The sequence below is a fragment of the Phacochoerus africanus genome, chromosome 2, assembly GCF_016906955.1.
Source record: "Phacochoerus africanus isolate WHEZ1 chromosome 2, ROS_Pafr_v1, whole genome shotgun sequence".
In the NCBI taxonomy this organism is placed as follows: domain Eukaryota; kingdom Metazoa; phylum Chordata; class Mammalia; order Artiodactyla; family Suidae; genus Phacochoerus; species Phacochoerus africanus.
In genome coordinates this window covers 30,035,879-30,107,967 of record NC_062545.1, presented here as the reverse complement: position 1 = coordinate 30,107,967, position 72,089 = coordinate 30,035,879, and positions in this window count along the sequence as shown.

The following is a 72,089-nucleotide window of genomic DNA, read 5'->3' as shown; positions in this document are numbered from 1 at the left end:
AGGGCATGGGGAGTGAAGGGCTGACTGGATTGGGGCAGGTTAGTTGGGGAAAGAGCACCACCAAGATACACTGCTGAGCTCAGAGACGAGTTCACAGCCTCAACCTAAACTGAGGACCACAATCACAAGCCATGCCTTCACCTTGTCTAATGGCCAAATCGTCAGCACCTGCCTGGAACAATGAGGATGCCTTTGAGGTGAGGGGTGGCCTATTTATGAGAAGCTGGAAGATGTGAAGACCATGTAATGAATCAGGGAAATACCTGAGCAGCACTGTGAACCTGGAAATGATGCTGTTCTTCCCTTTCTAAGTTTGGGTCTGCAGTGCTGGGGCAGCTGGAGAGCACTGCCAAAGCAGCCTGGAGAAGTCCTCTGCTTCTGGGGGACCCGTGCCCGCCTGCCTGCCTGCCTGCATGCAGAGAGATCAGTGCTACTTCCCAAACCAACAGTTGGGGTTTTGAGCTATGACTAAACGGAAGGAAGCCTTGAAGATATAATCTGGATATAAACATATATTTTTTTTAAATTTATTTATTTTTGTCTTTTTAGGGCCATACCCATGGTATATGGAGGTTCCCAGGTTAGGGGTCAAATCGGGGCTATAGCTGCTGGCCTACACCACAGCCACAGCAATACGGGATTCTTAACCCCACTGAACGAGCCCAGGGATTGAACCTGCGTCTTCATGGATATGAGTCAGATTTGTTTCCACTGAGCCACGACAAGAACTCCAAATATAAATATATGTTAATTTCTAGAACATTCTTGTAGCTTCTAGGGGCAATAAGCACAATATATTAAACTAGGCCTGTCCTGTCCTTGTATTTATATGGCACTTTCCCAAGTTCTTCTTCCCAGGACTCCAGAGAAGAGGGAGGAGAGATGGTCAGAAGTGGGCCCTGCCCTCTGTCTGTGCTCCTTCCAACCTCTCAGCTTGGCAGGTTGAATGAGTTTACGCAGCCCCAAGGAAGCAGTGTTTGAGCAGAGATGAGGGGATGTAAAAAACTGTGTAAATATGAGAGGATGTGGAGACCTAAACCTCAAGAGGACATTTGAGTCATGGGCTCCGGGATATCTCCTCTTAACTTTATTTAAAATAGTTACTTTTTCACTTTGGCACATGTTAGGGGGTGGAATTTTTTACACTCCTAGATTCAAAATGAAATATATATATAAAAAAATGAAATACCAGTGAAATATGCTTGGCAGTAGAGAAAAATTGTATAAAACCCTAAATTCTCTTGGTCACATCCAACCTGGCAGCCCTGAATACCACTTCTCATGGTGTTCATTTTTAATGAAAAAGAAAAAACATTGTGCCATTTTTCTACATTGAATATATCTTTCTTTTGTAATCAAAACAAAACAAAACACAACCTGTTTAGAAAACAAGCACACTAGAATTGCTATCAAACGCTCCTTTCTATGTGTCTTTACCAAATCTCTTTTTTCCATAACTGAGGTTAGAGCTGGACTCAAGTGATCTTAGCAAATATTATGTCCCCAAATAGCCCGAGTCTGATTTGTTCCGTACAATCACCTGTGAGTTCTCCGTGACTCTCGTTTCCAAAGAGTCTTAATCCTGGAACTTCTAAAGAGCCAAGATTTATGTGGCCATAAGTGAAACAGTTCTTCTGGAATGAACAAGATCTAAAAAGTTTAGAAATCCTCAGGCTATTCTCTAAACAAAGATGTGGGAAACTATTAATGTTTATATTAAAGATTCCCTAGTGTTGGTTTTCTTCTTCTTCTTCTTCTTTTTTTTTTTTTTTTTTGGTCATTGTAAGATATGAATGGTTATATTCCCTCTAGGCAGTACCCCTAGCTTGAGAAGTGGCTGGGGGAGAGGATGGAGAGGTGACTTACCTGCTTTAGCCATAAAAGGAGGCTAAACGTAGACACACACACACACACACACCACGTCTTCTCAATCCTGGTTATAAAATAGCAGTTGTGAAGAACTAAAAAAGAAAAAAGGGTAAATATGTTTATCCTTTATAATGTTTGTCTAAGCTGACATTCATTAAGCACACTAAGGACTGTTCCCAGGGCCCATAATACTTTTAAAGGCCCGTGAAAATGTTTTAATTTCTGTTAAAATCAGAAGAAAAAAAATTGAATCTTTAAACGGAAGGAAACCTAACGTGTAACATAAACATTCGTCTAAATACTAATAAAATCATAAACTGTAATTATCAGTTCTTTTTATTTTTTTGGAGGAAGCAGCCTACAAAGGCACAAAAGGGCCAGGACTCTCTAAACTCCTCATGCCGCCCTGGTGTCTGTGCTCCAGTAGCTGTCGAGGGCCTTGTGAAGACAGTCTCTGAGCGAAGCCTGTCAGTTCCAAAAACAGAATGCTAATGCAGACAAGATCTTGGGTTTCATTCCTAAACAATTCAAGTAACTCTCTTCAGAATTGCTATCTGAAGCTCAGTGGTTAACGAATCCGATGAGGAACCATGAGGTTGCAGGTTCGATCCCTGGCCTCGCTCAGTGGGTTAAGGATCCGGTGTTGCCGTGAGTTGTGGTGTAGGTTGCAGACACAGCTTGGATCTGGCGTTGCTGTGGCTCTGGCATAGGCCAGCAAATATAGCTCCAATTCGACCCCTAGCTTGGGAATCTCCATATGCCATGGTTGTGGCCCTAGAAAAGACCAAATAAATAAATAAATAAATAAAAACCAAAAAAACTTCTTCAGTGAAAAAAATATTTATAGCACACAAGCCATCTTCTAACGACATTTCTTGAACAAAGTAGTAAGATTAGATAAGAAAAAAATCACATGGTTCAATGTAAGATGATTGGGAGAAATGACTAGGAATTCCATATACTTAAAAAATAAATTAAAAAACAACTCATTGTAGCATTTGCTATATTAACAAATGACCATGAAACTTTGTGGTTTGAGAAGACCGACATTTGCTAGTATAGGATTCTGCGGGTCAGGAAGAAGGCTGGCAGCTGGGCAGTTTCCTGCTGGTCTCACCTGGGCTCACTGCAGTCAGTTGGCACCTTGGCTGGGCCAGTGGGCTTCACTCACAGGCTGTCGTAAGTCAGCAGGCTGCTGGGCAGGACACATGGGTCCTCCCCCATGTGGGCTCTCCTGCTGGCTAGACTGGTTTTCCTCATGCTATGGCAGAAGCAAACTCTGCTTGTCCCATTTCCCTTGTCCATTGGCCAAAGCAAGTCACGTGTTCAAGGCCAGATTCAAGAGGTGGAGAAATAGCCTTTATTTTTTGATGGAAATAGCTGCAAAGTTACTTTGCAAGGGGCATGCATGCTAGGATGGGAAGAATCTGTGGCCGTCTTTGCAATCTGTCACACTTCTTCCTTCAAACCTTCATACCAACACTTTTGCCATTTCACCTCCTAGTTGAATGTTTATGTTCGGATGGTTTCACAGTTTAAGTTAAAGCTTAGTTTGGTTTCTAAAAGAAGAGGAAATGGAAATGCAGTTGAAACAAGTCCAGTATTTTTTTAAACCACATTTTATGTTATGTTTTTAGTGTTTACAGCATAGTGTGATGGGACAAGCCTGGTTATATACCAGATCAGTTTGAGTTTATATCACAGCTTTGCCACATACTGTGTGACCGTGGGAAAGTTGCATAATCACTCTGGGCGTTGCTTTCCTCCTATGTGAAATAAGGACAATAAACCTCCCAATCAGGGTGATTGGAGAACAAGAGGGCATGGTTCGCCAGGCTTTGGCAGGTACCTCGTAGTTCTGTGTTGGGATAATGATGATTACATCTGGTAAATGGCTGATTAAAATAAAATCTATTCAATAAATAACTATGGGGTAAATTCTGGGTACAGATACTCCAGATTTTATCTTCATTTTTCATGAACTATTGTGAATTTTCTGTATTTAGTGATTAGATGTTCTGGGGACATTACTTTTCTTCTTAGTGGGCAGCCAGTTCTGAAGTGGAAATGGGGGTGTATTCCAAAGGCCGATATAGCTGTATTTGGAGGATTTATGGTTAAATCAAATAAATTATGCTGTTACATCATACTTGCTAGCAAAATTTGAAATTTTGTTTATCCTATTCACATCTCTGAATTTAGTCTGATTTTTTTTAAAATTTGATTTTTGGAGTTACTGGTGATGTGTGAATTGATTATGCCTCTCTTTCAAGTGGAATGCATGTACATTTTCAATTAAACTCCTTGTTTTTAATTTACTCTCTTCCACTTTCATAACAGTAATGACTTACTACCTCAAGTTATTTTCCTAATTTTTTCAATCTGTGTATTTGTATTCTGAATGAAGGCCTTCCTCTTGCTTCAAACTTCTTGAAAAACAAAGTTTCTACCTGTATATCATCAACTTGTATCTTATCAAGACACATTTGCTTGTTTATTTATTTTTATTGACATGCAGTAGACTTACAATATTATATTAGTTTCAGGTATACAACATAATAATATTTTATAGGCTATACTCCATGTAAAATTATTATAAAATATTGGTTATATTCCCTATGCTGTATTTTATATCCTTGTAACTTAGTTTATTCCCAGCAGTCTGTACCTCTTAATCTCTCTCACCTGTTTTGCCCCTCCTTCCACTCCTTTTCCCTCTGGCAACCACCAGTCTCTTCTCTATGACTTTGGGTCAGTTTCTGTTTTGTTATATTTTTTCATTTGTTTTTTTTTTTTTTTAGTTTCCATATATAAGTGATAACAGAGAGTATTTGTCTTGGCCTGACTTATTTCACTAAGTTTGTTTATATTTAAACAATATATAGCCTTAGGACATCATCAAGCTTTCAATATTCCACATAGATGAAGGCCCTGAATTTTGTTATCACCTAGGGTATGAGTTTATCAATAGCAGAGTTAAACAGAGGTTACATACTAAATGTGAAAGTAGTGTTAAAATATGTATAAATTAAAAAGATTTTTATTAGGAAAGTATAGTGGCTTTCCATGGATATTTACATTTTAACGTGACAGAAATTTCTCGTTTGGATGGAATTTATGAAGTGAATAATGTCTATACTACTTGAGAGTGAGCTATTAAGTCACTAGCTTTGTGATGTAGATCAAATAACTTCCTTATTTATATTAATTTTCAGACCCTTTCTTGGGCTTTCTTTGTGAGTTATTCCAGTTAAAGGAGAGAAAGGTAGTCACTTACTAGTCTTGTTCACTCAGCCTTATCTAAAAAAATTCTATCTTTGGTTATAATTTATAAATATGGGAAGTTGATGACATTTCTGGGTTAAGTTTTATGAATTTAATGTCATTCACCCCTCTTTTTTGTCATCAGATACTATAATGCCAAAAGACAGGGAATGATATGTGTTTGTGTAGTTGCAAATATGTATGTAATTTATAAAAACCTAATTAACGTACATATCATATTAAGACCAAACACGTACATATATATTTTTTATACACAATGTATGTGTGTGTGTGCATGCGTGTGCGTGTGCGAATGATTTTAATCACAAGAACCACAAGGAATCCTAAGGGAATTTTTATCCCAGTTTGAAGGTAGAGAAAGCTTACTTTTCACTAGATCTTACGTCACAAGAGGTAGTCAACAGTGTAGAAAAGGTACACAACAAATATTTGTGCGGAGTTCCCTTGTGATACAATGGGTTAAGAATCTGGTATTGTCACTGCTAAGGCTCAGGTTGCTACTGTGGCACATGTTCCATCCCTGGCTGGAGAAATTCCACGTGCCTCAGGCACAGCCAAAAATATATATATTTATGAAACAAATTCACGTATTAATAATACATATTTGGGGAAAATAAATAGCTAACACATAAGAATGTACATCTTCATTATCTTACTTGTTCTAAAAGCTTTCCTTCTGCATGGACATCCTGCTTGCTGAAGAGTTTCCTTGATAAAAACCCAATAATTTACTACCCGTGAGCTGCATGTAGAAAGGTTCTCATCTCGTCCTACCTTTTGCACCCGATCTGGTTCTACCTAATATATAAGTAACCCAGAGAGTAGAAATGTTTAGATAAAATAAATGGTTTAGAAACACTAGCTGCACATGTGCTTAACCTGAGAGTGCCTTAATGAAACTGACTTACACTCCAGTGTGCCTTCTGGCTCGCTAGTTTATGAGCAGCAGAAACTATACTCCTGAAAGTCTAGTTGGATGAGGTTAGGTGTGAATCAAGGAAAGATTTTCTTGGCAAGCAACACCATGGGAAAAAAAAAAAGCAGACTTGGTGGGTGGCTTTTTTTTTTCATATTCATTAAAATATTTCCATAGAATGTTTGGTCATGTATTGATAATGCTAAGTAAGTATATATAGATTTACTTTATCTATCTGAGTTGATTTAAGATGGTCATACACTGTAACAATTTCCTCAGTCTAGATACATGTAGGTATAAGTTTGTATGTGGGCATTACTCAAAGTCAACAGAACAACTAAAACATGATTTTGAAATATGCTCATAAAGAACTTAAAATATTTAGAATTATCCAGTAAAATAATTTTTATATGAGATAAATACCATGGCTTCCCTCAGATTCATGGGAGTTATGCTTCACCCTTTTGGCTTTAGTGAATTTTAAATAGATCTTTTAATAGATCTACTAGATATTGAAACAGTAAGCAATTCAATTACAATTATTATTTGCATGCAAGTTTTCACAAAATCAACAGTGTTTAGCCTAACATTTTTTCTTCTGTAATAACAATCTTAATCAGTTCTCTTTCAGTGTAAAAGTATAATTTTTATCTCCATTTCTTTTCCTTTTAATTGGATGCTTATTTCATAAAATATGTACTCTCCAGGGGAGGCATTTAGCAGACCATGATGTATTCCTGTAGAAAATACAATTATTTCATTGTTTATGACAGAGAGAACTATGTAGAAAAATGAAGAGAAAATGATGTAGAATCAAAAATTCAAATACGAATGATGTATGGACTTCAGAAAATATGCTAAGCGTGGCATTGTAAAGAGACATTTTCTCAGGAGAAAAGAATGAGATGAATTTTGTGTTTTGCTTGTCAAATTTCCGTAAGTTTTACATTTTTTTTCAGTTCACTAAAACTTCAAACTCTAAGTGATAAGAAGTTACTTTGATAGCATGTATTTTTTCATCTTTTGATAGATACATATTTTTATTCCAGGAAAGGAATCTATCTAGGTTCAGACAGATAGGTAGATAGATATGGATATAAAAGATTGAGGCTTGTCAATAAATAAATGTGAGCCCTATTTTAGGGAAAAAAATCATCGTCAGTCATCTCAGTAACTTGGTATTTTGGGGTTTGGGGCTTTTTTTTTTTTTTTTTTGTACCTGCAGTATATGGAAGTTCCTAGGCTAGGGGTCTCAACAGAGCTACAGCTGAGGCTAACGCCACACCTACAGCAACACCAGATCTGAGCTGAATTCTCAACCTATGCCACAACTTGTGGCAACACCAGATCCTTAACCCACTGAGCAAGGCCAGGGATCAAACCCACATGCTCACGGAGACTACGTCAGGTCCTTAACCTGCTAAACCACAGTGGGAGCTCCTAATTTGGTATTTTGGAAAGATGCTTTGCCTTTGATAGGTAGCTTCTAAAATAGGGACATGAAGCCAGTGATAACTGATACCACTGATGGGTGTTTACTATGTATATGCAGAATGCAATTGACAAATAGTATCTCATTTTCACAGTAGCTGCATTTTACACACTAAGAAATGGAAGCTCAGTGATTAGTACTTTGTGTCGAATCACCAAGTTTCTGAAAATAGGCAACACAAGAACCACAGAAGGTTTTATTACAATCTTCATCTTCTGAAAGACCGTCAGTTATAGCCACCTTTGCACTTCCTCGGCAGATACCTACATTATTAAATCAGCATTCTGAATAGAAGACAATGGAAGACGCATTGTTCTAGACCAACTTTGCTATCATTTAGCTCTGTGAACTGGGATGATTCACTCCTCTCAGCTTTGGTTTTCTTCTCAGAGAACATCAGGGTCGGACAGGAGTGCTAAGGTTTATTCCAAATCCAAAACTTTCCTTACAGTTTTAAATATCCCTTTAGTTAGAGTTGTGGGTTTGTTGTTGTTGTTGTTTTGTTTTGTTTTTTCCTGTTTGAAGAAATAGGACTCTCACTGTCACATTAAGGGAGATTTTGCTTAAAAAAAAGTCTGTACAGAGTGGCAACTGTACTTAAGCTCTTGGAAGTAAGGAATTTGCTTTAGCTGGTCTCTGTCCTTCACTTCCTCTTTCTGCTTAAATACTATATCCATCAAATATGAAAGAGTATATGATTATCAGTTTCATTATTTAATACTAAGGAAAAAAATTTGCTGCTCTAGAGTATTGATTTATGGGGGAAGGGTCGGTTTATGTTCATTTCAAAAATTTACCTTTTATTGCTGAACAGCAGAAATTGAAGAAACATTGTAAATCAACTATATTTGAATAAAAAAAAACGAGGGGAAAAAAGCATGCTCCGAAGAAATAGCTTCAATTAAATTTGACTTTGCCTTATATAAAAAATGTGATCTGAAAAATTTTATTTTAGAAGGTACATATAAATCACCGAATGTGGGCTTTCATAAATTTTGCAACATGGTTTTGAAGCCCTAGTGTGGTGGCTGTACCAGTTTCAATAGTGCAGCTATTTTTTATGGCAAGACTTACAGTTTGAATTTCTTATTGTGCTTTTCATCCTGTATTCTGCAAAGCCTTAGTGATTTCTCAGGTGTTCCTTGGGGGTCATTATAGTGTGGAGAAGATGAGTCACAGCTGCTTTACACACTGGGCATCTGGAATTTTCTTTGAAGAAAGCTTTGTTGCTAATTTTTTAAAAAATTGAGAAAGAAAAAAATAATAAAAGATTTTAGCCCCCTTCAAAATGTTAACATCAAAAAAATTTACCTTTTCAGAAAATTTATTCTAAGAAGCTAACAAGCTATTGTGAACATGCTTTGAATCAGTTATTTTTTTCTTATACTTTCTATTATTATAAGATTAAAATATCAAATGTAAGTTGTTCTATTACATGCATTTTTCTTCTCTATTTGCCAGTCTGTGCTCCTAAGTATGTGAGTATATTGTCTCCCAATGGTACAGTGGCTAAAGCCTTAAAGCATTTTCAAACGTTCTGTCTGAACAAGATACTGAGTCAGTGTTGAGATAACAGGTTAGTTTTTGAAGCAAAAGTATAATGTGAAAAGGTTGCGCTATCCCCAAACTCAGAAATTCCTTCCTTCCAGTCCTAAGTTTGGAGCCCTTGCCTTTAACCTAGCTGTGTTTTTTGTCTGATCAGGAGGGGCTATTTATTAGGAGTCATACATAATAAACATGAAAAGTTCGCCATAAAATATGACAACCACTTTAAATAATGTTGACTTAATTAAACTTTAAACTTTATTTATATATCTTATGGCTTTAGTGTGAGCTCTTCTCGGATGTTTACCCCAGTGTAAAATCCATCATGTGAGGACCTTGAAAGGAATTCATCCCTGTACCCCTGGCACAGAACTCAGCTCCAACAATTGAGATCTAAATATTTAGTGATGGATGATACATGTTTATGGAACAGAGGGCAGCATGACATTTAAACGTGAACTGCAGTTTCCATCTTGTGCATATGGTTGAAAAGACACTAGAAGCTAAAGTTATGCCAACCAACGGAAGTTGGTAAGGTTTTTTTTAATGCTTGTCTCCCCCCCCCCTTTTTTTGTCCATTCCATCTGTTTCTGGAGTCTCTTAACAAAACTATTCTTATAATCAACTTTCCAGAAAAGAAGTTCTGCTGACTCTTGTGCATTTAGTATTGCATTGCATGGTTAAACTAATAGCCTTGCTGGGTGTCAGCCAAAGGTTACAGGCCTCTCAAAATATTCCTGGAAAAAAAAATAGTTTATCACTAAACTGAAGTTTCTCATTAGTAACCCTGTGGTGTCTAATCTGTGAAATTACATGATTAACTCCTTTACAGAGCTGGCTTCAGTTGGGGTTTGCAATCCCACAGGAAGTTATTAAAAGTATCACCAAGATAATTCCTTAGCTTTGTACTTGGCCCCTGGGGTAAAGGAAATAGATCATTAGATGAGATGAGTACTTTATAATAAAGTCATAGATCACTCACAATTATTAAATGGCTGTCAAGGAAGATTATTATTTTAAAAGTTGAAGACAATGTGATTTGAAAAACAAATAAAAACCACGAAAGAATTTCTTACTTCCTTTGTTTTGGGAAAAAATGGGAAACAGTTTTCTCCCCTGTGCTTTACAAAGTTAGTGTTTTGATGTCTCTTTTCAAATACAGATAACTTACCTTGTGCTTTTATTTAAATGTCCCTTGGATGGAAGAGGTGGTTATTATAAGTAAGAAAAGGATGCAAAAAAAAAAGGTGACAATAGAATGGAGAAATGCCTCAAGTATATGTGTAAATAATGGGAGAAGATTTTTTCTATAGCAGAAGAGATGTAACTATGGTTTGTAGCCATCGTTTGCAGTTCACTGGTGGTTCATAAAGGTTAATCTCATTACTCATTCAATTCACAAAATAATCCTTATCAGCCAGGACACTTTGCCTTTGGTAAGAGTAGAATAAAAAAAAATATTCCCATCTTACAAGGAAAAATAATACCAAATAAGCTCCCATTATTAGTCCAAATCCACTACACATTACAGCTGCTCTTGGTAAGATATTTAGATACTTGGCTTTTTAAACTCTGCCCTAGGTTCTGAATCTTTTTCTGGTCCATACAGAAATGTTTCATATGCCCTTTCCCTATTTTGCTTTCCAAAATATTTACTGTAACTCTTTATTTAAAAAATCCAACAAAGTACATGGTTTCTTTTGAAACCAATCCCTGACCAGAATTTTATAATGAAAAGCCCCACAGCTATTCAACCAAACCATCCAGATCCCATGTTTAACTAATCACACCGGCACTTGGCACTCACAAGTACTGATGCTTAAAGATGCCAAGTGGACTCAGTAAAAATGCCCGCATCATGTGGAAAGACACTCGTATACATAATGTCAAAACTTTTACAAATTTCCAAATACCAAACTCAATAGAGGGAGCAAAGCGGGACATTGATAAAAGATTAATTCTCTTTTTAAAATTTTTTTCTGTTTAGTTTCTTTCTTTCTTTGCCTTCTCTATAGTTTTCTGATCCTAAAAAAATATTGTTCCCAAATTTTATTATAAGGAAATGTATGACAGTTGAAAAAGAAATCCAGGTTTTCTGCTTATCCACTTGGATATAGTTTCTTTCAATTGTTATATCATAAACTTCTGATATGCACAATATTATTATAAAACAAAAAGTTACTCTGATTCAGGCTCTTACCCTCAAAGTCAAGTCAATAGATGCATAAAGTGCAGTGTGGTATTTAACAGAAGGAAAAATTGAAGATTTATGTAGAGGGAAATATTTGCATTATAAATGCCCTCTGACACTTTCATAATTCTTTCATACAGTACCCTAGCAAGGACTCTAGCATTGTGTGTGTGTGTGTGTGTGTGTGTGTGTGTGTGTGTGTAAAAACACCTAGTTGCCACTCCAAAATTTAGAATGAGTGATAAGAAATGGAGCTCTGATGGTTCTTGTAGTAATTCTTGATCGTCTTTGGAGTGCTGGCAGGTGCGGGCAGCCTTCTGTCCATTACTGTCAACTGTACCCTTGGAGAGACAGCCCCATGATTCAGAGGGAGCTTATGGAGTGTTATGTGAGGACTGCTAAAGGGTATTTACCCAATACCTCTGCCTCAAAAGTAAGCCCTTGTGCTGGGAATCCCCATGAAGCTGCTCATTTCATTAATAAAACAAAAGTGGGAAAATGCATATTTGTGTTTAAGGATTGGAAAACATGTATGATCATAACCATCCGTGAGCACATTAGGGCTAATTACCAAGCACATTAGTCCCCCAGAAGCACCTAATGCTACCTTTTATATATAATATATATGTTGTGCATTTACTATATGCTAGCCTTGTGCTTTCTACATCAGTGCCTTTACTGCACATGACACATGAGTGAGGAAAGCAGCATCATCTTGTCTATTTTGCAGATAAGGAAACTGGAGCACAGGCAGTGAAGTCGTTTTCCCAAGGCTGCACAGCTGAGAGATGATCAGGCCAAGATTAAAATCCAAATGGTCTTCCCCTAGGGCTAGAACCACTGTGCATACCACCTCCATGTGAGAGGATGAGGGCCAGAACAGACAGGCTTAAGAAGCAAGAAAGAGCACCCTAGGAAAGACTGTGGATGGAAAACTGCCTGCATGGGAAAAGATCTGGGAGAAAGCCTAAAAGCAGGCAAGGCATCTGTTGTTACCTTGAGGCCAGGAGGAAACGAATAGAGGAAGGGAGACCCTCAAAGGCCCACCCTGCCTGCTCTGCCATCTTTCCCGTGGCCGCCTTGACTCTGCTTTCTCTAGGAAACCCATCATAGCTATAGGTTCACAGCTGTGGGTTAAGAAGCTGGTTTGGCTTCTTGACAGGTAAAAGCAAAATGCAGAAAAATATCACAAAGCTATCCTATCACAGAATGCTAGAGGTAGGTGAACATTAAGACATGGCCCACCCAGCCCCCATCTTTTTTTTTTTTCCTTTCCTTTTTCAGGGCTGTACCTGCAGCATATGGAAATTCCCAGACGAGGGGGTGAATCAGAGCTGCAGCTACTGGCCTACACCACAGCCACAGCCACACTGGATCGAAGCTGCATCTGTGATCCACGCCACAGCTCATGGCAATGCTGGATCCTTAACCCACTGAGTAAGGCCAGGGATCAAACCCACATCCTCATGGATACTAGTCTGATTCTTAATCTGCTGCCCCAGATTAGAACTCTCCCCGCCCCCATCTAGATAAAGAAACTAAAGACCCAGAGAGGTTAAGCAGTCTGCCCAAGATTCCACAGAGTATTAGTCTCAAAGCTAAAAGTAGAGGCCAAGACTACTCCCACAGAATGACTCCTTCCTACCCCCCTACTTCATCCTTTAAGATGTTTATCTGGTACTATCTCTGGACATTAAGTTTGGCTGTTTAAGAAATCCAGCAGGATCTTAAGCCTGTGCTTGAGTTGTATGACTCATTATAGGAATGGCATCAGCCTAATCCCCACTGCTGTGTGAATAAAGTGGTTATATTCAAACACCTGGATTTACTCAATGCACTTTATGCACTAAGGACTGGGAAAGGAGCAAGGTAGTAGCAGACCATACTTCAAGACCTCTTAACATCTTTTTTAAGGCAACCTGCTAAGTATTTCCCCAAACCACACACATATACATCCAAATTTTCAGAACTTATTGGTAAGAGCTGTGGTGCTTTTTTTGGACCTACTATAGATATCAAAACTTTTTGAATGGTCTAACAAAACCCATTACTTGCTATTAATTAACTGATTTTATTGAAATATAGTTGATTTACAGTGTTTCAGGTGTATAGCCAAGTGATTCAGTTATACAAACACACACACATATGTATACACATATAATTTTTCAGATTCTTTCCATTATAGATTGTTATAAGTATAGTTATAAGTATAGTTCCCTGTGTATACAGTAGGCTGTTGTTGTTTGTCTATTTTGTATATAGTAGTGTATATCTGTTAATCCCAAATTCCTAATTTATCCCTCCCCCTCTTCCTCTTTGGTAACCATCAAAGTTTGTTTTAAAGGCTCTTTTTTATGGGCTTTGGAGTCAGAACTACCTAAGTTCTAATCCTCTTCCCCCATTTCCTAGGTGAGTAAACTCAAACTAGCTAACTGACTTCTACAGAGAACCATTGTGAAATGGGATAAGCATGAGCTTTATACCTACAGGGCCTCATTTGAATTCTTTTGCTGCCACTCGTTAGCTACACATTTTTGGACAAGTTTCTTTTTCTTTTTCTTTCTTTCTTTTTTTTTTTTTTTTTTGTCTTTTTGCCTATTCTAGGGCTGCTCCTGCGGCACATGGAGGTTCCCAGGCTGGGGGTCTAATCGGAGCTGTAGCCGCCGGCCTACACCAGAACCACAGCAACACAGGATCCGAGCTGCGTCTGTGACCTATACCACAGCTCACGGCAACACCAGATCCTTAACCCACTGAGCAAGGCCAGGGATTGAACCCACAACCTCATGGTTCCTAGCCGGATTCATTAACCACTGAGCCATGACAGGAACTCCTGGACAAGTTTCTTAACTCTTCTGAGCACATTTTTTTCCATCAGTAAAATACATGCTGTAACTCCTGCTTCTTATGACATATAATTCTTAGGTTTGTGGTGAGAACTAAATGAGAGAATGTTTGTAAAATGCTTGACATGGTGTGGGCACAAAGCAGATGCTCAATACAAGTTCCTTTTTCTTTTTCATTTTGATCTCAGTCCCCTTAGCTGTAATCTGTGAATAATATAATTTTATCTTGGGAGGTTCTATGTCATTTCACAATGGATGTGAAACTGTAAAGAACCATAGACTCACATGGCAGGTGTTGAAGATAAATTAGCTGAAGTTGCCCCATTGCCAAATTATAGAGTCCGGAGCTTGAGTGCCTGCAGTTCTCTGCAGTCTGCAGTCAGGATGCAGCTCTCAGCCCAGAGGGAAGGGGGAGTACAGAGGAGGAGAGGAGGTGGTGGCACATAGAGACACCAAGTGGCTCATCTGTGAGGAGAAGGGGGCCCCAGAGATAAGGCAAGAACTCAAAACAGAGATCATCTCCAGCAGTGACTATTAAGTCTAATGTCACAGAGAAGGGCTGGACTATCCCATGCTGAGAAGTTGGATGCTGTTGGGAACTTTATAAACATATAAAACATAGCTCTAAGGACTTTAGGATTTAACTTCGGCAACTCACATGTTTGGACTGCTAAAAACTAGCCCCATACGTACCCCAGTTCAAGTGCCCATCACAATCACATTCTCCTCTAAGTAGATCAGCACACAGAGTATCCTGTGCTGAGTATCCATGAGGATGAGGGTTTAATCCCTGGCTTAGCTCAGTGGGTTAAGGATCCAGCATTGCTGTGAGCTGTGGTGTAGGTCACAGATGTGGCTCGGATCTCGTGTTGCTGTGGCTGTGTGTAGACTGGCAGCTGCAGCTCTGATTCGACCCCTAGCCTGGGAACCTCCATACGCAGGAGGTGAGGTGCGGCCATACAAAGAAAATTAATTAATTAATTAATTAATTAAAGAATAGAATCTTAAGTAAATGATTCTACTATGTGTACAGCATTTTTTAATCTCAAGAAAATGTGACTCTAATTTCAACACGTGAGTTGAACTGTGAGTTGAACTGTGAGTTGAAAATGTGACTCTAATTTCAACACGTGAGTTGAACTGAACACCTTCCTATTCACGTGAGGAAATCATGTGTGTAGTTCTTAAATTACATTTAACTTTTATACGTTGGTTACATAAACAATATCATCACTGAAAAGTGTAAGAATTCTAAGGTATCTAAATATTAAAGTGTCATAAATTTCTCAAAATCCCAAGATGACATTTTCTCTTGAAAAAAAAAAAATTAGGTTGATCTGAGAAAGGGGTTGGTGTGAGGAAGTACATGAAAAATTTAATACAGAAGTTATTAAAGAACAAATTCCTCTATTTCTGATTAAAAAGCCTTGCAACTTTTTAAAAAATCTGAAGCTAATTCCATGTGCATAAATCCCTGCCTGTTAAATTTATAATGATTAGGAAAACATACAGTGATAAGATTTCTCATGACTTACTCTGAGCTGTTCTTCTAAAATATTAAGTTTTAAAGGCTATCTCAGCTCATATCTCTGATACCTGTTTGTACATGCACACAAACACACACGAGTTAAATTGAATTTCAGGTAAATAACAAAACATTAGTACAAGCCAATATGTCCTGTGAAATATACTCAATTGCATGGGACATAAATATACTAAAAATTATTCTTTGTTCTCTGAAATTTAAATTCAGCTGAATAGTCTGTATTTTATTTACCAAATCTGTCATCCCCCAACACATCTAGATCCACACACATGGGTGCACACACACACAATCAGTAAAAGAATCTTTTAACACAACAGGCCCACTGTAAAACACGGTTTTGGAAAACCACCCACCACAAACTTTTAATTGAGTCTTTGGCACTGGGTGTGCCCCTCAGCCCTCCATTGATAAGATACAGTATGATGGCCAAACTCTTTCTGATACAATTAACATGTGACTCCAAACTAACTCTCCAATTTCTCCTTCCCTTTTTTTTCTTATCGTCACTTGCCTTGCCCATCTGTAGACTCCTCCCGAGCACTTGATCCTCTTTTGCTCTGCAATTCTCTACTGTCTACCTGTGCATTTATTAGCCTGTTGGATTCCCATTCTGAGCTCCCAGGGTCCCCAAAGTATTCTTTCCTCCCCACTGCCTTAGCCAAGGCTACTAGCGACATTTACTTAAGCTTATCATCCAGCATTCCTACTGTGCCCACTCACCACTGTCATCTTAATTTCCTCTGACTCATGCCAGCCCCCCGTTAATTTTTGTTCTCTTTTTTTGAAACCTCTACCATCAATTTAGATTTGCTTCAACCTCCTTGTCAATGGCACTTTAAAAACTCTTGCCTTGGAGTCCCCTGATTTTGATTTTAGTGCTTTTCAGCATCACCCTACTAAATCATTACATCCACCCTAAGCAGAGAGGACACTCAACTTCTCATAGCATCTTAACATCACTCCCTTTGACTGTAGCATCTTTACTCCCCTCAGCCACTCTTGCTAATCTGCACTTTCTCTTTCTTCCTTCAAGCTTCCTTGCGTGCCAGTCCATGATCACTGCTGAGTCATACAGTGTTACAGCATGACCCTGTCCTTCGCACCTGTCAATCTCACAACAAAGATAAGCCCTGTTGATCTCTCCATGTTAGTTTATATCCAAACTTATTCTTGAAAGGAGATGAAGTAGTTCATAAGGAAAGAAAACATCCCCTTTCTCCAAATCAGAGTTTTTCTGGGTCTTCAAGCACCTTATTTTCCCTCCTTTCAGCTTGGCTGGGGAGAAGAATTTTACCTCTTTCTCAGCCAAGTCTATCTCTACCTGTAAACTTCATACGTAACTCTCGTCCTCTGCAACCTTGATAAGTAATTTATTCCATTCAACTCCTCCATTTTACTGCCTTCTTCCCATCTGCATACAAGCATGAAGAATGCTCCCTACCTCACTCCCTCAATTCCTGGAATTTTGTTAAACCTCATAATAAAAACTCTACTTCAAATGGAAATAGAAGATAACTACTTAAATATAATAAAAAGCCTATTACCAAAATTCCAGTGTAGGAAACAATTAAATACTGAGGTAATGTCTACTAAAAAGTCAAAGCTATGTAAAACATATCTGCTAATACTACCGTAATTTAACATCATTTGAGAGGCTCTAACATATGCAATGAGAAAATAAATAGAAATAATCAATATTAAAGAAAGAAGGCAAAGTTACTTATACATAACTATGACAGCGTTACATGCTCAGAGTACATAGAAGACTATATAAAAAATTTAGTAAAGTAGCTAGATAAAAGAAAAAGATCACAAAACAGGCTTTCTCTGTATTAGCAGCCAGTTAAAGATCCAAATTGATAAACAAATATCACTTAATAATAGCAATTCAAAGGAACTAGGAATATATTGTATAAGAAAGATAAGGAACCCGAATAAAGAAAATTAGATAATAGTGATCCCTGAGCATTTGGTGCTATAGACTCAAAGTTTTGTCTCCCCCAAATTCATGTCTTAAAGCCTAACTCCAATGCGATGGGATTAGGAAGTAAGGTGTTTAGGACATGATTGGATTATGAGGGAGACCCCATGAATGGGACTAATGCCCTTCTAAAAGAGACCCCGGAGAACTTTCTAGCCCCTTGACCCACGAATAACTATGAGAGATTACAGAGAAAAGATAGTGGTCCATGAACCAGACACCGAATCTGCTGGTGTCTTGACCTTGGACTTCCCAAACTCTAGAAATGTAAGAAATAAGTCTCTGTTGTTTATAAGCTACCCAGTCTCTGGTATTTTGTTATAGCAGCTCAAAAGCCCTGAGACTCTTAGGGAAATAAATCTCACCTTTGAATGAAACAATGTAACACTTAAAATGCAATTCTTCCCAAATTAATATGTAAATTTAATGGAAATTCAGAAATCGTTAGTACTATCATGATGTGATTGATCTTGGAATTGAATAAAATTAATTTAAAATTCTTTTGAAAAATAAATCACCGAGAAGAGCCACAAATACCTTTTTTTTTTCTCTCCTTAATTTTATGTATGCTGCACCCACAGAATTCAATTCTGGACCAAGGATTGAATCCAGACCTACACTATAGCTGTGGCACTGCTGTATCCTTTAACCCACTGCACAGGATTGAACCTGTGCCTCTGCAGTGAGCTGAGTCTCTGCAGTCAGATTCTTAACCCTTCGGTGCCACAGTGGGAATTCCCTCACAAATATCTTTTGAAAGGGGGGATAAATAAGAGTGAACATATAGTTATGTATTATAATGCAAACATAATTTCAAACAATATGAAAATAGATCACAGTACACATAAAAATATTTGTCAAATTTAAGTAGGAAGGATTGTGAGATGAGATGAAAGAAAACATAGTGATGGAGTTCCCCTTGTGGCTCAGTGGTTAATGAATCTGACTAGCATCCATGAGGTTGCAGGTTCGATCCCTGGCCTTGCTCAGTGGGTTAAGGATCTGGCGTTGCCATGAGCTGTGGTGTAGGTTGCAGACACGGCTCAGATCCCGCATTGCTGTGGCTCTGGTGTAGGCCAGTGGCTACAGCTCCTATTAGACCCCTAGCCTGGGAATCTCCACATGCCGTGGGAGCGGCCCTAGAAAAGACAAAAAAAAAAAAAACATAGTGATGATGATGATGATGATAGAGTGTGTCAATCAGGGTTCTTCCAAAAGGAAAAAAAGCAGAGAGAGGAACTTGGCAGCAGTTAGTTTATTAGGAATCTGGTCCTCATAGGAGCGAGAAGGAGAGAAATGGGTCATTAATGGAGGAATATCAGAGCTGAAAGTGTACCATGAGGTTGCTGCTTTGGGCAATGACCTCAGTTCCTCTGGGACTGACTGGGAAATGTGCAGAACACCTCCCAGATTGTTCCCCTTGAAGAATGGAAGGGTGATTGGGCTTTTACCCACCAGTTCCTATCTCCCTCTGTTGAAGATTGCCTCTGGGCATTAAAACCACCACTCCACTGCCCCCTCCCTCACGTGTGGATTGCATTGGAGTGCAGGAGGTCCTAAGCAGAGAACATACACCCCAGAGGTAGGTCAACATCAGTGGAGGTGAGCCTGAGGCCTCCTGGAACTGAGTGCAGCTGTGGCTAAAATCAGGGGTCAGCCATGGGGATGCTGATACAGGAAACCAGATGTGCTGGGAAACCAGATGTGCTGGGAAACTCTGGGCACATCAGCTCAATTGTCCTGAATGTTCAGCCTAGAGACATTGTGGGTAAGGACTTTTGGAAGGTAGACTTCTTTAGTGATGATGCTGTTTTTTCATTGTCACCTCTTACGGTATAGTTTGATTTTATGCAGTAAGTCTCACTGGGTCACTGAAAGAACACTGACAGTCAGTAAAAAGTCCGTAATGCATACAACTGATCTCTATAGTGGATATTCTCTCAACTCCCAAAGCTAATTTTGCAAGGCAATTCCAGTACTCCAAATTTTTACTTATTGTGAATAGGGAAAATTGGGGGTAAAGTATCTTCCAGCTTCATGAAAAAGCATTGATCTTCAACTTTGAATTCTTGACTTTTGACTAAAATATAAGCATTTCTTAATCATCTTAGTGCAAATGAATCATTGTTATAGCCTCAGTTAATGGGTGATCCTATTCTTTGTTCAGCAGCCAAACGTGTGTCTGATTAGAAAAATATCAGTATGATTTAAATGCAACCCTCAGAAAGGAAAAATCCACTTCCCATGAGTTTTCTCAAGGATCGGTAATAGCAATCTCTCTGGAGAGAAAAAGGCATATTTTAAGAAAATAAAGTTGGCAAAAGAAGGAAGGTCTAGTGAACACCAGAAAATACTAATATATAAATATTCTCTAGAAAATAGTTGTCATTCCAGTGGTGGTAAATATATTAGTCATAATCTATCTTCAATCATGACAGATTTTCTAGATGGATTCAATTTCCCAGGCTCTGCTGCTAATGTGTTCACCTGAAATGCTCTCCTTGTTTTTCTCTCTATATTTTCAAAACTCTCTTTGGCTTTATTTTTCACTGACTGCTGCTGATTAATAGTAAAATTTTCCTTTCTATAACACAGATTGATTTATATTCATCACCTGGCTCCTGCTCCAAATGCAGTAAGTTTTACATGCATATGTTTCTATAATTGTATTTGCCATTTATGTTGTCATTCAGATACAACTTCTTTTTTTGTCTTTTTAGGGCTGCACCCCAGGCGGAGTGCGGAAACCCATGTGGAGTTTCCCAGGCCGGGGGTTGAATCGGAGCTGTAGCTGGTGGCCTACGACAGAGCCACAGCAACACCAGATCTGAGCCACGTCTGTGACCTACACCACAGCTCATGACAACGCCCAATCCTTAACCCACTGAGCGAGGCCAGAGATCAAACTTTTAACCTCATGGTTCCTAGTCGGGTTTGTTAACCACTGAGCCACGACGGGGAACTCCCTGATGTAACTTCCTTTAATGGTCATGCTTCATGATTTCTGTTTGATATTCTACAAAATCAATGTTATGCCTCTGTTTTATGTTGATCTTGCTTGCACTGCTTTATATACTACTTGACTTCTAATAGAAGTTATCTTAAACAAATATCACTCAAAGTTAAATACCTTTCCTTTAATTTTAACTTTTCAGACAGTATTGTACTTCAGTTTCGCAAAAGTTGAAACCTGTTCCTTGAAGCTTCCAAAGTATTTAATTAATAATACGAATAAAACTAGACTGCTTTTCAAAGATTCAAGACTCATTTGCATAACAAAGTGCCACATCGGATTGACAATAAACTCCTTTCTCACACAAGATAACTGAAGTTACCTGAACAGTAGGCTACCTGGTGTACTATATTAGAATAATAAAGGAACACTCACAATAATTGTAATTCGTACAACACAGACTGGAAATCAAATTTTCAAAAGATAATAAGCTTTTATTTATTAAGATAGAAAAGTAAACCAGAACTGCCTTCTCAACATAGAAAAACACCGTACCCCATAGATACCCCACAAAACTTATTTTTTTCACTATAGGTACACGCCAACCAGAATGTTTTCCAGTATTTCCGGTATCTCAACAAGATAATATACTGAGGTTTGATATAGAATGTATCAGAGTGTCCAAGCAAAAGTTTTCCTTAAATAGTGTGAGGTTGGGATCTAGATCTGTCTTAGGGTGTCTTCAACCTGGTGTCTAAGGGAGGTATAGTGAATGTTATGGTTTGCCAGCCAGATACCCCTTAAGGGCTGAGGCACTTCCAGAGACTGAGGTGTTCTTTGTGAGTTCCTCTGTACACTGTCCTTTTTTATGATAAATGTGGTTTTTTTTTATTAATTTATCTTTTAAAACCAGTTTTTAAAATCAAGTTGATTGACAACGTTGTGTTAGTTTCAAGTGTAAGCAAAGTGATTCAGTTTATATATATGTGTACATGTGTGTATATATAATGTATTTATATAAATCCTTTATCAGATTCCTTTCCATCATAAGTCATTACAAGATATTGAATATAGTTCCCTGTACTATACAATAGTTCCTTGTTGATTATCTGTATCCGTTAATCCCAAATTCCAAATTTATTCCACCCTTTCCCCTTTGGTCACTATAAGTTTGTCTTCTATGGCTATGAGTCTATTTCTGTTTTGTAAATAAGTTCATTTGTATAATTTTTTTACGATTCCACATATAAGTGATATCATATAATATTTGTCTTTCTCTGTCTGACTTAAGTCACCTAATGTGATCATTTCTAGTGGACATTGTCCTTTGTACAAGGAAGCTGCCTCACTCAAGTACATCTGTTCCCTGAGGTAGACAAGGTCCATGTGCAACCTGATTCAGGACAACTTTGAAGGGTTATCTCAACTCTAGAGGATGTGCTGAGGCCTCTACTACAACTGAATCACGGTTCAGCTCCCCAGTTCTGCCCAAGCTTGTGTCTCTCAAACCTCACAGATGTTACTCCCAAGAGCACTCAGCAATTAATTACTCGCACATCAATTTCTCCCTCAGAGTCTGTTCTCCTGGGAAAGATGGAAGCCACAGAAAAAAAATTGAACACTATTCAAAGAGCGGTATTCAACATTCTAGCCTCTTGTGGGCTTCATACTAGAGGATAACATTCTAACACATATTAGATATCAAAGCTAGTCACAGAAGAAGGAAAAGAAAATTGAACCACAGGAAAATTTAATTCACTGAAATTTGTCAGCTTTATTGGCAGTGTTCATTTTAGTCATAAAAAAGTAAAAATCAACGTGAGCATAATTAATCAATATGATGTTTATTAGACTGTTTATGAAACTAAGTCTAAGACGGTTAATGGAAATTGAAATAATTTAGTTGCTTAAAACTTTCAAGTTATTTATATGAAAAGACATGCATAAATACTTAATCCATAAGCATCATAGAGGTGAGAATTTTAAATAATGTAATCATATCATTTCTTATGAAGAGCAAATTTTAATTTACCAGAGGACATGAATTTAATTTTACACAACATTGTCAGTGTGGTAAATGTTGACTGCAGTTTTTGGATGTTGAAGTCTTTTATCTATTGGTAATGCATTAACTTTGCCAGGAGTACCATGCTCATGGAGAATAACGCTTAGTCATGTTTTATTTGGTTTTAGTATAACATGGCAACAGATGGATGCTAGATAGTGTCTATGGACCCTCCACATCCCTCCCTACCTCCTTCAGATTTGGAATGCCAGACAGTACATTTCCAGAAACTCTCTTGCAACAGAGTTGCTGTTTTCACATGCTGGAAGTGACTTAGTTTCTATGAATAAGAAGTTCTCCCTTAAGATTTAGAAAGTGGATGAGTGGGATAAGCCATCTTTCTCTAGCCATGCTGGCCGACCATAAGCTCTGATAGACCAGGGGTGTTTATCCCCAGATTTCTGGGTACAGGGTCGGCAACTGTCTCCAAACCTATAGATTGCAGCTGCAGTGGTGTGACCTTGAAATGCAAATCTCCAGTTGAACCCTGACTTCTGCTCCTCTCACCTTTCCACAGATTTTATACTGTATTAAACCCCACATGTTGGAACTGCCTACCTTGATTTCTTGCTCTTTGACCAAAAGCTGACTGATCATGTTCTTATGTTAAAAAAAATTTTCACCCTGTTTTTTGGGGGTTTTTTTTTGCATTGTGACTATTTCCATTAGCATAAATGGGGCAGCTCAGATGACAGTAGCACAAGTAGGTGCTGCTTGCTTGACTTTATAAAGGCAAACATGACTATACCATAGAAAATTCTGGCTAAGTCTCTACCCAAGAGTCCAAGGCCTGGATACCCTCTGCCCTGGCCTCCTCAGGCTAATGCTGACTTTCGACAGCAAAAGAGAAGAGGCACGCCAGCCCCTGCTGCTAGACCTTGTCTTTTAAGAATTCCAGGGTAGGAGTTCCCACTGTGGCTCGGTGGGTTAAGAATTCAACATCAGTTGCTCGGGTGGCTGTGAAGGCACAGGTTCAATCCTTGGTCCTGTGCAGTGGGTTAAAGGATTTGGCTGTTGCTGCAGCTGCAAAGTAGGTCACAGCTGCAGCTTGGATTCAACCCCTGGCCCAGAAACTTCCATGTGCCATGGCTGTACCATAAAAAGAAAAAAAAAAAGAATCCCAGGGAAGGCTCCAGGTTCTAGGTCCTGTTTCCAGGTAGGTGTGAGGAATTAGAGTCTCACTAGGAGATCCTGCAGTTACTGCGGGCAAAGTACCCATGCCTGCTAGCTACTCTTCACTGGACAATGAGAGTTCACTGCAATATGGAAACAACCAAGGCCAATGTCTGCCTTCACTTGAGCTCTCTTTGAATTTCTCCTCATCCCACCAGGGGCTGCTTTTTGTTTCAGATCTGATATAACCTTCCATCAGCCACTTGGTCTGTCCATGCAGGTGTATTAGTTGCTCAAACACATTCTTTTTTCACCAGGACAGGAAATGCCTTGGGTTAGGGAGGCATGCAGGTGAGAGCGCCCTCTAATGGTTGTCTATTGTTGAAGAGGCCCAGGTTCTCTCTTTTTTTCTTTTTATGGCTGCCCCTGTGGCATACGCAAGTTCCCAGGCTACCGGTTGAATCATAGTTAGTTGCAGCTGCCAGCCTATACCGCAGCCGCTGCAACACTGAATCTGAGCCGCATCTGCGACCTACATCAAAGCTTACAGTAGCACAGATCCTTACTGAGTAAGGCCAGGGATTGAATCCACAACCTCACAGTTGGGTCCTTAATCCACTGAGCCACAAGGGGAGCTCTGAGGCCCCGCCTGTGTGTGTCAGTAGAGGCTGCTTTATGTCCCCAGAGGTCACTAGGAATGTGGCCGAACTCTCCTTCTGGAGATACTCCCATCTTTAAATCTTGCTGCTGCAGGTGGGTGTAATTTTGGAACTTTTATAACTGCTCTTTATCAGGAAGTCTCAGAGTATGAGCAGAATTGGAAAGAGATGGCAGTACAATAAAGCCACTGCAAAAGATGTTCTCTCCAACTTGTGTTTCAAAGGAAATTCCCCTGCCTTGTACTGTTTATTTTCAGTGATTAAAATAATAAAATGTAATAGAGAATCAGAGACCCAGGATTTCAAGAGGGCGTTTTTCCTAATCTCCTTGCAGAATTGCCTTAATCAATGTAGAATATCTTTGCTTAACATTTCCAAAGTTTTTTGTAATCTTTCCCATTTGCCTTACTCTATGATTATGTCATATTGCACTTTAATTGTTGATAAGATCCATTATTCATGGCTTCATGTTTTATTTGGTAGAACACCAGACTCATGGCTGATTAGCAAGTTTATGAAGTAAACTTTCTTAGAAGTTCCAGGATCTTATATTGTGTGAAACTGAATGTCTAAAGCTCGTCTTTGATGTTTTTTCAGTGCAAATGGTGTGATTGCAATCACCCTCTCATCCAAAGATGAGAAAAGTTGCCAAAGCAATATAAGAAAATTGATGTTTCTCATTGACTGCTACTGATTTCATAATCAAAATTAATTTTGTCAAGCCATTTTTGAAGATTATGACAATTTTGTTAAATAAGCAAGTTTTTAAAAAATGCATCTACTCAATTAGTTTTATTTTAATGATCAAAAGTTTATAGCAATCAAAATAGACCAAAAACATTCTAAGGGACAATAGCAAATACACATACCATTAACTCTGTTGTAATGCACTTGACGCCATCAACAAATAGATCTATAAATAGCAATAACTCACTAAATTATTACTTTACAACAGCATCATAGTTTTCTGGGAGAGGCAGGGAAGAATAGTGCCGCTAGCACAGAAAAAAAGCAAATTAAAGGATACAGAAGTAAAAAGCATAAAACAACTAGATTTTATTTGTTTCATTGTAAATGGAGTGGTTTTTTGAAAGGAGTAAAAATATGCTATCTGTCTGCTTTTAAGGAAGGCAACTCAGACATTCCCTTCAATAAATAAAATAATAAAAGCAAAGTTTCACCTCATGATATAGTTAATAGAGTCAAAGAAAGGAGGAGAAATAGACACAAGAGGAGACCACACACAGCCACACAGAAAGAGACAAAAAAGGGGTGCCTATGAAGGAAGAGATGGGCAGTGATTAAGACAGAAAGAGGGGAGTTCCCATCGTGGCGCAGTGGTTAACGAATCCAACTAGGAACCATGAGGTTGTGGGTTCGGTCCCTGCCCTTGCTCAGTGGGTTAACGATCCGGCCTTGCCGTTAGCTGTGGTGTAGGTTGCAGATGCGGCTCGGATCCTGTGTTGCTGTGGCTCTGGCGTAGGCCGGTGGCTACAGCTCCAATTCAACCCCTAGCCTGGGAACCTCCATATGCCGCGGGAGCGGCCCAAGAAATAGCAACAACAACAACAACAAAGACAAAAGCCAAAAAAAAAAAAAAAAAGACAGAAAGAGGGAAGCAGGGCAGATTTCCACAGGGCAGTCCTTCGTCTTTGAATTTGGGGTCCTTAAAATGCATGAAGTGAGTGAGCAAACAGCAGTCACTTGGGGCTGCTCGACTGTGGGCTGAAATTTAGTTAAGAACCAGATGGGATCTGTGAGTCAGCCCTTTCGCTTTCTAAATATCTTGATCAATTAATGAAGTCTACCTGCGTGCACCAATTTTCATTAGAAAAATTGATGGACTGCGTTCTAGTCATTTTTGTTAACTGCTGAGCCACGACGGGGACTCCCTAACATGTATTTTTTTTTCTTATAGGATCTTATTGAGAATCTAAGTCTGAGAAAAACATCTTAGAAAAAGAAGAGCAGTGAAAGAGCTAGCCAATAGCCTCAGCAACTTCTCATGACCTTGGACCTAGGAGCTAGAGAGCAGCAAGACACCCAAAGGGATGATGGCCAGAACTGCACGAATGAGGGAAGCAGTTAGTGCTACTTAGAGTGTTCTCACCCCGTGCTAGTCTAACATTTTAAAGCTCATTTAAAAGATGTATTTATGAGTTCCTACTGTTGGTCAGTGGAAATGAACCTGACAAGTACCCATGAGGATGAAAGTTCAATCCCTGACCCTGCTCGGTGGGTTAAGGATCTGATATTGCCACCGTCTGTGATGTAGGTAGCAGATGCGGTTTGGATCTGGCATTGCTGATTGCTATGGCTGTGGTGTAGTCCTATAGCTGTAGTTCTGATTCGATCCCTCGCCTGGGAACTTCTGTATGCCAACAGGTGTGGCCATAAAAAGCAAAAATAAATAAATACATTAAAAAAATAAATTAAAAAAATTAAAGATGTATTTAAAGATAAACCTGTGTTAAATGTATGCCATTCAGAGATTTTTAACAGCTTTATTGAAGCATAGTTGACATATATAAACTTCATATATTTAAAGTACAGAATTTGAACCACCTCTTCAAAGTAATGAATATATTCATCACACTCAAAAGTTTCTTTGCACCTCTTCATAATCCCTCCCTTCCAGACCTCCTGACCTTCTTTCCCCAGGCAAACTCTTCATCTGCTTTCTGTCAGAAAACCTGTTGGTACTTTTTAAGAGGTTTATAAAAATGGAATTATACAAGGTATATTTTTTCCCTGACTTTTATCATTCAGTGTTATTCTGCGATTCATTCAAGCTGTAGCACGGATTAATATCTCTTCTATTTTTATTATTGAGTAGCATTCCACTGGCTGAGTTACCACATCACTTTATGCATTTACCTATTGATGGAAATTTAAATTGTTTTCACTTTTTGGTTATTATAAATAAAGCTCTTATGAGCACTTGTGTACAAATCTCTATAGGGATCTGTGCTTTCATTTTCCTTAGGTAAGATCTAGCAGAAGTGTTAGTGAGATGATAGGTGCAGGTTTAACATTTTAAGAAACTGCCTGCTTTCCAAAGTGCTTTACCATTTTATACCCCTACCAGAAAAATTTCCACCTTTTTTTGTTTGTTTGTTTTGTTTTTGTTTTCAAAGAACAACAATTTTATTTGATTAAGTTCAACTTATTTAATTGTTCTTTTATGAATTATCCTTTTGGTGTTGCATCTGAGAAGTTGCTGCCTAACCTGAGATCATAAAGATTTCCTCCTGTGTTTTCTTTTATAAGTTACATAGTTTTGGACTTCCAGTCGTGGCTCAGCAGAAATGAATCTGACCAGCAACCGTGAGGTTTCAGGTTCCATCCCTGGCCTCACTCAGTGGGTTAAGGATCCGGCCTTGCCATGAGCTGTGGTGTAAGTCACACACATGGCTTGGATTCTGCATTGCTGTGGCTGTGGTGTAGGCCTGCAGTTGCAGTTCTTATTCGACCCCTAGCCTGGGAACCTCCACATGCTGCGGGTGTGACCCGAAAAAAAAAAAGAAGAAGTTATATAGTTTTATGTCTTATATTTGGTTTGTAACCTATTCTGAGTTAGCTGGCACATATAATGTGAAGGATTAATCCAACTTTTGTCTATTCATCCATGTTTTTTGTATGTGGATATCCAATTGTCTAGGCAGTGTTTGTTGAAAAGACTGTTTTTTTCACCATTGAATTATCCTTTCACCTGTGTTGAAAATCAGTTGTCATTTTGCAAATTACTTTGTCCTACTCTTATATTTCTCTCTTAGTATGAATATCACACTGCCTTAACTTCTGTAGCTTTATAATATGTCAATATCATATAGTATTAGTCCTCTAACTTTATTTTTGTTTTCAAAGTGGTTTTAAATATTCTAGTAGTCTCCGAGGTCGTTAAACCTTCAAAAGTCGTAACATTTCCCTCCCAAATTATGGTGCTAGTACCCTTAGAAATGAAAGAACTAGATGCATATAAATTGATGATACACATATATCAATATCCTGCTATTCCATATCCAGAAATTTTGTTATTACAACAACTCTGCTAAGAAGAACAGTCTAAAAAAATAGAAAAAACTAACTTGGTTAAGAGAAAATTAGAACTGAAATGGAGAATAAGAAATAAGAGAACACGTGACTTCTTTAGCTTGATTCATATCCCTATTCCAGTTAATTGATTCATATTCAAATTCTAGTCCAAATACACTTTATTTAAGGCCCTGGAGAAGTTATCTTTAAGGCACTTTTTTCCACTCAGCATAACAAAGACTCAGGAGCTGAGCAGGATGATACAAGCTAAAAATATATTTGTGTGTGTGTGTGTGTGTAATTTTTCCCTGTCACAAAGGGAAATTCCAAGAATGGCAGTGGGAAACTATTAAGATGAACCGCCTGTTCTTGGGTGGCCATTTTCATTTAAGTGACATGATTATATAAATTAAGTATGCATGGGTTAGGAACTGCCTTGTAAAAAATTTCCTTACAAGTAAAGCTAGACAAATTTTAAGGTCTTGAGTGAGTTTCCCAGTTCTGTGAGTTGAAAAATAGACTTGGAGGCACTGGGGAGCAAATTTTCACACCAGGTAAGAGATAAATGTCACTGACTTCGAAGGTGGCATCCAACTCCAAAAATGGATAGTTTTTGAACCATTCATCAAATGGCAGCAATAGCTACAACAGGGGAGCAACGTCCAAACTCTATTCCATCAGGTTCTAGTACCTTCTATATTCCACAGAGAAAGAAAGCCTTGCTTTGGTGCTACTGCCCTCACAGTGTGCCTCCAGGGCCTGAGTGAGCAAACTTTATTCGGAGATTCCTGCAGTTCAGAAATTAAAGTCATTCTTCTTCCATTGCTTTACACTTTTACTTTTATAAACACATACTGGTTTTTTAGTGCTCTGAGCAGCACTTCACACTTGACTGGCCCACACTTCTGTGGGAATTTTTCCTTTGCTCACATGGATGGCCACATGAACCATTTCAGAACTTTGTAAGATGTAGCAATAAAAATGACTTTGGCCCACATGTTTGACTGTAGAGCTGATATCTACCCCAGATCAAATAGTTTTACTCTATAAATAAAGGGTTTGACCTGTTCATTTTAGCCAGCTTGTCTAAACACAGCAGTTCAGCTGAGAAGTGATCCAGATTTCAAGTGTCCAGGCTTTACATATATAACACACATGCACACATCTGCACACACATGCAGGCTCCTGTACACACCCAGGCTAGCATTCTTTCTCCTTTGACCAGTTTTAGAGTATCTGCCCTACTTCTCCAGAGAACTCATTCAGTAAATAATCAGCACAGGAGGAAGAATGATCCTAGGATTTTTTCCAGAGCACCTCTGGTTCAGTAGGCACTAGGATGAAAAATAGAGCAAATACCAATCTTAAACTGCATTTGCTATTGGGTTTCTAACCAAGAAAGCAACAAAGATGGAAAAGGGGAGGACCTTTGGTCTCTTACTGGGGTGGCAGGCTTCCAGAGACATTGAGCCTTGACTTCGTTTCATCAGGATTCTTCCTAAGTTGCTATTAAGAAGTATTTTCAACAATCTCTTTTTATTAGCCGTTTGTGCCCATTATAGTTTTCTAGTTGCTAGTTTGTTATGGCTTTAACATAAATAAGGTTCTAAAAATGTCTCACATGAGGACTTGCAGGGCTGGGTATGCTATTTAGACCACATAAAAAGTCTATGTAAAGGACTTCCCTTGTAATGGGACTCTTTTTATATTTAATAGAACTGTCATATAAACATATACTAGTATTTAAAATGCAGTTTCTGGGCTATAAAATAAACACCATTTCTAATATTGCTGTTGGCTTTCACATGCATAGAACTTAGTTCATTAAATGTTCTGTATTCCATTTATGTGAAATGGGTTTTAACCAGAGCAGCACATAAAATGCATTATCCCTTGAAATGTAGCCATTACCAAGTAAGGAGCAGTGAAAGTCAAACATACAGAATGTTTTATACAGATTCAAGCAAATTAGAGTTAATTTTAACACCTTGCACAATGCCACAGATTGGTAAGTTTCCAGTGAGTTATTGATAAATATGATAACTGTATTCATAAATTGAAATATAAATGTGGGCATATATCACAGAAAAAATTATAGATTTAATTAGAATTTTTTATAATTCGATGTTTTCCTGAAAATTATATAGTAGCAATACTGCATTTATTTTTCAAGTTAAAATAAAGTGGATTTAAATAAAATGGTTCTGGATTGCCTATCTTTATAAACTTAGGTAAAAATTCACCACAGTGTGCATCAGTTTCCCATCTGAAAAATGTTGATAATAGTAGTTTCTGAGTCATAGTTTTCTTATAAATGAGTTAACACATAGAAAGTTAACACATAGAGAGAGAGTTAACAGTATAACAATAGTAACTAGAATATTGCCAAGCACATAATCAGTAAGCAATAAATGTTATCTAGTACTAGCAATATTTTTCTAGAGCTTCATTTTAGAGTCACCACAAGTGAATATTTTGTTGCACTTGTTGCAAGACCCAGTAGAAATCATGAGTGTAAATTTTATGATAGGTAGAAAGTGCTAAACTGCTTATCAGTATATAGCATCAATCAATCTAGATCAATATATCTATTAACAAGTATTTCATAATGTTTAATTATTATAAAAGTTGATGAGTTTTGGAAAGTCAACGAACCACAATATGTTATCTCTGCTCTTAAGTAGTTATGTGAACATAAAAAAGAAATTAATAACATTAGAAAACTAAATATAGAACTAACATATGATCCAGCAATCCCACTCCTGGGCATATATCCAGACAAAACTATAATTCAAAAAGATACATGCACCCCTATGTTCATTGCAGCACTATTCACAGTAGCCAAGACATGGAAACAACTAAATGTCCATCGATATCAACAGATGAGTGGATTAAGAAGATGTGGTACATAAAAACAATGGAATACTACTCAGCCATAAAAAATGGCAAAATAATGCCATCTGCAACAACATGGATGCAACTAGAGATTCTCACACCAAGTGAAGTAAGTCAGAAGGAGAAAAAGAAATACCATATGATATCACTTACGTGTAGAATCAAAAATATGACACAAATGAACCTATCTACAAAACAGAAACAAACTTACAGACATAGAGAACAGACTTGTGGCTGCCAAGGGGGCGGGGGGAGGGAGTGGGATGGAGTTGGAGTTTGGAGTTGGAAGATGCAAACTATTCCATATAGAATGGATAAGCAATGAGGTCCTACAGTATAGTACAGGGAACTATATCCACTCTCTTGGGACAGAGCATGATGGAAGATAGTATGAAAAAAGAATGTGTATATATACGTATGACTGGCTCACTCTGCAGCAGAAATTGACACAATACTGTAAACCAACTCTAATAAAAATAAAATAATTTTTAAAAGAAAATATTAAAATTAATCTTACAAAGAAATCCTGACAGAGGTATCACCACCAATAGTTAGGAAGTGATTGGCATTTGATACATAGTACTAGAATATTTTTCTATCCCTATAACATACAACACATAAAAAGTATATGCCTGGTAAAGTAAGACTTCAATATGAAAATTAAACTGCAAAACTTTTGGGAGAAAACCTAAGAGGATATCTTTATAACATCAGGATGCAAAAGAATTTATTAAACCAGACACAAAACCCACAAACTATAAAGGGAAAAAATGTTTAAAATTTATCTATTAGCATTGAAAATTTCTGTGTGACAAAAGTTAACATAAAAAACACTGAGATAAGTCACAGACCAGAGGAAGATATTTTCAGACATATTATAGCCTCCTTTTCCCCAAACAGTATCTGGAGTTCCTCATGTGTTATAAACCAAAAAAAAAAAAAAAAAAAAAGGCCAATAAAAACTGGGCAAAGGATTTGCAGAAAAGAAAATATAATGATCAGTAAATATACAAAAACCATCCCCAACCTCACTGCAATCAATGAATATGCAAATTAAAATAACAGTCAGATGGAACGTGCATCTGGCTACAGCTCCCTAACTTGCATAAGACTAAATCTTTTAATGTAAAACAACTAAAAAGTATGAAAAAATTTGAAACTCTGTTTTAAGACCTCAGAGGGCAATCAAAATAGTTAGGACTTGAGGAGTTCCCTGTTGACTCTGCAGGTTTAGGATGTGACATTTTCTCTGCTGTGCCTCAGATCACTGCTATTGCATGGGTCCCTGACTCAGGACTTCCGCATCCACAGATAAGGATAAAAAAAAAAAAAAAAAAAGGTTAGAACTTCAGGAGCCAGTATTCCGAAGAGAAAGGAGTAACAGAGAGGTAAGCTTAATGTTCACTATTGCCTGCCTTGTAAAAATATTTGCCAATAATTGCCAACCTGTAGCTTTCAGCCAAGTAGCCAAATGTCAAATGAAAACTGTTACCTAAGAGATTAAGAAACTTTAGAATTTACAGTAGTCACAAGGTTTGAGGAGATAAAAACTGAAGTTCAGGACTCATAGAAGATCATGGTAAAATGCCCGACATTCAGCTGAAACCCCAGGAAGTCTACACTGTTGGACTAAGGAAACTGGAAATAGACTATAGCTATTACTGAAATCACCCAGAATTAGTTAAACCCAAAATAGATTAAGATGACCTACTTCTGTTTTAATTATGTGTCAACCAGAAGCAAAAGTTAGTCCTCTCAGCAGGAAAGTAATATTATCACTTGTTTCAAATGGTCATTAAACCTTCTTATACACAATGACTGACACCTACTAAAAACAACTAGTCAAACTAGAAAGAGAATCAAATTACTTAGAACAAAAGGGAAACAATTCAGTAAAATAGAAAAAGATCCCTAGGAGATCGAAATATTACAGTTATCACACAGATTTTTAAATAATTATGGTTAATGTGGTCCAAAAAAAAAAGGACATGACAAGATAAAGACTTTCAGCAGAGAACTAAAATCCAGAGAAGAGACTCAAATAAAAATTCTGGTTTGTAAAAATATAATAACCAAAATTAAGAACTCAATGAATTGGTTTAACAAAAGGCTGGGCACCGCTAAAGAGAAAATTTGTGAACTGGGCAATAGGTTGACAGGTGAACTGGACGATAGCTTGGATGAAGAAATGAGGAGAAAAAAAGAGGAAAAGTATAGAATGTATTATAAGAAACATATTGGAGGAGCTCCCCTGGTTGCTCAGTGGTTAATGAATCCAACTAGGAACCACGAGGTTGCGGGTTTGATCCCTGGCCTCGCTCAGTGGGTTAAGGATCCAGTGTTGCTGTGAGCTGCGGTGTAGGTTGCAGACACGGCTCGGCTCAGATCCCTCGTTGCTGTGGCTCCGGCGTAGGCCAGCGGCTACAGCTCAGATTAGATCCCAAGCCTGGGAACCTCCATATGCCGTGGGTGCGGCCCTAGACAACATTAAAAAAAAAAAAATAGAAACATTGGACATGACGAAATGTCTAGCATATGTGAAGATCTAATATATATAAAAGGAGAGAAGAGATAAAGAGGAATAACAATATTTGAAGAAATATGACTAATAATTTTCATAAATGTGTAGAAAAGATCAAGCCATAGACTCAAGAAGCTTTAAGAACCACAAAGAGAAGCCCAAAGAGATACATATTTCAGTAAAACTATTAAACCACCAAAGATTCAGAGATATAAATACAGAGAAAATACCAGATGCATCCAGAGAGAAACTGTTACCTTCAAAAAAGCAAGAAAAAGGCTAATGACTAAATATTCAATTCAAACACTAAAAACTAGAAAGAAATTATATTTTTTTATTGCAGGAAGAAAATACCTGCTAATCCAGACTGTACACAAAGAAAAAAGATACATCAAAATTTAAGGTAAAATAAGTATATTTTCAGACATACATAAACTAGAATGCACTACCACTGAGAATGTAGATTGGTGAAACTATTTTAGAAAAATTTTGTCTGAATCTACTAGAATTGAGCATGTACCATGATGGAACAATTCTATTCTAGATTAACACCCAAGAGGAATGAACACATATGTGTTCACCAAAAGATGTACAAATATCTTCAGAGCAACACTCTTCATAATAGCCAAACACTGGAAATGATTCTAATGTTTATTAACATTAGGTGGATAAATTTTTACACACACATATTGAAATGCCACAGAGTAACAAAATGAACAAACTACCACCATGTTCAACAATGCAGTAAATCTCAATCAAATATAATGTTTAGTGAAAGAATCTACCCAAAGATTCCAAATCTGATATGGATCCTGATGCTAAATTAGTCTGAACAAAGCTAATCTACTCTCTTAGTTTTTGAGGGCTGTCATAACAAAGTATCATAGACTAGATGTCTAAAACAACACACATGTATTTTCTCCTAATTCTAGAGGCTAGAAGTTCAAGATTGGCAGGATTGGTTTCTCCTGAGACCTCTCTTTGGTTGGTAGAAGAGCATCATTTCCTTGTGTTTTCACATTGTTTCCCTTTTGTACATATCTGTGTCCTAATCTCCTCTTATGAGAATACCAGTCATGTTGGGTTAGGGCCCACCCTTAATGACCTCTTTCTCTCTCTCCCTCTCTTTTTTTGGCTCTTTGGGGCCACATCTGTGGCACCTGGAGGTTCCCAGGCGAGGGGTTGAATCGGAGCTGTAGCTTCCAGCCTATACCACAGCTACAACTCGGGATCTGAGCCATGTCTGCAATGTACACCACAGCTCGCAGCAACACGGGATCCTTAACCCACTGAGGGAGGCCAGGGATTGAACCTTCGTCCTCATGGATATTAGTTAGATTCATTTCTGCTGAGGCATGACGGGAACTCCCCAAATGACCTCTCTTTAACTTAATCACTTTTTTAGAGACTTTATTTCCAAATACGGTCATGTTTGAAGTACTGGGAGTTAGCACCTCAGCATCTAAGTGGGTGGGGGACACAATTTGGCCCATAACATTTATGTGGTTAAAATTCAAGATAGTGGTTACCTTTAGGAAGGATGAGGCGAGGCAAGAGGAGCTCTGGTATTCTTGGTCCTGATAATTCACGTGTGCTCACTTTATGGATGCTCATTAAGCTGTATACTGAAACTTTGTAAATGTTCGTTATCCTTCATTTTTAAAAAGCTTAATAAGAAAAAATGAATTGATAAAAAGTAATTTACACCTATCAAATTACAAAAATATACTAAAAAAGCAAAGTGTGAAGACATAGGCACAGCTAAGTTTATAAATTTGTGAAACTTCTTAGAGAGAAATTTGGCAATTGTAATGATAACAGCATAATTGACATGTGTTGAGCACTGCTGTAATTTAACTCTTACTGTTGTAAGAGTTGTAATTTAATATAACAAGGCATAAATTATGTATTCTTAGTGTATGAACTGGACTGCTATAAAAAAGAAACTAATAAAAACCCAGTGATTAAATAAATCTGTTAATCCTCCATCCATCCATCTGACGGTAGATGGCCAACAGGTTAACACTGGAGGTTCAAGATTTCAAGATGGAGATTCCATCTCTAGGAATAAAGCCTCTCTCTGTCTCTGTCTTTGCCTCTGTTTCTCTCTCTTTCTCTCGCCATGTCTAGATAGCAGGAAGTGGGGAAAGGCAGACAAACACACACAGGGATGGACATCACTTCTGCTCACATCCATTAACCAGAATGTAGTCACATGTCCACATCTAGCTGGAAGAATGTTAAAAACGTAGCCTTTATCTGGGTGGCCAAGAATACACCCGAAACTCTTCTATGGACAAAGTGGATAATGGATATTGGAGTAAAACAGACAGCCAGTCATAAGCAGTTACTACCACTCTCATCATTTTAGAGATCCAGAAACAGAATCAAAGAGGATAATGACAAAGAATAAATGCAAAAGTTGACACTTTAACTCACACAAAGATATCTACTGTATGAAGTACTGCCTCTCTACATCTAATAAAATTAAAGTTGTATACCTTATAAGTCAGCTGTTCCAGCACATGTGCATAAAAAGATGGTGCACTGGGAAGTTCACTGCAATACTGATGGTTAAAATAAAAAACAAACAAGCTAAATTAAACTAAAAATAACATGCAATGGAAACTTCTTAACCATTAAAACTAGGTTTCAATGTGGAAAAATCTCAAGAACATAATGTGAAAGAAAAGAAGTTGCAGAGAGAATACATACAGTATGATGTCATTTGCATAACATTTTAAAAACCAAAATGATATGTATTGTTTATGACTGAATGTGTAGTAAAAGTACAGCATATGTGTGGGAACAATGCTCACAAATATATTAAATATGGCAAAACTGTTAACAAATATTTAGTTGTATATGCTCATTATTTTTTATTTGCTTTTTGTGTGTTTCAAAAGCTATCAACAGTGTCTGGATTTTATTTTTTAGGTGCAATGACCATATGGTGTGAATTCATCAGACAGTTTAGATATAAATTACTTTCTAATTGCTGTATACTGTCAATGTTCTAGAAATACCAGCACATTTTGGACTACCTCTCACACACACAGAATTGATATAAAAATCATTATCTCGGAGTTCCCATCATGGCTCAGCAGTAATGAACCCAACTAGGATCCATGAGGATGTGGGTTTGATGCCTGGCCTTGCTCAATGGGTTAAGGAGCCAGCGTTGCCATGAGCTGTGGTGTAGGTCACAGACTCGGCATGGATCTCTCAGTGCTGTGGCCATGGTATAGGCTAGCAGCGGCAGCTCCAATTCGACCCCTAGCCTGGGAACTTCCATATGCCTTGGGTGCAGCCCAAGAAAAAAAAATCATTATCTTGATATTTCCTTTAGAAAATATTGTTGGCCTATGTATGGTGGCTTATTCAACTGACCTAAGATTCAAATTTCACATTTAACTTTTGTGATAATCATATAGAAGAGAAATCATTTTTCTCATATAAATGATATCATTTCCTTCCTTTCTTCCTTCCTTCCTTCCTTCCTTCCTTCCTTCTTCTTCTTCTTCTTCCTTCTTTCCTTCTTCTTTCTTTCTTTCTTTCTTTCTTTCTTTCTTTCTTTCTTTCTTTGTCTTTTTGCCTTTTCTAGGGCTGCTCCCACAGCATATGGAAGTTCCCAGGCTAGGGATCGAATCGGAGCTATAGCCATCAGTCTACGCCACAGCCACAGCAATTTGGGATCCGAGCCGCGTCTGCCACTTACACCACAGCTCATGGCAACGCTGGCTCCTTAACCTATTGAGCAAGGCCAGGGATCGAACCTGAAACCTCATGGTTCCTAGTTGGCTTCGTTAACCACTGAGCCATGACGGGAACTCCAATGATACAGTTTTCTGTGTTTCTCATCTTCCTATACTTTTAAAATTTCTTTCATTTTCATCTAAAAATGTTTCAGACTAATTCTAATTGGTCTACCATTTTAAATTATCAGTTGCAATTCCAGGTGAAAATTTGATTCACATTTTTGTGATGAAACAAAAAAATAATAGCAGACATCATCACATTTAGGCTAGATTGAACTTTCTCTCTCTCTCTCTTTTTTTTTTTCTTGCTTTTTAGGGCCACACCTGCAGCATATGGAAATTCCCAGGCTAGGGGTCGAATAGGAGCTGCAGTTGCAGGCCTAAGCCACAGCCATAGCAACACGGATCCAAGCCATGATCCAAGCCACCTCCTGTGACCAACACTACAGCTCACAGAAATGCCAGGACCTTAACCCACTGAGCAAGGCCAGGGATTGAAAACACATCCTGTGGACAGTAGTTGGGTTTATAACCTGCTGAGCCACAACAGGAAATTCTTGAACTTTCAAGTGAAGCAATTTCTTCATATCTTTTCTGGTGGGAGTGGGGGAAAGAAAGGGAACCAGAGATACTTTTTGATAGTTTTGCTTTGAAGGGCAGGCTCAGGTGTGCTGTAGAGAGATTAAAGAGCCAAGATTTTTCAATTGGATTTTCTAATTATTCTTGAGGCACTATCTTTCTCTTAGACCAATATTAATTAAACTTAGACATACTTCCTTAGTTTAAAACAAATTGGGGTAGGAGTAAAGCAGAATTATTAATAGCTTCATCATTCTTTCTCTTTATCAAATGCTGACATATTCAAGATACATTTGGAAATTATTGGTACCTAAACACTCATCTCCTTCATCATTTAAAGTTGATGAATTTCTAAATTAATACTTAGACACTTCTTTAATGTTGATATAGAAAGAAATAAAAGGAGGGTAGATAGATTTCTCTTGCATTTGAACCAAAATCACCTTATACTTAGTATAGCTAAAATCATTAAATACAGTTTTCACATTTTAACAATGGATTCTCTACAGTTTATAGGGATATTGTTCTACAGAGGAAAAACAAACTGAGGACTTTTATAAGAGGGCATTCTTGGTTCAGAGTGCATTGTAAATGATGTGGTATCACTTTCAGACCCAACAAAAAAAGAGACGTTTTAATGCTGAAACACTAAAATTGATTTATTGATACTATGCTTGTCAAACTCAGGAGAAACTATTTTATAATGTTGATAAAGCAAGCATAGAATCTTGTTTTGACTATAGATACAGTTTTTTTATGTAATTCAGCTACAAAAGCAATTTCTTGGGAGTTCTTTGAGGAGTAAACTGGGTTGACATAGACCACTAGAGCTTTACTGTATCCTTAGTAAGCTGGAAGGTCATAATGACTCCATCTCTTTCAGGCAGCTAAATTTTACTAGCTTCATATCTAAGGGTTCAAATAAGAAATGCATTATACCCAGGCCTACAAAAGTTCTTACTTACAATCCCTTCGGGGTGAAGTGAGATGATTTTTTTTTTTTTTTTTAAGATTGCACCTGCAGCATATGGAAGTTCTCAGACTAGGGGTGGAGTCAGAGCTGCAGCTGCCTGCTTATGTCACAGTCACACAGTCACAGAAACACCAGATCCAAGCCGTGACCAGATCCAGCTCGTGGCCATGCCGGATCTTTAACCCACTGAATGGGGCCAGGGATTGAACCTGCATTCTCATGGGTACTAGTCAGGTTGTTTCCATAAGCCACAATGGGAACTCCAAATTTTGATCAATTTTATTCTTCAGCTTGGATCACTTCTCTAATTTATGTGACCTAGATTTCTCTAAAAAGAGGCTCTGGGACAAAGTCTTGCACGCAGATATTTTATGAAGGGAATAATTTCAGAGAGAAAGGAAGTAGAGCTTGGAGAGCAAGACAGGGAGGAAGGGAAAGCTTATCTAATAGTGTATATTGAACTGGCCACTACAATGAGGACTGGTGCTCCATCCTGTCAAGAATACACAGGCACTTCATGGAATATGTCTCAGACTGTCCACCAGGGCACAAGAGAAGAGAAATATTTATTAATTGGCTCCATTTCCCTCATTAGTCAAGGATGGTCTCACTCTCTTGCTGCCCTAATTTGTGTGTTGTTGAAGGCCATGTGGGTCATGCGAGCATCCCATGTTGTAGTATCAGAGGTGTTCTGGGGTAGGAAGTAAGGGCTACATGGCACAAGTGTTGTTAATCCACCTGAGCAAAGCTGGTGGAAATTCAGAGAGGATATGAAGCACTACTCAAGAGGTGTGTGGTATAGTGTATGCTTTGCACCTTTTAGAGCTTCTTGTGCCCTCCATTAATTAATTCCATCAAGTCAAGTTCATCAGAATTCTCTTCTAGGCCATGACCACTTGCAATATTTACAAAGACTTAAGGAGCTCCTGTCATGGTGCAACAGAAATGAATCTGACTAATATCCATGAGGATGTGGGTTTGATCCCTGGCCTCACTCAGTGGGTTAAGGATCTGGTGTTGCCCTGGGCTGTGGTATAGGTCACAGATGTGGCTCAGATCTCACCAATTCTGTGGCTGTGGCATAGGCTGGCAGCTATAGCTCCAATTCAACCCCTAGCCTGGGAATTTCCCTATTCTGCAGGTCCAGCCCTAATAACAAAAAGGAAAGAAAAAAAAAAAAAGACTCAATACAAGAGGCTTAGTGTAGCAAATTGCATTCTCTGCTGCCACAACTGGTGCTGAGACTGATATTGATACCATCTCACTCTAGCACCCATTCTAGAATTCTTTCAGTGCCTCAGCTTGTCTAGCTTGCTCATCTACTGTGGTGACTTGGACTGTCTTTCCCAAAGAGTCTGAGCTCTTAATGCCTTTTCCTTTTCAAGCTGTCTTTGCTACATGTCCATTTATCATTATCACTGAACACAGAATCACCAAAAGACATTCCCCAAATACCCTCTGGTCTGAACAGGCTTCTCTCTGTTCCCATCACATATCGGCAAACCTAATTCTTCTGGAAAATTAGTCAGTTACTTCAAGCAATTCCTTTCTCTACTGACATGAAAAATTCGAAGTTACAAAATGGTAGTTCAAGCTTTAAGTTCAGAGAAACCTATACTGTGTTCTCTGGTGTAAGTGTTCCCCTCCTGGGAACTGGGACTTTTAATCTGGCAGGACAGGAATAAGAGATTCATATTCCAAAAGATGGTCACAGATGGTGAGAAGGCTCTGTACTACCTTTTTTTGGTTCCTGGACCCAATTTTTCTGACAACTCAGCACCGAATATCAGGTTTTAGATAAGCAAATATACCACATCCTGGACTACGGCTACTGCCTTTGCTGGTACACTAGCTGAGCTCTTCTGAGCGATAAAGTTTTAGTCTGGCGTACTTGTCTCTTGCCCCAAACAATGAATACTTTGATCTGAGTTACTGTTGCACTGGACACCATAACAATGGATTAGCATTTTGTAATTTCTCGAATTGTGGTGCTGGCTGAGACAATGTAGGTACATAAGGCAAACTCATATCTACTGCAAATGTCAGTTCTGAAGGGGATACCTCACTTCGTCCTCCAGGAGGTAATGGACACACCACCAGAAAAACATCTGGATCTCAAAGGGTTGTGCTACATCTAGGGTTTCAACCAGCTCTTCCCTGGATCATAGTCAGTAAAATTCCAAGGTCCAACATTCAGTCTCTAATAATATAGAAGAGTGCACTGGGCATTTTTTAAAACATCAAGTACTTAGTTCTCTGCTAAAGCAGCCATGACTTTGGTCTAGAATTCTGGAAGTCTGAATTGATTTTTCTGGTATAGGTTCGAGACATTCTACCTTACATACTTAACCACTGTTGATACCTCTAGCCCTCTCAGATCCTAACATAAATGGCCCAAGTGTCAGGCAGCTCTCACTGAATATGAATCTGGTGTATAATTTTCCCTTATTTTGGGTACCAGTCAAAATTGGGAACCTTCTGAGCCATCTGATAAGTGAGCCAGAGCATTATTCCCAAGAGCAGTATATACCGCCTTAGAATCCAAAGGCCTAAAAAGTGTTGAACTGCTTTCTTTATGAGAAGGGCTGCAATAAATAGTAATTTGTTCTTTACATTAGAAAGATATTTTGGTATACCTCAGATCATTGCACCCATAAAAACTTCATCAGTATGATAAGTCCTCTAAATCTTTTGAGAGTTTATTCTCTCCCCTATGCCATTCATAAGTCTTAATGAGCATTCAATGCACTTGCCATGACCTGTTCATCTCCACAGTTGCCATGACATAATCAATATGGTGGACCATCACCATGGATAGGCAGAATGTATTAATTAGGTTTTAGATATAACAAAATTGTGGTCATAACCAGACTTCCACATTATAATATCCATCAAATAAATACAAATGTAATGGCTGGATAGCAAAGTAAAAAAAAAATGAATATGCGTGAAAACTGGTTTGGAAATAAATTGTAAGGAGGTGGTAAGTTCTTGTAGAAATAAACTAGTCCTCAAAGGAAAAAGACACAGAAGATCAATAAACTAATTCTGTTGTTTTGAGCTTCTAAATGGCCCTGTGCTGCCTCTATTCTAAAAGATAAAATAACATGATCAATTAATTTATTTTTTAAAAAGGGGTCAAGAAAACACAATGGGGAAAAGAAAGTCTCTTCAAAAAATGGTATTGGAGAAAACTGGACAGTCACATGCAAAAGAATGAAACTGGGCCATTATCTTATACCACACATAAAAATTGACTCAAAATGGATGAAAGATTTAAACATAAGACCTGAAGCCATAAAGCTCCTAGAAAAAACATGGACAGTAAGCTCCTTGACATTAATATTGGTGATAATTTTTAGAATTAATACCAAAAGCAAGGCAGCAAAAGCAAAAATAAATAGACTACCTCAAACTAAGACGTTTCTGCATAGCAAAGAAACCTGTCAACAAAATGAAAGGCAACCTACTCATGAGATAAAATATTTTTAAATCATGTATCTGGAAGAGGTTAATATCCAAAATATATGAAGAACATATACAACCCAACAGTAAAACAAACAAACAAGAGAAAACCAAAATATCAATCTGACTTTTAAAAATGGGCAGTGCATCTGAGTAGACATCTTTCCAAAGAAGACATACAGGTGTCAACAGGTATATGAAAAGGTACTCAACATCACTGATCATCAGGAAAGTAAAAATTAGGGAAATGAAAATCAAAACCACAATTAGATATCACTTCCCACTTGTTAGAATGGCTATCATCAAAAGATAAGAAATAGCAAGTGTTGGCAAGGATGAGGCGAAAAAGTAACACCTGCTATAGGGAATATAAGTTGGTGCAGCCACTATGAAAAATAGCATGGAGGTTATCAAAAAACTAAAATAGAACTACCATATGATCCATAAATTCTTTTAGGTATTTATCTGAAGAAAATGAAATTGCTGCCTTGAAAATATATTTGTGCCCCCATGTTTACATGTGTTTATATATATATATATATATAATGGAATATTATTCGGCCATGAAAAGGAGGAAATCTTGCCATTTGTGATAAGAATGAACCTTGAGGGTACGATCCTAATTGAAGTAAGTAAAACAGAGAAGTGCCAATACCATATGATCTCATTTATATGTGGAATCTAAAAACAAAACCAAAAAACAACTCATAAATACAGAGAACAGACTAGTGGTTGCTAGAGTGGGAGTGGGAGTGGGGACTTGGGGGGGGGGCAAAATGGGTAAAGGTGGTCAAAAGGCGCAAATTCCCAATATAAAATTGGTAATTCTGGGGATGTAGTATATGGCATGGTGACTATAGTTAATACTGTATTGTGTTATTGAAAGTGGCTAATAGAGGAGATCTTAAGAGTCCTCATGGAGTTCCCATTGTGGCTCAGTGGCTAATGAACCCAGCCAGTATCCACGAGGACACAGGTTCGATCCCTGGCTTTGCTCAGTGGGTTAAGGATCTGGCGTTGCCATGAGCTGTGGTGTACAGCTCACAGATGTGGCTTGGATCTGGCATTGCTATAGCTGTGGTGTAGGCTGGCAGCTACAGCTCTGATTTGACCCCTAGCCTGGGAACCTCCATATGCCATGGGTGCAGCCCTAAAAGGACAAAAAAAAAAAAAAAAGGTGTTCTCATCACCAGAAAACAAAATTTGTAGTCTCATGTGATGATAGATATCAATTAGGCTATGTTTTCCAATATATACATATATCAAATCATTACGTCGTACACTTGAAACCAATATAATGCTATATGTTAATTAAACCTCAATGAAAAAAATAGATAAAGTATTAATGTGGGCAAGTGCACTAGGACCCACTGGGTTAGGGAAATAAATGTGAATAAATACAGTGTAGGGATCAAGGAGAGTGAAGAATGATCGTCAGTTTAAGAACCAGCAGCAGGACTCTGACTTGAGGAGGGTAACAAACTCATACCCTAGTGGGGAGGAATATTTTGGTTTGGCCAATTTGATGAGACATCTTTGATATGGGAAATTGGCTTTCAGTGGTCAGTAAAACCTACGCATGAGATAAAGTGATTTTTTTTAATTATATGGGAGATTTTAATAAGCTAGCTAGAAAGGGGAAAAAAAACACACACAACAAACATTAGACTGGTGAAGAGAAGAAACATGATGGGGATGAGAATTCAAGAAGAGGAGATAAACAGTGAAATTTTTCCAAAAGTAGATTGTGTAGGGGGAGGAGAGGATAGGGATAATGGCAACAACTTTCAAGGTTAAGAATTTTATATTTAAACCATATGATCTCCTCTATAAGCCTTTTGCCTTGCCCTACTTGTTCCCCCAAATAAGAAAAAGTCTATGACCTACACTGGCTTTCTGCGAGTGTTCTGGAAAGAAATCAAAGAGGTCCTGTGCTCCACATTAGTCAGTAGTATCAACCTCAGACATACACAAGAAAATAGTAAAAGAAAGGAAATAAAAGAGAGAATTTCTCATAAATAAGAAATTGGAGACAGAAATATGTAGATACTGGAAAGAATGTTTATAATCCCATCCCACACAGAAACAGAGGAAGACATTTGCAAATAACCTTATCTCTATTTCTAAATCACTAAAAATTCTTTTCTATCAAAGAAAAAAAGGTTTAATTGTTTTAAAATTGGAGTCTACCATACACATATTAAATTGCAAAAATCCTAAGAGTACAGCATGATAGTTAATCACCAATTTCACATACCCATGAAACCACACAGATCAAGAAATAGAACCTTACCAAATTCCCAAAACCCCCATCCCACACATTCCAATTGCTATTCCCACTCTCTTCTCCAAATATAATCATTCTTATGGGTTTTAAAATCATAAATTAGATATTCCTGCTTTTGATTTTCATATAAATGACATCATAGTTTACTCTTTTGTGAGTCTGGATTCTCTTGCTCAATTTTATGCTTGTGAGATTTGTTCATGTTGTTCCACTTATCATTGCTTGTCATGGCTGTATAATATTCCATTGTGTGATTATCATACTTTATCTCTTCTACTGTTGAACATTTGAATAGATTTTTAGTTAGTGGTTATGACATATATTTTGGTGAACACATAGTCTCATTTATAACATATATATATATATATAGGGAGAGATAGAGATAAATGAAACTGTTAGGTCAAAGGATATATGTAATATATGTTAAAATCTAGTAGAGAATGCCAAAAAGTTCTTCAGTGATTGTACTTATTTCCTTTCTGGCTAGAAGTATATGAAAGTCCCAGTAGCTCTGCATCCCGACCCATACTTGACTGTGTTATCTCTTTAATATTAACCATTCTGGTGGGTTAGTACTGTATTCACTGTGGTATAATTGGCATTGCTTTGATGGTTCATGAAGTTGAGTGTTTTTTTATGTTTGTTGGAATTTTATTACATTCTCTTTCATAAAGTATGTGTTGAAGTCTCACCTATTTTTCTATTGGGTTGTCATCTTTTTGTTTATTTTTTCTTTTTATGGCAGCATCTGCATCATATAGAAATTCCCAGGCCAGGGGTCGAATCAGAGCTGCAGCTGTGGCCTATGCCACAGCCACAGCAACACTGGATCTGAGCTTCATCTGTGATCCAAACTGCAGCTCACAGCAATGCCAGGTCCTTAACCCACTGAGCAAGGCCAGGGACTGAACTCGCATCCGCATAGGGACAACAGTGGTTCCTTAAGCCACTGTGCCACAGTGGGACCTCTGGGTTTTTTTCTAATTGATTTGCAGTTTACTCTGAATGTGTGTCTTTCAATCATTATATATGTTGAACTATTTTCTCTCACACCATGACATCCCTCTTTATTATGTATTTTTTTCCAACTTTTTATTTGGAATAATTTTAGTCTTACAGAAAAATTGCAAAAATAGTACATATAATTCATGTACAATTTTTCTTAGGTTAGCAACTTACATAACTGTAGTACAATTATCAATGCCAGGGAATAAACACTGGCACAGTTACTACTGAACTAAACTACAAACCTGACTCTAATTTCATCAGTTTTTCTTCTGGTGCTATTTTTATTTGTTTGTTTCAAGAGCTCATTCTGGATACTATATTGCATTTAGTTATTTCTCCTTAGTCTCCTGCAAGCTATGGCACATAGTAATCAAATAATGAATGACGGAGAGTATCAAAGTAAGAAATAGGAGTTGACCAAGACTTGTGATTTCATCATTGACAGCTAAGGAACTTGGAAGGTATCCTCCTGTCTCTACAAAAAAACAAAAGCTGAAGAAACTGAAAATCATTTACTTTCCTTAGACATATCAGAGAACTGAGATCACAGGGCAAGTTGCCACCCTGAAATCTGGAGAGACAAGTGAATTTGAAGTGTCACAGCTAAGGATGGCTTACCTGGAGCTGAAGCCACTGGGACTACAAATTAGTAGGAACACTTAAAATGTAATTTTTGTTTTTGGTTTTTAGGGCTGCATCTGCAGCATATGGAGGTTTCCAGGCTAGGGGTTGAATCAGAGCTGTAGCTGCTGTCCTACACCACAGCCACAGCCACAGCCACAGCAATGCTGGATCTGAGCTGCATTATATGACCTATACCACAGCTCATGGCCATGCCAGATCCTTACCCCACTGAGTGAGGTCAGGGATCGAACCCACATCCTCATGGATCCTAGTTGGGCTTGTTAACCGCTGAGCCATGAAGGGAACTCCCTTAAACAGTAATTTTGATAGGTTGATGGAGGCTAAATATGGACTCTATTGAGAGTGAGAAGTTCCCAGAAGCTTCATTATTAGAGAGGTCCACACTTTCCTAGGTCTTATCTCCAGAAACCTCATCATATTCCCATGGTGAAGATGTGAGCAAGATCTCCTCCAGATTCTTGCAGACAGAGGAGTAAAGGGATCTCTTTCCCCAAACTTGTAACCTTAATCTATCATGAGAAAAGCATGAGACCAATCCCAACACAAGGACATTCTACAAAGTATCTGACCAGTGCTCCTCAAAACTATCAAGGTCAACAAAAACAAACCAAAAAAAAAGGTAAGAAATTGTCACTGCCAGGAGGAGCCTAAGGAGACAAGATGACTCAATGTATCATATCCTGGATGGCATCCTGAAATAGAAAAAAGACATCAGGTATAAAGCAGGAAACCTGAATAAAGTATAGATTCTAATAATAATGTATCAATATTGGTTAGTTGATTATAACAAATGTACCATACTAATGCAAGAAAGTAATAATAGGGGAAACTGTGGAGGGGCCATATGGGATCATTAAATACTATCTGCTTAATTTTTCCATAAATCTAAAACTATTCTTAAAAATAATGAACAGTAAATTAAATAAAAAGAACAAAAAATAAATTGTGGACTTTTTAAAGTTATCATTTCCAACCTAAATGAATTAATTGAGCTAGGCAGTTAGCAACAACAACAGTCAATATCTCCCCAAAAGAGATAACCAGATATCATGTGTTTCTTGATGAAAGAATGCCACCTATAGTCTTGCCAAAAAGATTGAAGTTAAGTCAGACCACAGCTCTGGATTCAGCTGCCTATTTGCAGGAAATTTAGAGAACAGAGGAACCTGTTGAACAGCACCAAGAGTGTGTAGTCAGCGAAATTCAGATGATAGGAATTACAGGGCAAATGGCCTGGGTTCCTCAACAAATAAATTATAAAGAAAAGAAAATGATGGAAGGGGAGTCTATGTGTTAAAGGACACCAAAATTTCATTGAGTTTGTAAAAGACTAGACTAAAAAAAATTAACATCCTCCTTCATTTTCCACTAGTGCAACATCTAAATCCTGCTTAATGTTTAGGGATTTCCCATCATATTGGTCAGATGTTGTATTCGTAAATCTCTTTTGGGAAGAGACCAGGGCACCTGACCTAACTGTGGCCAATCAGATGACTCCACAAAGATCACCTAGACTTTCTATCCCATCATCGAGAGTCAGGAGGGTCCATGCACTGGGAGCAACCATAAGCTTCTCTAAAAATCTCAACTACTGTCTTAGTCCATTTGGATTACTATAACAAAACACTAAAAACTGTATAAACTGGGTGGACTAAAAAAAAAATTATCACTGGATGCTGTGAAGTCTCAGATCTTGGTGCTGGCAGATTTGGTGTTTGATGAGAGCTCAGCCTCCTGGTTCATATGTAGCCATCTCTCTAAGGTCTCTTTTACAAGGGCATTAATCACATTCAAGTGAGCTCCACCCTCATGACCCAATCACCTCCCAAAGATCTCACCTCCAAACATCACATTGGGTACTAGGATTCACCATCTAAATATTGGAAGGACACAAATATTCAATCAATAGCATTCCATGAACAGGTAGCAAGGCAGAGCCCAAACATCTAGTATAAGGCTCTATCTCTTCCAATAAGTGCAGTGGCTCTTGGGAACCACTTCCCCTCCCCTCTCACGCCCCCAGGACTTCTACCACCATTTTCAGGGGCTGAAAGGGCCTACAACCTTGGACTAAGACTCAACTACTCCAATTTCTCTACCTCTATTTATAAGGACCCACAGTTACTCACACTGCTCCCAACCCCCAATGTACATTCTCTGCCTTGAATTCACCCAGGAAGTACTCTCGTTTAATACTGTATTCCTGTTTGTATCTCTCACCGCAAAAGCCCCAGGTTCAACATTAACCCTCTTTCTCCTGCTTGCATTCCCCCTAAGGTTCAGCATACCCCTCTCCTACATCTCCAGCCCACACATCATTTCACTGTGCCCTCTGAAATTCATGGATCCACATGCTGAATTGTATTTTCTACAGTGGCCAAAAGAGCTCTCATTCCTCTGCTCCTGCAGTCTTTGCTGGAATGGCATCTTTCTGTGGGACCTCCCAGAGCACTCCATTTAAAACTGCCACCTGCGAACACCCCTTCACCCTTATTCCTTTTCTCTACACTCCTGTTTCCCTAAAGCATTTTATCACCTAACATCAGTTTAGTCTATTATGTGTGGTCTATCTCAGGTGCCCTACTCTCCCACAACCCCACTAGAATATAAGTTTTAAGAGGAAGGAGGCATTTATTCTTTCAGTGCTATATCCCAAACACCTCGAGTGGCATCAGGCATATTTTATGTGCTCCACACTTTGAATCAGAAGTTGACGTCCCAAAGAGATAAAGTCAAAATGACTTTTCATCCTGGTTGTGATGTCGGTGGTTCCACTCTCCCTACTCTTACTCTCTCAGGATGAAGCCAGCATGCAGAACAGCAGCATCAGTAAAACCAGTGTCCAGCACCCCAGGATTTTGTGATCACTGGCAGTGTCATAAGTACCGACCTCTCAACCACCACTGTGGCTGGATTGTGGCTATGATTTGGCCAATCTTTTCATTAGTGCCTGCTTGTTTCTTAGGACTGATTCTGCAGTCATCTCAGTGAACTTGCAAGTGACACAAAGTCCCTTTGAATACATTTTTTTTTCCTGCTTAAATTAGCCAGTGAGTGCTTCTTTCCTTGCTAAAAACAAAGAAAATTTAAGTATTGGCCTTTTGGAAATGGATGAAGGCACATCTGAAATACCCATAGATTCAGAACAGCATCACTAAAAGTAAAAAACAGAAGTGCAAGAGGTGCTGTCCCCATAATTAACTATGAACATATGCAAATGAGAATACTGGTCCAAAAATGCTGAGTGGAGAAAGCCACAAAATGTCAAGATTGTTTTATCCAGCATCACATAGGCAGCCTATTTCTTTGCTTCTTTTGGTAGGGCTGGTCAGAAAGACACAGCAGTTGAAAAAATATCTCTTTTTAAAAGCCATCACTTGGACTAGTGTAATTTAAAAGGCCATCCCTGGGAGAGTCCCGGCATGGATCCATATGGTTTGTGAGTCTTTTTTCCTGTGACATTTTTATGAAGGTTATGTATATGTCCCGTTCATCTTCATTCTCCTGGTGCTAATTGCTGTCTATTGGACCTTGCTACTGTGTACAGAGACCACATGCTTCTCCGACACTGCCCCGGCTGCGGTGTGCCACATGGCTCTGCTGTCCTCAGATAAGAACCTGCTGCTGTCTGACCACAACAGCTGGAAGTGTTCTGCCTTGAAGAGCTTATCTTGTTGAGACTCAAGCTGAACTATGACACAGTCGACAAGCACACAGAATGAGTAGATTCTCTGGGGGCAGCTTATGGCGGCCAAAAAGCCTCCCATGCGCTGTTGGATGGAGCTTCATGTTTGGAGTTGATAGTGAGCTTTACTGTGGACGCTTCCTGTGAAGAAAGCAGTGGACTGAGGACAGCAAGAGGTTCCAAAGAACCACAACCACAACTTCCCCAACCATGGAACCCTCTCAGGGCCTCTCAGCTACTTATTGATTTTTCATTGATTAGCAGCAGAAAGAAATGAAAGAAGATAACCCTTAAATCTTTTCTCCTTTATCTCTGCAATTTCTAAAGCGTTTGCAATCCAAGAATTGCAACATTACTGGTGACTGGCCTCTACTCTGATGCTCTTTCCTAGTTTTGCACTCCTGCCTCCCCAACCAGTACCCAACGTTTTAAGTTTATCATTCCCTTGCTTTTTAAAATAATCCTATCACATATGTCTGCATGTTTAACCAACAGTGTTTAGTTTCAAAAATTATATCATCTATATACAGTCAGCCCTCCATATCTGCAGGTTTGGCTTTGGCAGATTCAAACAAAAGTTCCCATCTGCTGGTTGAATCTGCCGATGGGAAACCCCACAGATGCGCGGCGTCCACCTTACAGTGTTATGGACCTTCCCTTTTTTATCAGTTACCATCATGTTTCTAAGGTTTATCCACGCGGTCCTGTGGAATAGAGGTTGTTGACGTTGCATGTTATTTACCAGGCTTTTGTTTGACCAGACCAGAGCGTGTTTATTTGTATTCCTGTTGGCGTTTGAGTTGTTTCCGATTTAGAGGGAGGGGCGGATTCTGAATGGAACGGCTCTGAATATTCCTGCCTGTAGCTCGTGGCGCATTCCTCCTACATTCCATCTAGTGTGATCAACTGGAAGAGACTTGCTAGTTGTCTGCATGTTTCACCTCACATAGTAGAACCAAATTGTATATCTAAAGTGAATATTCCATTTTATCCGCAATCTATGAGTTTCCATCTATCCACATTCTCTCAACATTTGGTATACTTGATTTCATAGAAGATTTATTTTGTGAGAGAGAAAGAATTGCCTCTAATTTGAATGAATGCTGTTCAGGCTGAGAAATGTGTTCCTAGCTACCAGGCTTGCACTTTGGAGTGCACTGCTGCTTTTGCTTTTAATATGCTTTATTCTTACTGGTCACTTCAACCTATTGCTTAGGAGTGAGCGGGCACTACCTCTCAGAGGAGAAAGCATAGCTAAACCAGTCATAGAGAAAATATCTGCTTCACTATGTACCATCCCAGGCTTCCCAATCTTACGGAAAAAGACTAATTTGGGGGCTCCCTCACCTTTGCACACTTACATCGGTGATAGAAAAGATATAAGGCAGGTGAAATTTGTCCTGGGCATCCCTACTCCTCAGGTGTTGATGATGACTCTGTGTTGGATGCTCCTAGGCCTGTACCTGTCCCTGGGAACAATCAGGCTTGCTTTTTGTGAGAATGGGGTAGGGTGTGTGTGGAAGGGGAGATTCAGAGATATAGGCCTTCTAAAAAAATTTTATTGAAATACAGTTTCAATAAAACTGTAGTTCAATGATTTATAATATTGTGTTAGTTTCAGGTGTAAAATGATTCAGTTATGTATATATGTGTGTGCATATATATGTATATATAAAACATTCTTTTATATTATAAATTATAATATATGATTTTATAAGATATCAAGTATAGTTCCCCATGCTATACAGTGGGTCATTATTTATCTACTTTCTATATAGTAGTGTATATATTTTAATCCCAATCTCCTAATTTTGGGGGGAGAGGGATATAGGCCTTGACTTTCTCTTTTTACTGACTTTAAGTATGTATGTTACCCTCAGAAACAAGGCATCGGCTCTCTAAAGCCCTGAGCTGCTTCCACAGTAATGGGAGAGGCTAGCAGTCCAGTCTAGGTGGCAAAGGAGTATTTCACCAGGAATATCCCATGGTGAGAATTTCAAGCTAGGCAGGAAGCAGGACAAGGCAGAAAGGCAATAAGAAACATAACACGCCAGTCAGTTGACTTAATCCTGAAGTTAAGCCAAATTTCACTTTGAGAAAATTTAGGCAGAGAATCGGGTTTGTTATACATTTCTATGAATTTAATTTGCTTCCCAGCAAAACTAAAAATGCTACTTCTCACCATCCTCAGATATTTGATTCTGTCTCTATAAGGAACCTTTAAATTTTAAAATAATGTCTGCACTTTTTCTCTTCAAATGGTTCTATATTTGGAAAATCCTTATTTAGGGCTGCATTTCCTAATGAGAAGCTGGCTGTTTCAAGTTACGTAACTACAAATTTGAAGTTTGGTGAGCTCTCTGCTGCCAAATTTTTTTCTGAAGTCCTGGAAAATATATGATATATTCAAAGTCACAATTTGCTCTTGGAATTTCTGAAAATATCCATGCATGCTGATTAATGGTATGGTAGACTTTCCTGAGCAGAGAAGACCTTGTTCATTTGGTATGTACACTTGGACAAAGATGTTGTCTTCTTTTTTTAATGGAAATATTCTATTGGGAAAAAAAATGGTGTAGGAAAGATAATGGAATTTACTAGCTAAAAAAGAGTCTGAATTGTAAAAATGCGATGCTTCGGCCAAAAAACACTTCCTTTCTTGTTCCTTGTCATTAAAAGTATGCATGTGTATAATAAATAAGCTATTTGCCATTGCTTTTTATTCCCTGGAAATAGACTTTTTAATTCACTAGACATTTTCCAAATTAAGCAAAGGAAATTGGAAGCTAAATTTATGACTACAGTTTCTGGGGAATAAACATGGGGCCAACTGGACATAACCCTAGCGAAGTAAGGGTGGTTTAACAAAGCAATGAAATCAGAACTGTCTAACCAGCCAATGAGGATGAATCATAGAATAATATACTCTTAGGTTTGAAGGGATTTTAAAAGTTGTCTAGTCTAGCGACATGATTTACACTAAAGAATACTTGGGCTCGGCAACATGAAACCAGTGTTGGGTAGTCTGCTTTCTAGAACTAATCCAAATTTTTCTGGCAAATCAGATTTGCCTCACACATTTATTCTAACCTCAAACTGGTAGAGGTTTTCAACCTGTAATCTATGAATGAGCCACGTGGGGAGCCCGAGTGCCCTCTGAAATGGAACACAAAATTACGTGGGATTGTATACATTTATACTTATTCTAATACAGTAGTTTTGTTTGTTTGTTTGTTTTTAGGTCACACCCAACGCACAAAGAAGTTCCTGGGGCAGGGATCGAATCCAAGCTGCAGCTGCAACCTATGCCACAGCTGTGGCAATGACAGATTCTTAACCCACTGTGCCACAGCAGGAACTCCTATTGCAGTAAATATATATATTTTTTGTATTTTTGTCTTTTTAGGGCCGCACCCACAGCATATGGAGGTTCCCAGGCTAGGGGTTGAATCAGAGCTGTAGCCACTGGCCTACACCACAGCCACAGCAATATGGGATCCAATCCTCATCTGCGACTTATACCACTGCTCAGGGCAACTCCGGATCCTGAACCCACAGAGTGAGGCCGGGGATCAAACTCGCATCTTCATGGTTACTAGTTGGGTTCGTTAACCACTGAGCCATGACGGGAACTCCAAATGCAGTAAATATTGATCAGTATAACCCAAATAAACAAAAGCCCTTTGGGATCTTTAATAATTTTTAAAAATATTTTAACAATCCTGAGATCAAAGAGTTTGAGAAACTTTGTCTTATATATTCCTGAAATCTTTCATTTCTTTCACAAAATAAATACCTAGTATTTTCTCCTGAGCCTCTTAAACAAATAATTGTAATGCCTCCAAATTGAATTGCTTCTCCCCCTTTCTCACTGCCACAGATTAATCATCTTGGAACTTTAGTTTTATCATAGACTCTGAAGTGATCCTCAAGGATAAGTTACTTATTTTTACAGTGATGAAGTTGAGACCCAATTTGTCCCAGGTCACACAGGTGGAGGCAATTCCTTTTCATCTGGGCTCAAAACCTCCAGACTTCTAGGTCCAAGGCTGTCAGCCTGGCATTCAAGGTGGACCCAATTGCTTGTCCCTAACACAGTCCCCCTCTTGAGTCAGCTCATTTCCTTTGCTGTACCCTGAACCCACCAGACCCACCATTTCCTCCAGCTTAAGAACTCCTGTTTAGACAGAGCAGGTCTTTGCACTCATTCTTTCCTGAGTCCAGAATGATTCCTACTTTAAAATCCTGCTTATTTAATATTATATAGCAGAGATCAATCACATGTAACTATATCCTAAGTCATACATGCAATTTATTATAAAGTGGTTCTCCCTATCTCCCTCCCCTAGAACCCCACTGCACAAAAACAACTACTTTCATTGCTTCACTATTTCTTCTGTTGAAGCTCTCCATGTTTCTAAATGATGTGCTTTAAAATGATGTTTCCTAATGTTTTAGTATTGAAAATTATCTATTGTCTATCTATAGTTGAAGATCAGGATTTAACCCCACCACCTCTGACACCGCAATTTATTCTCCTCCTAGTCTTCCAATATAGTGATGTCACACTGTTTAACTAAATTAACATTCAGTATTTTAGATTTCATCATGTAAAATTGCTGACTTATAATTGTTTTGTCATTTTTTGTTTTATAATTTATTTTTACTTTACACAGAGTAAAAATATGTATGTGGGTTATTTCTGCACTCTTTATTCTCTTCCATTGAGTAATGTGTTTATCCTTTCATGACTAGCTCATCACTGACTTGCCTACTGTTGCTTAACAGTAAAATTTAAAATCAGGAACTCTTAGTGCTCTCATTTTTTTTTCTTCTCTTTCAAAATTGTTTTGGCTATTCTGGGTATTTTCCCTTCCCATGTAAATTTTAGAATCAGAATAGGGACTTTTTTCTCAGTTTCTTTTATCCAGAGAAGGATTTTCCATTGGGATTCAGATGCCTCCTGCCAGAGCTACCGAAACAGCTGCATAGTTCCACACCTGGGGCTGGCCTCAGAGCAGGGCCAAGAGAGAAAAGGAGAGAAAAGTGGAGATTCTCCCAACACTCTCCAGCTTGCAGGGCTTTTATTCCTTTTTAGATGTGATTAACATTTAAATTGGTAGATTTTGAGTAAAGCAGATCACCCTCCAGAGTGTAGATGGGGTTCATCCAGTCAGTTGAAAGCCTTAGACAAAACAGTGAGGTCCCAGAAGAGGAAATATTTCTGCCTTTAAAAACTGCCATTGGACTCAAGACTGCAACACAACACTCCCCTGGTCTGCCTTGCAGATTTCAGTCTTCCAATCCCCATAATCACATGAGCCAATTCCTTAAAATAAATTTAGATAGATAGATACCATTACAGATATAGATATAAATATATCCTTTTGGTTCTCTTTCTCTGGAGAACCCTAACTAATGTAGCTACCTACACACATGATTTTTTTTACAGTAATATAAAAGAAAAATAAAGGAAAAGCAATTTATAATAAAATTATGTTGAATTCAATGTGTAAATTCAAGCAGTGTCCCAGTTACTGCTGCTGTGTAACAAACAACCCCAAATTTAGTAACATGAAATAACAGCTATTTTATTACACTCCCATGTTCCAGGTGTTAAGAATTCAGGAAGAGCAGACAGTGACAGTATATCTCAGTGCCACAATATCTGAAGTCTCAATTAGAAAGACTTGAGTGCTAAGAGTGACTCAATAGCTGGGGACTTAGGCTGAAAATTCATTTAGTGTTTGATGTTGCCTGAAAGATGAGACTTCAGCTAGAACTATTGAAGAGAACATGTACAAGTAACTTCCTATGTGGCTGCCTGGGATTCTTCAAAACGTGGTGGGTAGTTTCCACTTGCATTCCAAGAGAGCTAAGTTGCTACTTTATAAGCTTTTATGAACTAACCTTTGAAGTCACATAATATCACTTACTCTGTGGTCATCAGCCACTTAGTTTCAAAAGGAGGGAAATTTTTTTCATCTCTTGATGGGATGAGTGCCAAAGTCATGCTGTAAAAAAGTATGTGGAATTAAGGATAGTGTTGTAGCCATTTTTTGGAAATGCAGTCTGCCATGGGGTAGAAATAAAATATTCCCATTTGTATTTCCAAAATATTCTACAAAGGATAATTTCTGACCCTGTTGAGAAACAATGTTTTAGAGATATGGGAAACCAATTGGAGAGAAAGGAGTACATGTGACCATATCTTTATATTGTAAAGATCAATTCTAAAGCAATGGTTATTTGAGTATATGAGTAAATATAGATAAGTCCCTCAGAAATTTCTAGAAGTAGTCCAGATGAGAAATGATGGTAGTTTTAGACTAGGGTTGAAGGGAAAATGGAAAAAAACTATGTGGATTTGGTAAAATTTTCACAGTAACAATCTATCAGACTTGCTGATGAATGGATATAGGGCAGAGGTGGTGAAAGAGAGGAACATGTCATAAACAATGATGACTTTTTAATTTTTTTATTTTTTAAAAGATGAAAGAAATGCTTTATTAAAGAATAGTTAATTTAGTAAATTTACAATGTGTGCCAATTTTTGCTGTACTGCAAAATGTACCCAGTCATATATATGTATATATATATATATATATACATTCCCTTTCTTTTTCTTTTCCTTTTTTTTTTTAAGGCCACATCTGCAGCATATGGAAGTTATTAGGCTAAGGGTTAAATCTGAGCTGCAGCTGAGACCTACACCACAGCCATGGCAATGCCTACATTCCCTTTCTTATATTATCTTCTATCATGGTCTGTCCCTAGGGACTGGATACAGTTCCCTGTGCTATACAGTAACACCTCATTGCTTATCCATTCTGAATGCAGTAGTTTGCAGCTACAAACCCCAAACTCCCAGTCTATCCCTCTCCCTCGGATTATCATACTAAGTGAAATAAGTCAGAAGGAGAAAGACAAATACCATAGGATATCAGTTATATGTGGAATCTAAAATATGCCACCAATGAACCTATCTACAAAACACAAACAGAATCACAGACACAGAGACTTTTCTTGTTTGCACGACTTGGAAAGACCATGCATCATTCACTAGAGCCATGGGGGAGAGGTTTGGGGAAAGGTCATAATTTAATTTTTTTTAATTTGAATAAGAATTATCTTCAACATCTTTTTGTAAGGAGAACAGAATTAACTTGATGGTTAGTTGGAGGATGAGTGGCTCTGGTGAATTAGCTGTAAGGAAAGTACTTTGTTTTTCAAATCTCTAGGAAAGTGATCCTTCTAAAGTTCTCAAGTTGAACCCTTCTGTCATTATTATGTCATCATGGCCAAACAACTATTGATTTTCCAGTTGTACCCTGGGTTTATTTCATGATTTATAATTTTAAGTATCAGAGTTCAGCTGCACCTGTTGATATTTTCTCAGAATAAAGTGAAGGTCGATGATGCAATTTAACTGAGTAATCTGACTGAAATGAACATTCAGGAAGGCCTACAGTGACAAAGGTGGAAGTGGTTGCCTAATCACTCTGGCTGGCTACAAAAGAGCACATTTTGGAAAAGCAGAAAACTGCAAAAGCAGAACAGCAGGTGAAATAACCTGAAAGGAAAAGGAGGCAATTGTCCTCCAGCCCTTTCTTGATGCCACTCTTTCTGAAACAAAGAACTGAAAGAAGACAAAAATTTCCTTTCTTTCTGGCTTTTGCTATTTTGCTGGAAAATAACATTTTAGGAGACATTAGTTTTGTGATTGATACAATGGGTCTTCTTAAAATGTGAGGATTGTATTTACATGAAATGCAACTTTATTTTTTATATATTTTCCCACTTTTTCAAAGCATTAAACTAATACAAAAAGAGAAAAATAAGTAACTTCTGATTTTTTTTTTTTTGCTATGGGAAGAAATTGGAAATTGACTGTCTATTATACTGGGTTTACCTCTGCTCAGAACATCTTAATTCATGAATATGCTGTAGGAAAAACTGTGGTATATAAAAGATAGAATTATGTTTGAATAATCTTGGGAAAGTACTTAATATTTCTTTGCTTTGGCTCCCTTATCTGTGTAAAGTGAAGCTCATAATACCCTCCTTAACAGGACTGTGGGTTAATTTCAAATAATAGATGTAAAGGGCCTAAGTACAGTACTAGAATTATGGTATTCATTCAGTAAATGTCTTTACTACTGTTATTACTAATTCATTATTGTTGATGATGTAATCATAGGCATGTTTTTTGTTGTTGTTGTTTTGTGTGTGTGTGTGTGTGTGTGTGTGTGTGTGTGTGTGTTTTTCTCTACCCCTCGGCACATGGACTTTCTGAGCTGGGGACAGATCCGCGCTACAGTTGTGACCTATGCTGCAATTGCAACGCCAGATCCTTAACCACTGTGCCGGGTGTGGGACTGAACTTGTATCCCAGTGCTTAAGAATTGCCATTGATCATGTTTCACTATAGCAGGAACTCCCAAAGACACATTTTTAAAGTATACATAGAGCAGTTTTTATCATTTTTCTAAGACCATATCAAAACAATATGACACTGTAGCAAGCTGCAGAAAACCACTGTGATGTTTTTATCAGCAGCAGCAATAAACACATTGAGTACATACTACCCTTAGGAAACTTCTAGGTCTATTTAAATCTAGAATAAATTAACACAATATTTTAGAATACAGAGAGCCTGTTCTTCAGCCACTTATAAGCTGTATGTTGAAGAACAACGTATTAGTGGAGAAGAGAAAGACATAATATTTGCAAGACCCTCAATTTAAAATTATCACACAGAGACACACATGCACACACGCACACACAAACCCTGACCCTCACTGTGGAAATGGCAGTCTGCTGAGTTCTACACTGACATCTAATCCTCAGTTTATTATTCTTGAGGTAGAATCTCTTCAGAATCTCCAAAATATATACGCATATCGAAGAGAATAGTTATATTGGGTGGGATTCTATTATAAGTAAAGGCATGTGTGGTATCAAAATTAATTTTAGCAATAATTACAATTTGAAAATTTTAGTTTTCATTTTGCACAAATTGCTAAAACTAATATCACTCTCTTTTTTACATATAATTTTATATGGTATGTGTTTTACATTATTAAAATGGTCGCTTAAATCCTCTTTTCATAAGCATATGGATAGGAAGTATAGTAAATATTCAAGCGAGCACACAATTGAAATGTTCCTAGTCTTGACTATAATTCCTGGCATACAACATACATTCAGTATTTGTTGAATGAATTATCTGCTTCCACATTGAAGCAAAACAATATAATATTGACCAATATTAATATAGTCCATTAAACCTATTATAAAACTAGTGAAAATACTCAGTTGCATAAATAATATAATTTAATTCTCACTTAATTCATTGTTTTAGTCGGCTAGGGTTGCTGTAACAAAGTACTGCAGACAAGGTGGCTTAAACACCAGAAATTTATTTCTCATAGTTCTGGAGCCTGAGAAATCCAAGATTCCAGCAAGGTACGTTTTCTTTTGAGGCCTCTCCTCTTGGAGTGTAGCCCGTTGCTATTATGCATCACAGGACCTCTTTGTCCTATGATGGGGAGAGAGATTGACGGAGCTCTTCTTATAAGACCACCGACCCTAATGAATTAGGATCCCACCCTTATGACTTCCTTCAACATTAATTACCTCCGAAAAGCCCTATCTCAAAATACAGTCACCGTTAGCATTTCAACATATGAATGTTGTGAGTACACAATTAAGTCTTTAGCATTTATGAAGCTGATATGAAGATTAAAACCATAACATTAAGAAAAATGTTATGAAGACGAGAAGGTCAAATTATTGTCATATTGACCTCCCACATTTCTAAGTTTAGAATGACTGGCTGTTTGCCTTCATTTTATTTTTTTAAATTAAAAAAAAATGGGGGGGCACACCTATGGCATTCCTGGGCTGGAGTTGAATCAGAGTTGCAGCTGTAGGCCTATGCCACAGCCACAGCAATGCCAGATCCAAGCTGCATCTGCAGCCTACACTGCAGCTTGTGGCAATGCCAGATCCTTAACCCACTGAACAAGGCCAGGGATTGAACCTACATCCTCATGGATACTAGTCGGGTTCTTAACCTGCTGAGCCACAATGGGAACTCCTTTATTTTTATTTTTTAAATTCATTTTAAATGCTATAGTTACATCCTAGCCCAATTCAATTTTTAAATTCTCTAATAAAATTAATATGTGCCTTTTGAAGAAATATTATGCTAATAAAACTCAATTACATTTACCATGCAATAATCAAAATTCTATCGACAAATATTCTGCAAATTTATATTTACAACAAAAATTTAAAATATCCTCAAGCAGCAACTTCAAATTCTTTAATAAATATAATATTGAGAAAGTCTATTTCCAAACCCTCTTCCCTTCTCAACTAGTCTATTTCTACCTTAGACATATAATTCATACATGCCTGAGACTTATCCATCTCTTACTACTCTATTACTGTCTCAAACATCTGTACTAGATTTTTCAATGCTTCTCTGTAATATTTATAATAAAATTATTTTTGGAATTCCTGTTGTGGCACAGCAGAAACAAATCTGACTAGTATCCATGAGGATATGGGTTCAATCCCTGGGCAGTGGGTCAGGGATATGGCATTGCCATCAGCTGTGGTGTAGGTCTCAGACATGGCATATGGAAGTTTCCAGGCTAGGGGTCCAATTGAAGCTGCAGTTGCTGGTCTATGCCACAGCCACTGCAATGCCAGATTCAAGACATGTCTGTGACCTATGCCATAGCCCACGCCAACACTGGATCCTTAAGCCACTGAGTGGGGCCAGGGATTGAACCCACATCCTCATGGATACTAGTCGGGTTCATTACTACTGAGCCATAACAGGAACTCTGGTAAGATTTTTTTAATTGATTTTTTATGTTGGAGTATAGTTGATTTACAATGTTATATTAGTTTCAAGTGTACAACCAAGTGATTCAATTATACACACACACATATATATATATATATTCTTTTTCAGATTCTTTCATAGAGCCTCTTATGGAATTTTACCCAAGAAGGGAAGATAAGACAATGTCAAAAATAGATAAAAAAGGAAAGAGAGAAAGAACCTCTTTACTCTTGTTCTTTATTGTATCTGTAATGAGTTACACAAAGTTTAACACATAGCAATGATTAATAAATTTCTATCAAACAGATAAATCAATGTAAAGATTAAAAAGAGGGGGCATAAAGTAGTACAAAGTTGCACACACATAGATTGTATTCCATTTGATGATATGAGATATAATTCAAGTTCTGAGTGCCCATTTGACTCAATCTCAATTCAATCACTTTATACTATTATTCCAAATTATTTAAAATTTTCTCCATCAGAAATAGTAGCCATGACTAAGCAATAAAAAATCTGAGAAAGAAATAAAATCAAATGGACTAGAGACAAATGGACTGCTTAGTAATAATGCAACTTCCGCTGGTTAGCTGACTTGCTGTCAATATTTTAGATATTAGTCATAATGATAATTCTTTACAATTGTCCCAGGATGGCTAATTTAAATTACTACTTGAAAATACAAATCTTACTAAATATAATACTTGTTAATACAAATTATTATTCAGTAAATATATACTATTATTTAAGATAATGATAAATTATATTTAGAATACAATTGCAAGAAAAATTTGGAGGGAGAAAAAAATTAAAAGAATACAGCCATTGGACTTTTCCGTATTTAATCCATAGCTATTTGGTTTTACCTCAAAGGCAGCATTAAATATTAAATAGCTACTTTATATGATACAAAAGTTTTGTTCAACAGGAATATCAGGAGGAACAGTCCAATGCATCAACTTTAATGTAGTTTTATCATTACCCACCCCTAATTTTTTTTTGCATTGAACATTAAATTGAATGCATTAATCTTTTATTTTTCTAATGTGTATACTACATTTTTTTCTTTGATTCTAGCTACTCCGAAGCAGCAACATGAAATTCTTTTTTTTCTCAAATTACAGTTTTAGATGATCATTTATCAGGTTATATTACAGGATAATGTGGTTTTTAGAAATTCCATTTGCTATATGCTGTCTGTGATCTTTGCACAGAACTTTCATTTGTCATGGGATTTAGCTCTCAGCTGTGTTTAGTTTTTAGGTCTTGAGAACAAGTCGATCCATATTCAGACACCTAATGATATAATTTATGCAGTGCCAAGGACTTGACTGCCCTCTATCAACCTCTCTGTAGACAAGTCCTTTGAATGGAGTAATGGGTAACAATATGAAAAAAGGAACTCTTGGCAAATATCAAAGTTACATAAAAAACATGACTCTATGACTTAGCCTTAATGACATTTGGCACAATGTCAGAATCTCCTAGAATATTCATTTACCCAACACTAGCCTAAAATAACCAATGTCCCAATGTGTCTGTTGATTTGTTTTGAAATTTGTTCAAAACTGAAAAGTTAGAGACTGGCAACGCTAAATATCATGAAATGAGAAAAATCTCACAACATACATGACCGAGAATCCACCCAATGTCTTCCGCAGGAAAATTTCCCTATGGAAGGAAAGGTAGAGGGAAAACATAATTTATAAAGTAACAAATTATCTCCTGTGTCATACTGGAGAATGTGAATTTAAAATAAATAAAAGTTGATCAGAGATCACCTAGCATTGTTTTACTGTCAAGATTGTTTATAGTCTGTTTGAATTAGTACTAACTAATTTTTAAATTGAGATCTTATTTTATCTCATTAAGATTTATCTTGCTGTTTTAAAAACTGAATTTAACACTTCATCAATCATTTTGTTTGTGAGAGTTCCCAAAGTGTTCCAATCCTTATTCAAATAGTATTTTATCAGGTATTCAATTTAATTGTATTATATTTTTCTGTCTCAGTTTATAAAAGAAATCTTTATGCTTTCATTAATTCCTCAAGTGATTGTAATTAGAATTTTAAATGGTGTCAAATAACTTTCAAGCTTTTCATAAAGGAAGACTCAAAGGTTTATGAAAAGATTTCAGGCAGTCTGAAGTTTTGTGTATTTTATACCTCCAAATGCCTATTTGGGTTGTTAATTCCTAATGATCTAAAGGAATTTTCTACCCTTGATGAATTAAAAGCCTTATCAAAATTCATGTGATCCTGACTACCTGTGTCTTATCAAAGTTCATTATAAATGAAGTCTAGACTACTCATTATTAAATAATGGCTGAAGTTTGGATGCTGATTGAACTACTTAATATAGGAATGATAGCAATTTAAAGATGTAAATGAAAAGCCTTGGGAACCATCAAAGATGATTAACCATGTTATCTATGAGAGTGTGCGTCTCTCAAATGGGTAGTAAATGGTTGTTATTCACAAAGTGAATTATAGGTTTTCTAAGGGCAGGCCTCAGAAATATGTAGTCTTCGTGGATATATGCTGCAATTAATAGAAAATTTAAAATGTTATTACTTTCTTCTAGCCTGAGATCAATCTCTAGGAGTTAAGGATGAAAGGAATTTGTGATCATCACATTGCCATGGAGTATGACTCCCTTGGTGTAAAAAGGACGTGGCTGGTGGATGCCTCTTGTACCATGTTTTCCAGCTTTTTTGACAGTGATCCATAAGAAATACATTTTACATTGCAACCCACCTGCGCGCGCGCGCGCACACACACACACACACACACACACACACACAAATAATTCCTACCATTACCATATGTGATGTACAAATATTTTCTCTATTCTTCTATTAGGTTCTATTACATTTTTAAAATGCTGTTTTCACATCACCAACTTGATTTCCCAGGCTGTGGGTCATGAACTACAGCCTGGAAAATACTCTCCTACTCCATATCTAATATGCATTGACACAGTCAAGAGTTCATCAGGGAAGAATGGAGCAACCAAGAGGAAGATAGTTAAGAGCACGGGCAATAGAGACTTTGCATATTAATTCAGAATCAGACATGAACATGACAACTGGCTTCACTAGTCTAATCTTTCTAGATCCTACAGGTTGGAAGGGTGCTTTGGAATTCAACCCTGGCATGGACATACTTGCTAATGGTTATCTTTAGCTCTTGCTTCTCTTTTGTCTTCCACCTTCAACATTTCACCAACTTCTCATAAATATCTCCTGGACTTCTCCTTTCTATTCCCATTGGCATTATTCTAGCCCAGGATATCATCAAATCATACCCAAAATATTACATCATATCTGGTTGCTCACACTCTGTGGTTGCTGCAAGGTTTGTCATTGCATTGTTGTTATGTCATTTACCACGATTAGAACTCCATAATTATGCCGTACTTCCTAATATGTGAGAAGAGCAAAGAAAATCAACATTTGTAGAATATTTAATTTGTAGCAGCAATTGGGTTGTGTTCTTTTCTCTTCATTATTTTCCTTAATTCTCAAGACTATCCTATAAAACAGACTTCTTTGGTAATTCAGAAAGAGACAATGATGATTGGAGCTTGCTAAAAAACCAGTCACATCACCTATATGTATTAATTTCATATCATTTTTGTAAAGAAATTACCCCACACTTAGATAGTAAATATCATAAATCACAAATATAAATGCAAATTTATTACTTGATAGTTCTGGAGGTCAGAAATCTAACAGAACAAAAACTGAGGTATTGGTAGGCCTTTATTCCTTCTGTAAGCATAGGAGAGAATCAGTTCCTTGCTTTTTCCAGCTTCTAAATGCTTCCAACATTCCTCATTCATGGCTCTTTCTATCTTTAAAGCCAGAAACTGCATCCTTCCAACCTCTGCTTCTGTAATCACATCTCTTCTCCGACTCTCCTGCCTCTCTCTTCCTTTATAAAGGCCCTTGTGATTATATTAGCTGCACAGGTATAATCCAGGATAAACTCCTCATCTCAAAATCATTAATTTAACCACCCTTTTGCCAAACAAGGTAACATATACAATTCCAAGAGATTAAACCTGATAACTTTTGTTGCCTTTATTTAGCCTACTACAAATAGAACAAATATTTTTTAAGAGCACACAGAACATTTATCTAGATAGACCATATTCTGGGCCATAAAATTAGTGTCAATAGATTTAAAAGAATTGAGATTATATAAAATATATTTTTAACCAAAAGAGAATTAAACTAAAAGTCACAAGATAAATTATCTAGGAAAATCCCCAAACAATGGAAAATTAAACAACACTAAAGTATTCATAGATCAAAAATAAATTACAATGTACTTTAGAATATATATTTAACTGAATGAAAATAAAAACAAAACATTCCAAAAATTGTGGAATAGAGCTAGAGTACTCTTATATTCTATAATTACAAATATGTTTATATTACATTAAAAAGATGAACTGAGAAGCAATAATCTATACTTCACTTTAAGAAGCAAGAGAAAGGCAGGGAAATTAAGCTCAAAGTAAGTACTAGAAAGGAAATACTGAAGATGAATTAGAAACAAACAAACAAAAATAACAAAAATGGAGTAATTCAGTGAAAGAAAAAAATCTGGCCCTCAGAAGAACATCAATAAAATTGACAAATCTTTAGCTAACACCCCTAAAAGAATGAATATACAAATTATCACCCACATTTCCTCTTTGGAAAAATGTCTATTCAATTCTTCTGCCATTTTTTAATCAGGTTGGTTGTTTTTTGATGTTGAGTTGTATGAGCTGTTTATGTATGTTGGATATTAACCCCTCATGGATCATATCACTTACAAATATTTTCTCATATTTAGTAGGTTGCATTTTCATTTTGTCCATGGTTTCCTTTGCTATGCAAAAAACTTTTAAATTTGGTTATACCCCATTTGTTAATTTTTGTTCCATTGTTTTAGGAGATAGATTAAAAAAATCACTGTCATGATTTATGTCAGAGTGTTCCTCCTGTGTTTTCCTCCAGAAGTTTTATGGTAAGCAGTATTACATTTAAGTCTTTAATCCATTTTGAGTTTATTTTTGTACATGGTGTTAGAGAATGTTCTAATTTCACTCTCCTACAGCTTTCCTAGCACCACTTACTGAAGACAATTTCTTCTCTCCATTCTATATTCCTGCCTTCTTTGTCATAGATTAATTGACCATAAGTGTGGGTTTATTTCTTGGCTCTCTGTTCTATTGATTTGCGTATCAGTTTTTGTGCCAGTACTATACTGCTTTTAATTACTGTAGCTTTGCAGTATAATCTGAAGTCAGGGAGCATGATTCCTCCAGCTTTGTTCAAGATAAAGAATAAGAGAAAGGCATTAATTCTTATCCTAAAATTATTAAGACAATAATAAGGGATTATTGGAATTCCCATAGTGGCTCAGCAGTTAACGAACCTGACTAGCATCCATGAGGAGGCAGGTTCGATCCCTGGCCTCACTCAGTGGGTCAAGGATCCAGCGTTGCCATGAGCTGTGGTGTAGGTTGCAGATGCAGCTCAGATCCCACATTGCTGTGGCTCAGCCATAGGCTGGCGGCTACAGCTCCGATTGGACCCCCAGCCTGGGGACCTCCATATGCTGTGGGTATGGCCCTAAAAAACCAAAATAATAAAAATTTAAAAAATAATGGATTATTATAAGCAAATTTATGCCTTTAATCAGGCAATTTAGATAAAATGGACAAATTCCTTGAAAGATACAAATTATCTTATTTGTATACTATTAAATACATCAATTTAATAATAAAAAGTAATTTCCCTCAAAGAAAATCCCACAGGAGTTCATTTGTGGCACAGTAGGTTAAGGATCCAGCATTTTCACTGCAACTGCTCTGGCTGTTGCTCTGTTATGGGTTCAATTCCTGGCCCTGGAATACCACATGCTGTGGATGCAGCCAAAAAAAAAAAAAAAAAAGAAAAGAAAAAAGAAAGAAAATCCTGCAAATGATTTCACTCACTAATTCAAATTATGATGAAATTATACAAACTCTACAAAAACTCTTTCAAAAATTAAAGGAAGAAAGGGTAATTCCAAACTCATTTTATGAGACTGTTATTACTCTGATAGCAAACTAGACAAATATATTTAAATAAAAATAAAAATATAAACCAATATATATAAAAGTATAAACTAGTATCTCACAAATTGAGACAAAAAATCTCAGCATAATATTAGAAAATTGAATCCAATAGTATTTTAAAATTATGGTCAAATAGATCTATTTAGTGGTGTGCCCAAACAAGTTCATAAGAGCTGATTTTTGAATTTGCAAGAATTTTGCAAGAAATTGTTAAACACACCATTATTAAAGAGTAAATTATATAAGCATATGATTAATTATATTAATAAAAATATAATAGCTACATAAAACAGATCAATTCCTAATGATTTTACTGCTATGTATGTTTTTCAAGTAACTTATGTGAATTGTATCTATATGATGGAAATATAAAGATTTATTATAGGAATTAGACGTTATACCACTGCGGAAGGAGATGGGGAAGCAAGAGTCTAAGAGGGAAGTTGGAAGAATGAAGTCACTGACCAATCTATCTGAAATGCCTACCATCTTCTGCCATCTAAATCAGACCATGAAGGGAAGTCTTCATGGGTCTATGAGAAGCTATGCCTTTATATGGCTACCACTGCTGTGGATTTGCTGACAAACATCTGGGGGCGGACCTGAGATTGGTGTTGTGTGTTAACAGGGCTAATAGTTGGGAAGAACTGGACTTGAAGCATGAAAGATTGAAAATAAGCTGTAACCAACATCTTTGCGTCTGTCTATCACTGCATCCAACCACAATAACCTTCAGAGAGTAAAGTTATCTCCTCACTTCAGCCTTCCAAACCTCACAGAAATTCCTCTTTTGGCCAATGCTAGCCAACCCAGAAACATACCCAGAAAGAAATTCTCCAAAGTATAGTTCCACTTTGATCAAGCTGACACAAAATGGTAGCAAAGACAAATGAAAAGAATTTAAGAATGATGCTAAAAAGAATGCATAAGAATTTCATGGAGAATTTTTGCAGTTCAATTTTAGGGCATAGAAAAAGACCTCAATAAACAAAGAAAAAAATACTATGTTTATGGTGGCATGACTTAAACCAATAAAGATGGTAACTTTGCCCCAAATTAATCTACAAATTCTTTGCAATCCCAATCAAAATCTGAAATGAGTGTTTTAAAGAACCTGACATATGTATACTGATAATCATGTAAGTGTAACTACCCAAGAAAGGCTGAATGAATTTGAGCAAGAACAGCACACAAGGAGAAATCATCCCATGAGATGTTAAGATGCATTAGAGAACAATAACAATAAAAATCTGTAAGATATTGTTATAGGAATAAACAGATCAGTAGGACAGAGCAGAATGCTCACCAAAAGGCTCATGTATTTAAGGACACGATAAATTTAAAGCTATACTTAAAGTGAGTTAAATGGATTGCATAGTTGGGGATGAGAAATTGTCTTGCATTTTGGAGCAAAATGAAAACTGGATTTTAATATTACAGCATATTGCAAATATGAATTCAAGATAGACTAAATACCTACCTTCCATCTACCTAAGTGTGGAAGATAAATCTGTAAAGCTTTTTAAAAAGAATATTTTTGTCACCTTAGTATGTGAAAAAGCTTCTTAAGACTCCAAAAACAAACTCTAAGTTGAAAAAAAGGATATTTACCAAATTCATTATAATTATGTTTTTCAATTCAAAAAAACACACTACATACAAAGATTTAATATGTGAATTATTTGTAAATTATAATTAATATAAAATATTTGATAATATGTAAGACTAATAAGATTAGTCAAGGAACTCCTACAAAAGAATAGGAAAAAGCCAGAAATGCAAAAGAAAAATAATATAAGTTGGCAATTCACAGAAGGGAAAACAGAAACATTATATACAGGATTCTTAGCCTCACTAGATGTTTTAGAAAAATGAATCAAAATAATAATGAGATACCACTCTACACCAACATATTGTAAAATTTATAAAATTGACAATGGGAAATTTCACACACTGCTGGTGAGAGCCTACCTGGAGAGAAATTTCTGTTGATCTGGGGACCCAAAAATCTCACTCTGGGGTATATACCTAAATGAATTAAACAAGAATATTTCTCATGGTGCTTTTCAGGATCATCCTAAGTGTTCATAAATAGGAAAATTGGAAGCAAATATGATAATAAATATATAACATGTGGTATTATTCATCAGTTAGAAATAAAGCCACTAAATGTATACATTACACGCGGATACATCTTTAAAAATATCGTGTTGACTACTTTGAGAAAAAAAGGACAAGTTCTATAGCACAATTTTATATACACAAAATGATGGTCTGTGAGAAAAGGAAAAATAAAACTACATGGACTGAGGATGAGAGTGTGCTGTGAACTACAAAAGATGGTTAATGAAATTATCTATTCCTACAAAAAATATTAAGTGTTCCGAATGAATGTACTTTTGCTGATTTCTAAGCGTACAGAGATAAATGAGTGAAAGCGGTTCTGCTAAGTTGGAGTAGAATTAAGATGAGGAGGCTCTCTCATGGTAAAGGAATTTAAGGAATGTGTGAATTAATATTACCTTCTCCTTAAAGATATATACAGTTATTTGGGAGCCGAGATATACCTTGCAACTGTAACAGGACTTCATATAACTTTAGTCCACTTGTCTCTTTGGAGAAATGTCTATTCAAGTCCTTTGTCCATTTTTTAAACAAGTTATTGATTTTTTTTACTATTGAATTGTAGGAGTTCCTTATACATTTGGGAAATTAATGTCTTACCATATATAAATAAAGATGTATGTTTTACAAATACTTTCTCCCATTCCGTAGGTTGCATTTTCACTCTGTTGATTGTTTTCTTTGCTATGCAGAAGCTTTTTAGTTTGGTGTATATGTCAGAGTTTTAACCACCCAGTACAACACTAACTTTGGTCTGCCTTCAAGCTAAAAGCCGTGTTCGGTGGGCAACCCACACCACACTGTTTTTTCCTTGCTAGTGTGGACTCCTCTTCAGATTCTTCTTGCTTTTGTTCATTCATCAGGGCCTTCGGGTTATTGAATGTAGTTTATTCAGAGTTTATAATTGTTATCTGTGAGAATACTGGGTTTGGTAGGAGCTCATTTACCTGGAAGTGGAAGTCTGAGATAATGAACTATAAAATATTATAAGTAAGAGCTATTTCTACCCCATCCCCCACCCTGTGTTGAGTATTAGTAGCAGTGGTTACCTGTGCAGGACAGTTCAATACCCCAATGAAGGAGTCTTCCAGAAACTGATGTCATAGCAGATGACAAGGAAGTATCACAGAAGAACTTGAAGAGTCTAGTCTTGTGAAGCCGGCAGCTGTTGTCTTGTCAAACTCTCATATTCCCTGGAAGCTACCACAAATGGGGACTTGCTTATGACAGCAATCCAGATGCGATTTGCTCCATTTTAGTCTAGATTGTACATGCAAAGGAAAGGAACCCTATTCTTGTAGATAACGTTTTGTTTATAAAAACGGAAAATAATGAAGTACTTAAGTTACAGAGAGTGAAGTAAAGGGAAAGAAAGCCAATGCCCAGGTGGAGAACTATACATTTAAAATAAATATGCAGTATGCATATTGCTCTTTTGCTCTTTCTAATATAACTATAATGCTTTGAAACATTACAGACATTTAGCAGTTAATATTTACCTGGCTTATAAACTGACTTGACATCCTTTTATTCCTATTGGAAAGGTTTTTATCACAAAAATATTAGAATTAGAATCACTATTCAACCCGGAGTCTCCAAATATTTACATGTTCAATTAAGGATGATAAATCTTGGTGTGCCAAAACTAATCAACTACATAATGATGTCATACAATAAGTCTACTTATCCTACAGTGAGGAAGTAAGTGCCACTTTCAGATGTACATTCCTTGTCAGATGTGGCATTCCTTGTCATCAAAACCTTGTAAAATGTAAAAGTATAAAATGTATAATATTATAGACATGTTTAGCATAAAGAATAAACATTGAGGCAAAGTGGTTTGAGTATTAAGACCTCAGCTAAGTTTTCCTTGAACTTATTACCTTACTAATCTAAACATGTGTCCAGGACCCTCACGCAGGCTGAGGCAGTTTATTATAAAGTGGCACAAAAATGTAATAGACAGGGCAAGTGACTAAAAGCTCTACTAACCTCATAAATTAAAAAAAAAAACTCAGCTTCCTGGCTTAGTAGTCAAATAGTAATTCTGAATTATAATATTACTACTATATAGGGAATGTGTGATCTGTTACTTCTATGAGTATGCTTTGGAAAGAGGGAAAGAAAGTGAAATTATTTACTCTGGAAACTATGGAAGAAGTAGAACTCCTCACTCCATCTTCTCTTCTTTCACAAATAAGTGAAAGAAAGAATAAATAGGAAGTAAATATATGATAAAGTAATAGAGAAAGAGAAGGCGTTTTAAAGAGGTTTGGGAATCTGATCAGTATTTGAAAGTATTAAGAGAACTAGCGTTCTACTCCTTAGAAAACCAACACATGCTCTGATCTAGCCTGGGATCCATTCTTAGAATGCAGGATAGGGATGGTAAGAAAAACTTTCAGGAGACTTAAGGAAGCATTAGGCAAGAAAGTATGTCCATGGCAAATAGCCATGCCTTTTGGACAGAAGATTTTTCTTCAATGTTTCTAGAACACATTTCAATTTATTCATTGGGTGAATACATTTAAATTGAGCTCTTACTATAGGACAGTAAGTACTGGGGGAAAATTATTGATAAAACAGGCTTTCTGCCTTTTTGAAGCTTAGATTTTAGAGGGAGACACAGATAAGCAAACACGCAATCTCAAAATATTATGATACCAGGGAGTG